Source organism: Schistocerca gregaria, chromosome 1, assembly GCF_023897955.1.
Source record: "Schistocerca gregaria isolate iqSchGreg1 chromosome 1, iqSchGreg1.2, whole genome shotgun sequence".
Taxonomy (NCBI): Eukaryota; Metazoa; Arthropoda; class Insecta; order Orthoptera; family Acrididae; genus Schistocerca; species Schistocerca gregaria.
This window is the reverse complement of record NC_064920.1, coordinates 1090222703-1090294791: the sequence shown is the minus strand read 5'-3', so window position 1 is coordinate 1090294791 and position 72089 is coordinate 1090222703. Positions and strand designations below refer to the sequence as shown.

General features: G+C 39.7%; 1 protein-coding gene and 1 non-coding gene across 2 annotated transcripts; both read left to right on the top strand.

The window, feature by feature from the left end:
- Nucleotides 1-32851: 32851 nt before the first annotated feature.
- On the top strand, nt 32852-60328 carry LOC126282026 (lambda-crystallin). Its single transcript, XM_049981428.1, has 6 exons — nt 32852-34268; nt 38134-38321; nt 39633-39841; nt 45382-45539; nt 50721-50863; nt 60047-60328. Exons 1-6 carry the CDS (start codon nt 34222-34224, stop codon nt 60262-60264), a joined length of 963 nt encoding a protein of 320 aa, XP_049837385.1. The 5' UTR covers nt 32852-34221; the 3' UTR covers nt 60265-60328.
- Trnas-cga (transfer RNA serine (anticodon CGA)) lies at nt 51844-51918 on the top strand. Its single transcript has one exon. It is a non-coding gene; the product is annotated as a tRNA-Ser (tRNA).
- Nucleotides 60329-72089: the final 11761 nt, after the last annotated feature.

The window sequence follows — 72089 nt, the reverse complement described above, 5'->3', positions numbered from 1 at the left end:
AAACCTACGTTTCTAGCATTTGTAGACTTAGAGAAAGCTTTTGACAATGTTGACTGGAATACTCCCTTTCAAATTCTGAAGGTGACAGGAATGAAATACAGGAAGCTAAAGGCTATTGACAGTCTGCAAAGAAACCGGATGGCAGTTGAAAGGCATGAGGGTCACGAAAGGGAAGCAGCGGTCGAGAAGGGAGTGAATCTGGGTTGTAGTGTGTTACCGAAGTTATTCAATCTGCATATTGAGCGAGCAGTAAGGGAAACAAAAGAAAAATTTGATGTATGAATTAAAATCCAGGGAGAAGAAATAAAAACCTCTACATTTGCCAGTGACATCGTAATTCTGTCAGAGACAGCAAAGGACTTGGAAGAGCAATTGAACAGAATGGACAGTGTCTTGAAAGGAGGATATAAGAGGAAATTCAACAAAAGCTAAACGAGGATAATGGATTGCAATCGAATTAAATCAGGTGATGCTGAAGGAATTAGATTAGGGAATGAGACACTTAAAGTAGTAGATGAGTTTTGCTATTTTGGAATCAAAATAACATCGTCGTTAGGCAATGAAAACCTCGTAACTCCATCTGACAATGAAATGTACGTAACTGCATTACCAAATGTAGACAATTATGCTACACAGGCTGTTGAAACCTTCTTTCTTCGAGTTGAACGGTGTTGTCATCTAGCGGCAATAATGAAAAACTCACATCTCCAGCGATATGTGCTGTAAACCTCGATCTCCGATAATCGCGATTGTTAGTGTGCAGGGCGAACACATGCTCCGAGATTAAAACGTTTTCTGATGTGATAGTAACTTTTTTGACTGACAGACCCAACACCGCTTTATTGCTACAGGTACGTGTTAGTATTTCTATATATTTATGTATTGTATTTTAATATACAGAATTAATAATGACCTCGTTAAATACAATGTTGACTTACGAGTTTTTCATTGCGCGTAAAGCAGACTGGACTCGGTACATACAAGGTTCTAATTTTAGAACTGAACAGAATCCTATACATTCTACAGTAACTACTTTGTTTTCAGCTATGGTTTAAAAGAGTAAATTCACTCTTCACCTTGTGAAACAAGCCGACAACGGATCATATCATATAAAATCACTGGAAGAAGATTGTAGTCAGGTTCCCCCCTGTTCTGCACCAAAGGAAAGAGTAGACCTACCAAATGAAGGTAAATCGTAGTTCATATTGTTGTAACTTCAAGTAAGATCCTTGTTTGGAAGTTGAAGTGATTAAATTATTTAAATATTATTGATGACATTATTGTTTACACTACAGGTAACGCGGAAAAAGAAGCCAATACAGAGGCCAATTCCACTTCTGAGTTTGAAAGTCTTTTCGAACACAGCAGCGACGATGATACCTCCAGTGGCAGTAGTGATGTGTACGATCCAGATAATAACAAAAATGACCATAGCAGTAACAGCAGCACGGAAGACAACGATGACGAAGTTTATGTGGGAGTAAAAAGTACTAAGCAGCGCCATAAAAGGAAAGGTAATCAATCACTTCAAAGTTTGCAGAAAGAAAAACGTATGAGGGGACAGGATTATTTAGGAATGCAAAAAGATGAGTTTGGCAAAAAGAGACCAACAATGAGCAGAAATAGGAGGAAATGAAACCACGATTTACTTGTAAACATTCTTCCATAAATCAGAAAAGGAATTGTAAGGATATTACAGAAGACCAGAAACAGCTACTATTTTATCATTTCTGGCAGAATATGTCTTGGGGTGAAAGAAAAATTTTTGTTAGGGGCCATGTCTACTACGTTCCAGTTAAAAGACGCAGAAATAATTCAGAATCTAATAAATCTCACCGTTCTAACACACTATATTGCAGTTTTGTAATAGAAGGACAGAGAAAACTGTCTGCAAGACTATGTTTCTGAATACTTTGTGCTTAGGCGAATGGAGTGTCAGAACATGGGCATCAAGTGCATCAGGAAGAAAGCTTTCAGAAGGGCCTCAAATGCAGAAGAGACCAACGAAAGTTTCAGGCTGACGACAATCAGCATCAGATTTTTTTGCAGAGTTGCCGAAACGGGAATCACATTACTGCCGCCGTTCTTCCACAAAACTCTGCTTGGAACCTAACTGGCAGAGTAAATCAGAACTACATAGAGAATATATACAATTTTGCAACTGCTTACAAACAGTTCTACGAGGTATTCTATGAAAATAATCTTAACTTATTTTCGCCCAAAAAGGACCAGTGCGATCTTTGTTGTTCTCACCAGACAGGCAATCTCTTAGACAATGAATACTCTTTGCATATGGCCCGAAAAACTGAGGCAAGGGAAGCGCAAAATAGTGATAAATTAGGATCAGCTAGAGTGTTTACAATGGACCTTCAAGCACCTCTGCTTTCTCCCATACTAAAAGCATCAGCACTGTACTATAAAAGCAAACTGAAGGTCCACAACTTTACCATCTATGATTTAAAAAGTAACGATGGTTATTGTTACCTTTGTCACGAGAGTGAAGGTGGACTAACAGCTTCGGAATTTGCCAGTATACTCGTGCATTTTCTAGAAACGTACGTCCAAAATGAATCAGAAGCTATTTTCTATAGCGACGGATGCACGTACTAGAGTCGAAACTCAGTCATGAGTAATGCACTGGCTCATCTCGCCAATCAGAAAGGCATTACAATAGTGCAAAAATTTCTGGATAAAGGTCACACTCAAATGGAGTGAGATTCTATGCACTCCACCATAGAAAGGAAGTTAAAAAACAGACACATTTATACTCCTGTGGCTATGTAAAAGTTTGTGCTACCGCAAGACAAAGTCCTAGACCTTATGTTGTCAATTATTTGGGCCACACGTTTTTCAAGTTCTATGATAAACTCTCGTTGTATTCGTCTATTCGGCCAGGATCCAAAATTGGGGATCCAACAGTGACTGATTTCCGGTGTCTCAAGTATGATCCCTCCGGAAAAAATGAAATATAAATTGAAATTCAGCGATAGATGGGAACCACTTCCAAGAAGGATGTCAAACATACCCAGATCATTTACAGTGCCCCCTCTCTACAGTTCACCACTAAAGATCAGTGCAGAAAAGTTTACGCATTTGAAACAACTAAAGCTGGTCCTTCCTAAGGATGTGCATTCATTTTATGACACACTGCCTCACATTTGTAATGAGAGAACATGTCTGTGTCTAAAAAATGCAGCTGAAAATAAATTGTTTACAGCCACCTATGACTGAGTGTAGCAGCAATAGTAACAACAATAAATGTTAATAAACTGCACAAATGTTTACAGTAATAAAAGGTTAATTAAAGCTAGCAACATTGTTTCTATTTTTTTAAACACTAATTTATTAACATCCAGATTCCAATATTTTGATCAATGTGAAATTATTCATTTCACTTTATATCTGTAACAATGTATCGTTACAGATGTTTCATAATACACAAATAAAGCAAAATTTAAGTAAGTTTTTGTAAAATAAATTCATTTCAATTCTTAACCGTGCACGCGTTACATGCTTTTTATCTCCATCACTCCAAAAACCAGCAGACAATTTGAAGTGCACAATAAAGTCTTACATACCAGTGACTGGATCCATATTGTGGAGCAGAAAGCACTACATTTGACTAATCAGATCCTCATGTGATTTCTATAATTAGTTTTTTGTTTCTCCTGTAAAATTTGGCCAATTTGAGTTATGAGGTTTTCATTGCCTAGCGACATTATGGTGGTCAAAGTAAAGAAGATATAAAACGTAGACTGGCGAACGCAAGGAAAGTGTTTCTCAAGATGAGAAATTAGTTAACAGTGATTATAGAGTTAAGTGTCAGAAAGTCTTTTTTAAAAGTATTTGTCTGGAATGTAGCCATGTATGGAAGTGACACATGGACAATAAACATTTTAGACGAGAAGAAATAGATGTGGTGTTACAGAAGAATGCTGAAGATTAGATGGGTAGATCATGTAGCTAATGAAGAGGTACTGAATAGCATTGGGGACAAGAGGAATTTGCGACACAACTTAACTAGAAGAAGGGATCAATTCGTAGGACACATTCCGAGGCATCAAGAGATATTGAATTTACTATCTGAGGAAATTGTGGAGAGAAAAAATCGTAGAGGGAGGCCAAGAGATGAATATGTACATACATGCATACATTAGTTCTTGTTCCATAGATAACGAATATATTTTGTAATGTTGTGGAACGTGTCACTTTAACAAAAGTTTTCTTTACACAAAATAATTAATCTTTTTACAGTTACTACTTCATATATAAAAATTTGTCTATTGAGTAGAAAGAGCTGTCATTTAGAAATTCTTTTAATGCATTTTTAAAGTTGGTTGGCTATCTGTCATATTTTGAAAGCTATTTCACAAATGGCCAAAGATTTTTGTTTCAGCATAATTGACCCTTTCTGTGCCAAAGTCAGATTTAACCCAGAATAGTGTAGATTATCCTTTCCTATAGTGTTGAAGCTATGCACAACTCTGTCATTTTTGAATTGGAATGGGTTATTAAGAACAAATTTCCTTAGTGAATATGGGTATTGCGAAGGTACTCTGAACATCTCGTGTTCCTTAAATAAATGTCTACAAGGTGATCTTGGGTGGGCTCCAGCTGTTATTCTGATTACATACTTTTGTGCAATGAATACTAATTCCCTTAATGATGAATTACCCCAAAATATCATATTTTATGAAAGCACTGAATGGAAATAGACATAGTAGCCTAATTTACTGATATGTTTATCACCAGAATTTGCAATAAACCTAATAGCATAAGTAGCTGAACCTAACTGTTTCAGCAGATCATTGACGTGTTTCTTCCAAATCAATTTCTCATCAGTGCACACACTCAGAGATTTTCAATATTCTGCCTTGGCAACAGATTTCTGTTCATAGTCAGTATTTATCAATGATGTTATGCCATTCACTGTACAGAATTGTATCTACTGTGTTTTTTCAAAATTTTAGTGGGAGTTCATTTGCAGAGAACCACTTAATAATTTTCTGAAAGACAATATTTTAAACATAGCTGCACAACAGCAATGGTTTCATGTAATAAAATTATAAACAGTCGAGCAGTTGCAATGGATAAAGAAATTCTTTTCCTAGGTTTCGACAAATACAAATTTTTCTTCTTCAGAAGGTAGCAATTTTGCATTAGTAAGGACTAATGTACGATCGCTGTTTTTACAATTGTCGGCATAGATCCATTTGTCAAAAGTGAAATATAGTCCTAGAATTAGGGTTTGTCACATATATATAAAATAGTTCATGGATCTTGCAGGGCTCACAACCGACTTATTTCTAAAAGACATTATTTGCAGTTTTCTCAGCTAATTCTTGTTTTTTGGGTGTGATTACTATACTTGTATCATCAGCAAAAAGGGCTAGCCTTGCAGCTTCATGAATATAGTGGCATGTCATTAATATTATTAAGAACAATAAGGGACCTAAGACTGAACCCTGTGGGATACCATTCTTGATATGTCCACAGTTAGAGGACTCTGCTGATTATCTGTACTGTTAATTTAAACCTTCTGAATTCTTCCAGTTAAACATGAATTAAACCATTTGTACACTGTCCCACTCATACCATAATACTAAAGCTTATCTAGAAGAATTTTATGATTCACACAGTCAAAAGCCTTTGAGAGATCACAAAATAGTCCAAAGAGTGATGTACAGTTACTTAATGCCTTTATTATTTGATCAGTGAAACCACATATATAATTTTCCGTTGAAAGACCTTTCTGAAAACCAAATTGACATTTTGTAAGTACTCGATTTTTACAAATATGTGGTGATTGTCTTGAAGAAATTACTTTTCAGGATTTTGGATAAAGCAGTCAGAAGTGAGACTGGGCGGTAGTTGTTAGCATCACACCTATCACCTTTTTAATGCAATGGTTTAAGAATGGCGTATTTCAGTCTATCTGTAAAAATGCTTTGTTTCAGCGAAGTACTACATGTATCTGTTGGGAAGAAGTTTTTCTGACTCTGTTGGAAATGCCGTCAATTCCTTATGAGCTTTTACTTTTGAATGAATTTCTTATTTTCCTAATTTCAGTAGGAGAGGTGGGTTGAATTTCAATTTTATCAAACTGCATAAGTATTGTCTCTTCCATATGCTGCCTTGCACTTCCTAATGAATAGCTGAATCTTTTCTGTACAGCGTTTGAAAATGATTTTTAACACTTTCTCCAATTCTGACTTCTAATTAGCAAACTTCTCATTGAGTTTGATAGAAATACAGTCTTCTGTGCTCTTGGTTGCCCTGTGTGCTGTTTAACAATATTCGAAATACTTTTAATTTTCTTATTAGATGTGCTTATCTCAAACATAATGCACATACTCCTGGACTTTCTAATAACTTTTCTTAATACCGTGCAATAGTTTTTATAATGTTTCACTCTTTCTGAATCATTACTGCTCCTAACTATAAGAAACATTTCCCTTTTCTGTTCATAAGATACTTTTATCCCTTTAGTAAGACATAGCTTACAAAATGGTTTCTTACATTTATATGCAACTTTAAATTAGCATCAGGTTCCCTGTACACCTCATCCCAGTCTAACTGCTGCAAGCTTTCCCTAAAATTTTCATTTGTTAAATCGTTAATTGAATTCACTATTTTGGAGGACTGTTTTGCATTACTGTATGTAGCTATTTGATATACTGTAACTAGCTGTGCATCATGATCAGACAGACCACTCTTAAGAGGAAAATTTTTAATTTGATTAAATTTATCTTGGTCTATGAAAACATTATCTGCCAGTGTGCAACTTCCCTGTACCACCTAAGTAGGAAAATCAGTAACTCATGTCAAACTAAAAGAACCAAGTCATACTTCAAGGGCAAGCTTTTTATCAGAGTCTTTCAGAAGATCTGCATTGAAATCTCCTTAAACAATCCCTCTTGACAGATAGCACAACAAAGTATTCAAGTTTTTCAAAAATAGCTAAAAATTTCCCAATGGGGACACCTATACAATGCTATGACTATAAAAGTACCATTATTTAGTTAAAGCTCACATGCACATGCTCTACACAAAAAATTTTATTTTCCAAATTTTTCACAGTATGACAGATTTTAACATATACAGCAACTCCTCTCTCCATAGTGTCTCTACTTACATATGCTGAAAGCTTATATCCACCTACATTTACCATTTCCATACCTGTGACTATATAATGTTCAAAGAGGCATAGTACATGTGTTCCACCCTGAGTTTCTAAATATTCTGAACAAACAAAAAGCTCATCTACTTTGTTTTTTAACGCCCTGATATTCTGATGGGGATGACTGGACACTGATCTTGGCCTAAAAAAGAAGTACTCCCATGAGTTTCAGTTCCCCCCTCCCCCTTAAAGATTTTTCTATCATCCCAGCTAATTCCTATTGAGATGCAGGCCATGTCTTGTTAAGTCTCACCTACCAATACCATCAACAGAAACCAAACCTATGAGTGACGAAGTAGCAACCCGAAGCAGCTGATTTAGCTCCATATTGACCCTCCTGACAGAGTTGTTCAATTGGAGCCGACCATACTGCATGAAAGCAGGAACCAAACCAACATTTGTATGGTTCGTTGTAGATCCTTTTTTTACCAGGTCACATTCAATATTGTTGCCCTGATTCCTATCAATATTGTTTCCTGCTCCACCCACCACCACAACATGATCCTCCCTTGTAAAGCCCTTGCACAAAGATCCTACATCCTCTATCACTTAGCTAAGACATGCACTGGCCTTGAAAATACTTGTGGCTTGGTACCTGTCTCCTAATGTTTCGTGCAAGACCTGGCCCTTACCTAACAACATAACTTTACTCCTACAGTTTGTACTAATGATGAAACTGTCAGATACTGTTCTCTTTCTGTTGCCCCTTGTTGCTACCAAGTCCCACCTGGCTTCATCCTTATCCCCCTTAACATCATCAGTTCCTCCCTAGCACCATCCAGTTCAGCCTTAAGGTCTCTAATCTTCCCTTCCTGTTCAGCTGTTTTCCTATCTCTCCAACAGACTCAGCAATACCATGGAAGAGACCCATGTACTTCCCCAAGGAAACACTAACACTACACTAAGCAGATTTAGAAGGATGTCGGTTGTAGTATTTACTCAGAGATGAAGAGACTTGCACAGGATAGAGTAGCATGTAGAGCTGCATCAAACTAATCTTTGGACTGAAGACCACAACAACAACAACAACAACAACAACATATTTTCAAAATTATCAGTTAACATATCTCGTAGCAGGTTAGATAATGGGGAGCCATTTGATAATCTATATGTTTTGGAAACAAAAATAATTTTGCTCTAAAGATAGGTCTGCAGTATCCATAATATTTGCCTGTTCTATTGGATTAATGTGGTGAATCTGCAAATACAGAGATAGTGTATCAGTTAACCATTATCTGCAATACTGCAGAAGAGGCTACGTTCATCAGATGAAGCTAATATAGCGTTAGTGGGAACGTTCATTTCGTTTAACTTATTTATTAGTTCCATGTTATTTTTAATATTGTGTTTTGTTTTCAAGTTTACTTTTTCTTGATCCCAGCATGAGTTTCCCTTAGTGTATTGTGCAGTGGGGCTTAAACTACTTGCAATGTTCTGTTGGTTCTTCACTGTGATATCGGGTGGGGAAATATGGTCTGATTGGGAGCTAAGACTTCCTTTTATTTTATCTTTCTCATCTTATTATTTCTGCACGCTCGCCAACCTCTTCTGATCGAGCTTCTTTTCTCAAAGTGCTGCAGTTACTGCTCTAAGTTAAGAGCACAACTCCAACATCTAGCTCTCGAAATAAATGTGAGGCTCTTCATTAATAACGTCATGTATATTGTACTCTTGCTTACCACAACTATGCGTTACAAAGTCACGCGGAACATCGCTGAAACATTGATAAGGACGAAATCCAAAAACATTCTGTCTTAGTTAACAGAAGCGCATAAATAAAACACACATTCAAATAGCAGGTTATCTAATTCATTACGAAAATAAACTTTTTATACTGGCAATCATCATTCGTCGGTCAGAAAAATGCATGTGCAGCTCATCACTTCACCAAAGTGATATGTTTCACTACATCCTGCAGACAATGGTTCAAATGGCTCTGGCGACTATGGGACTGGCCGGCCGGCTGCAGACAATGGTCGAGCTGGACATTTGTCTTTTGAAGCTTGATTGAACCATGAAGTAATGGTCCACAAGGATTCATTTGTATCATGACCTGTTTCAGTCTCAGAAAAGTACCGGCGCCCTTGTTAACAAGTAGTCGCACTCCTTCACTGAATGACTGTGCCTGAGCAAGGATTCAACTTCCGTTGTTTCAAGTTTTAAAGATATCTCCCGTCTTCTTCATGCAACATGGCTTTTACAAAACGTAAGCAATCTCTACTTAAGTTACCAAAATAAGTGAGATGATACTAACGAAGAAGTGAGTGGAATGTGCTCTCTAATAAATGACACAGGAGACACACAAACAAAAATAAAAAAGATAACTTTCGGGCCTAAGGTATATGTCAAATCGATTAATAGTTCTCGAGTGCAAACTTACACTCTGTCTGCTAGATACTGGTAAGCTAATCAGATCGCATCGTTACCCATTTATAGTGCCAGCAGCGCCAACACGCGATCAGCGTAGTCAGCTTGTGAAACTTTCGCGTTGTTTTCACTGTTTCTGTGAAAGATTGGTAATTTATTAAAACTAAGGGAAAATTGGAAGATCCAGTTTTCACATAATCTCGGCATTAGCACGACACAATGTTGATTACTATTCCTTCTGACAGATTTGTGAAAATTGGGGGATCGTTTTCTCACATTTCAGTCATGGATCACTGTTGTACTTCCATACCGTCTAAAATGAGCCGTAGCATTTGTTTCGCTTGTTTTCTGACAAATGCTGTTTCAATGATATGTGAGAGCAGAAAGGGCAGCCGTTATCTCAGCAGCGTGCGTCAGATACCTACAGTTATGTAACTTCATTTCGTGCGATATCTGTCGAGGTCAGAAACAAACAAGGTCGAAGACTGACTCCCAAGATTTATATATAACGTCTTAGATACGAAGACAGTAGTCCTGTTTACCACAGCCGTTCATTACGGCCAAGTAAAAAGTTCCTCCGACTTCTATGTTTGTTACTGCGGGTAAAGTATAAGGCTATAATTATCGACGATGTTAATTGGCTGAAGATCATCTTGTTTCTCAAATATCACACTGCCACTTAAATACTGCAGAGCGACGACAGACTTCAAGGACGCATTGATAATGCATTAGGAAGAAACCTACCACTAAGTGAACTATTCCCAGGATTTTGTAGGTTCAACAAGTACCGTGAGGAAATGGCCACTGTCAATTAGAAACCAGCAACATTACCCTTGATACTTTAAAGTATCGAACTTCCATCCATAAAATAGCTTCAAATGTCTGATTACGTTACCATTTCTGAAAAGTTAGCTTTTGATGCTGAAGTTTTAACACATGAACAACGATCATTCAATAAGCGACTAACTGTTTTCCTTTCATTACTTTAGGGGTTGTAGGTGAGACCGAGTTTAGAAAAGGTTTGCAATTGTGTTTAAAGTTTGTTGGAAGATTCCCAAGCAATGGATGCGTATAGTCCGGGAAATACGAGTTCCGTTTTAAGAAAAACTAATTTTTGACGCATTTCAATGCTTATGACGTCATATCCGCCTACAATGATATAACTTTTCAGTACATTCAGCGGTATAGATCAGTACTGCCTGCAAAAGGTGTTGCGGATAGAATTAGTTATAAAGAATTAAAACGTTGTGTCTGATGCTGAAGTTATTTTTAGATTTCGACACCGTTCCTCACAAGCGTCTTCTAACCAAACTGTGTGCCTATGGAGTATCGCCTCAGTTGTGCGACTGCACTAGTGATTTCCAGTCAGAAAGTTCACAGTTCGTAGTAATAGACGGAAAGTCATCGAGTAAAACAGAAGTAATATCCGGCGTTACCCAAGGAAGTGTGATAGGCCGACTATTGTTCCTGATCTATATTAACGACATAGGAGACAATCTGAGTAGCCGTCTTAGATTGTTTGCATATGATGCTGTCATTTACCGTCTTCCAAAGTCACCAGACGATCGAAACGACTTAGATAAGATATCTGTATGATGATTACAATTACAAATAACCTCAATTGGAACGATCACATAGATAATATTGTGGGTAGATCAAACCCAAGACTGCGATTCATTGGCAGAACACTTAGAAGGTGCAACAGGTCTACTACAGAGACTGCTTACTCCACGCTTGTCCGCCCTATTCTGGAGTACTGCTGTGCGGTGTGGGATCCACATCAGGAGGGGCTGACGGATGACATCGAAAAACTACAAAGAAGGGCAGATTGTTTTGTATTATCGCGAAATAGGGGAGATAGTGTCACAGACATGATACGTGAATTCTACATCTACATCCATACTCCGCAAGCCACCTGACGGTGTGTGGCGGAGGGTACTTTGAGTACCTCTATCGGTTCTCCCTTCTATTCCAGTCTTGTATTGTTCGTGGAAAGAAAGATTATCGGTATGCATCTGTATGGGCTCTAATTTCTCTGATTTTTTCCTCACGGTCTCTTCGAGATATAGGTAGGAGGGAGCCATATTCTGCTTCACTCCTCGATGAAGGTATGTTCTTGAAACTTCAACAGAAGCCCGTACCGATCTACTGAGCGTCTCTTTTGTCGAGTCTTCCACTGGAGTTTATCTACCATCTCCATAACGCGATTACTAAATAATCCTGTAACGAAGCGCCCTTCTCTCCGTTGGATCTTCTCTATCTCATTTATCAACCCTATCTGGTATGGATCCCACACTGGTGAGCAATATTCAAGCAGTGGGCGAGCAAATGTACTGTAACCTACTTCCTTTGTTTTCGGATTGCATTTCCTAAGGATTCTTCCAATGAATCTCAGTCTGGCATCTGCTTTACCGACGATTAACTTTATATGATCATTTCATTTTAAATCACTCCTAATGCCTACTCCCAGATAATTTATGGAATTAACTGCTTCCAGTTTCGGATCTCCTATATTATAGCTAAATGATAAAGGATTTTTCTTTCTATGTATTCGCAGCACATTACACTTCTCTACATTGAGATTCAATTGCCATTCCCTGCACCATGCGTCAACTCGTTGCAGATCCTCCTGAATTTCAGTACAATTTACCATTGTTACAACCTCTCGATATACCACAGCATCATCCGCAAAAAGTCTCAGTGAACTTCCGATGTTATCCACGAGGTCATTTATGTATATTGTGAATAGGAACGGTCCTACGACACTGCCCTGCGGCACACCTGAAATCACTCTTACTTCAGAAGACTTCTCTCCATTGAGAATGACATGCTGCGTTGCGCCGGCCGCGGTGGTCTCGCGGTTCTAGGCGCGCAGTCCGGAACCGTGTGACTGCTACGGTCGCAGGTTCGAATCCTGTCTCGGGCATGGATGTGTGTGATGTCCTTAGGTTAGTTAGGCTTAAGTAGTTCTAAGTTCTAGGGGACTCATGACCACAGCAGTTGAGTCCCATAGTGCTCAGAGCCATTTGAACCATTTGAACATGCTGCGTTCTGTTGTCTAGGAACTCTTCAATCCATTCACACAATTGGTCTGATAGTCCATTTGCTCTTTCTTTGTTCATTAAACGACTGGGGGGAACTGTATCGAATGCCTTGCGGAAGTCAAGAAACATGGCATCTACCTGGGAATCCGTGCCTATGAGCCTCTGAGTCTTGTGGACGCGAACTGGGTTTCACACGATCGTCTTTTTCGAAACCCATGCTGATTCCTACAGAGTATATTGGAGCGGCAATCATTAAAACAAAGACGTTTTTCATTGCGACGGAATCTACTCATAAAATTTCAATCACCAAATTTCTCGTCCGATAGCGAAAATATTCTGTTGGCACCCACCGACATAGGGAGAAATGATCATCAAGATAAAATAAGAGAAATCAGGGCTCGCACAGAAAAATTTAAGTACTCGTTTCCCGCGTGCCATTCAAGAGTGGAACGGCACAGAGACAGCTTGAAGGTGGTTCATTGAATCCTCTGCCAGGCACTTTATTGTGAATAGCAGAGTAATCACGTAGATGTAGAAGTTGTACTAATGAACGGCATAAATGTAGTAAGCCAATGCAATATGGTTGCCCATATTCGACAATTCTCTGTATTGACATATCCTGTCAGAGTTAGGCTGCACCAAGAAGTAGTCCCTACAGGGTGATTCCGTGATGACGTCAACAAACGTCCAGAGATGCTGTAGAAGGGTAGGTATATCAATATGAGGTAAGGGATGCTAGTCTGGAAACGACCGAATCGAAAGCTCCCATCTTAGCATCACGCAACGCTCGAACTAAGGGTCCCAATTTCAGAACCGTTATCATAACTTACAGAATTCCGCCTGAATACCCTCAAACAATTTCCTCTGTCGATGGACCAGTAACGCCTCACGGAACTTGGTGATAGAGGGGTCTAAAATCCTAAGTCTACGGTACAGTAAAAATGGATTCCATCTACCTGCACAAGTTTCAGAAGCTGCTGCATTTAAAACAGTTGTTCAGAATGGAGTCTCCCAGCGTTGACTGTCATTATGGCACAAAGTTCTGTTGTACCCGTTGTTGTATCCCTGGTGTCGTTTAGAACAGAATTCTTGTCAGGAGATCTTCTTCATTTGCTACAGATTTCTCGTACGCAAGACTTTTCACTTGGCCCAACAAGAAGAAATCACGTGGAGTGAGATCAGATGAACGTGCTAGCGACGAATCAGGACCCACCGTGTCTGCCCAGTTTTCAGGTGTTCACGAATTCATGTGAGACAGGTTCGAAGTGTTTACGAAACCCTCCCACTTGAAACAGCCAGGTGAAGGCGTCTCTTTTGCTGTCTCAATATTTACTTTCGTATATTATTTTCTGCTTAAGAATATTAAATTGCTTTTTTTCCCTTCTCTTCCAAAATTGTACTTTATATTTCTTGCGTTTTTTTGTTTCGTTTTTCTTTTTTATTAACAATTTAATTACAAAAGACAAGAAAAGTACTGCAATCCTAAAAATTGTCTAGTTGAAACATACCCTTAGAAATATTTATAAACGACTATGCTGGTAAACTTCTACGTTATTTGATACAGAGTACACAATATTATTTTAGCACAACGCAATCTGACTTTCAATAATCCCTACAAAAGAATGGCTCTGCTAACAATAACCTATACCTTTCATGAATCACTTACCTCACAAAAATCTTCGTTACTCAAACTACTGTGCGCCAATACTGCCAGCTAAATAAAAGTTTCTAACTACTGAAGGCACTAACTACTGATAGGCACAGTTTGCAAATGAAAGATTTTGATGGAGAACAAACAATGTATTTACCTTAATAGTGTTCAAAAGTCATATTATATATTTGTTCATGACATCCAGTCTTACAAATTTCCTTTTTCTGACGGGCACAGGTCGAGATCGTCCGCTCTCAAAACTCTGCCATCTATCTCCGTACATCCACCACTGGCGGCTCACCTCAAACTGCACAACGCTACACGCTGTTCTCATCCAACTGTCCAACACTACAATAGCGAATATTCCAACAATGTCAACCAGCCACAGACTGCACACAGCACTGACAATTATTTTCATACAGAGCGCTACGTGGCGTTACCAACATAAAAACCTAAACAGCCTACTTACATAGTTTGTAGCTGAAAACTACCCACTAAAGTTATCAAGGTGTTGGATCAATCTGTAATGTTACTAAATAAATAAATAAAATAAATAATTGTTCAGTCCAAAATGAGATGGAGCTCCATAACATTTGTTGACGAATAACAAATGGAATATGTTCCAGAAACAGTACTGGTAGATGTATTCCACTGCCAGAGGTATCAGAACAATTTTCACGTATACCTCTCGACTTGGTCGTTTCCGGACTGACTGATGCATTTGCCTTTCCCCATCATACCTGAAAGTTTCTAACATCAGCACGGAACCACCCTGTGTCCAGTTTCCAAATGTCTTAGTGTGTTAAACCTTTTAAGGAAATTGGAAATTTGTTGTAAGGGCTTATGGGACCAAACTGCTGAGGTCATCGGTCCCTAAGCTTACGCACTACTTGTTGTTGTTGTTGTGGTCATCAGTCCTGAGACTGGTTTGATGCAGCTCTCCATGCTATTCTATCCTGTGGAAGCTTCTTCATCTCCCAGTATCTACTGCAACCTACATCCTTCTGAATCTGCTTAGTGTATTCATCTCTTGTTCTCCCTATACGATTTTTACCCTCCACACTGCCCTCCAATACTAATTTGGTGATCCCTTGATGCCTCAGAACATGTCCTACCAACCGATCCCTTCTTCTAGTCAAGTTGTGCCACAAACTTCTCTTCTCCCCAATCCTATTCAATACCTGCTCATTAGTTATATGATCTACCCATCTAATCTTCAGCATTCTTCTATAGCACCACATTCCGAAAGCTTCTATTCTCTTCTTGCCCAAACTAGTTATCGCCCTTGTTTCACCTCCATACATGGATACACTTCATACAAATACTTTCAGAAAGGACTTCCGGACACTTAAATCTATATTCGATGTTAACAAATTTCTCTTCTTCAGAAACGCTTTCCTTGCCATTGCCAGTGTACATTTTATATCCTCTCTACTTCGACCATCATCAGTTATTTTGCTCCTCAAATAACAAAACTCCTTTACCACTTTAAGTGTCTCATTTCTTAATCTGATTCCCTCAGCATCATCTGACTTAATGGAATGTACCATTATTTTCATTTTGCTTTTGTTCATGTTCATCTTATATCCTCCTTTCAAGACACTGTCCATTCCACTCAACTGCTCTTCTAAGTCCTTTGCTGTCTCTGACAGAATTACAATGTCATCGGGGAACCTCAAAGTTTTTATTTCTTCGCCATGGATTTTAATACCTACTCCAAATTTTTCTTTTGTTTCCTTCAATGCTTGCTCAATATACAGATTGAATAACATCGGGGAGAGGCTACAACCCTGTCTCACTCCCTTTCAAACCACTGTTTCTCTTTCATGTGCCTCGACTCTTGTAACTGCTATCTGGTTTCTGTACAAATTGTAAATAGCCTTTCGCTTCCTGTATTTTACCCCTGCCACCTTCAGAATTTTAAAGAGAGTATTCCAGTCAACATTGTCAAAAGCTTTCTCTAAGTCTACAAATGCTAGAAACGTAGGTTTGCCTTTCCTTAATCTAGCTTCTAAGGTAAATCGTAGGGTCAGTATTTCCTCACGTGTTCCTACATTTCTGCGGAATCCAACCTGGTCTTCCCCGAGGTCGGCTTCTACCAATTTTTCCATTCGTCTGTAAAGAATTCGCGTTAATATTTTGCATCAATGACTGATTAAACTGATTGTTTGGTAATTTTCACATCTGTCAACACCTGCTTTCTTTGGGATTGGAATTATTATATTCTTCTTGAAGTCTGAGGGTATTTCGCCTGTCTCATACATCTGTCATGGTAGAGTTTTGTCAGGACTGGCTCTCCCAAGGCCGTCAGTAGTTCTAATGGAATGTTGTCTACTCTGGAGGCCTTGTTTCGACTCAGGTCTTTCAGTGCTCTGTCAAACTCTTAACGCAGTGTCGTATCTCCCATTTCATCTTCATCTACATCCTCTTCCATTTTCACAATATTGTTCTCAAGTACATCACCATTGTAGAGACCCTCTATATACTCCTTCCACCTTTCTGCTTTCCCTTCTTTACTTAGAACTGGGTTTCCATCTGAGCTCTTGATATTCATACAAGTGGTTCTCTTTTCTCCAAAGGTCTCTTTAATTTTCCTGTAGGCAGTATCTATCTTACCCCTAGTGAGATAAGCCTCTACATCCTTACATTTGTCCTGTAGCCATCCCTGCATAGCCATTTTGCACTTCCTATCGATCTAATTTTTGAGACGTTTGTATTCCCTCTTGCTTGCTTCATTTACTGCGTTGTTATATTTTCTCCTTTCATCAATTAAATTCAATATTTCTTCTGTTACCCAAGGATTTCTACTAGCCCTAGTCTTTTTACCTACTTGATCCTCTGCTGCCTTCACTACTTCAACCCCCAAAGCTACCCATTCTTCTTCTATTGTATTTCTTTCCCCCATTCCTGTCAATTGCTCCCTTATGCTCTCCTTGAAACTCCGTACAACCTCTGGTTCTTTTAGTTTATCCAGGTCCCATCTCCTTAAATTTCCACCTTTTTGCAGTTTCTTCATTTTTAATCTACAGGTCATAACCAATAGAGTGTGGTCAGACTCCACATCTGCCCCTGGAAATGTCTTACAATTTAAAACCTGGTTCTTAAATCTCTGTCTTACCATTATATAATGTATCTGAAACCTGTCAGTATCTCCAGGTTTCTTCCATGTATACAACCTTCTTTTATGATACTTGAACCATTGTTAACTATGATTAAGTTGTGCTCTGTGCAAAATTTTTAAAGGCGGCTTTCTCTTTCATTTCTTAGCCCCAATCCATATTCACCTACTATGGTTCCTTCTCTCCCTTTTCCAACTACCGAATTCCAGTCACCCATGACTATTATATTTTCGTCTCCCTTCACTATCTTTATAATTTCTGTTATTTCATCATACATTTCTTCACTACTTAATGTAACTTAAACTAACTTACAGTAAGGACAACACACACACAGACACACACACACACACACACACACACACACACACACACACACAAACCCATACCTGAGGGAGGACTCTAACCTCCGACGGGGGAATATGTGTGGATCGTGACAAGGCGCTGTAGACCGCACGGCTACCCCACATGCCAAAATGTAAGATTACTCCTCTTAGTAAGTAGATTACGAGGGAAATTTAATTTTTTTAATTAGGTCAATAATTATATGAAATACTAGAAATGATATTTTTGTTGCTCATTAGTACTAGCTGAAGATGATTCTTTCGAGTCCTGTTAGTGAATAAAATTTGGTTCATCAATATTTGGCTACAAAGGGGAGAAGAACTGATGTCTTAGAGTTTCTCACACACAGACGTAGCGCCAATGTCCTGCGTTAAATACTGAACCATTCTACGGTGTGTCGTGGGCTGAGGACATGTGACGCTGTGTACAGGATGGATTTTGAGCCTGGAGTGCGTGTTAATTTCGAAACTTCCCTGGCAGTTAAAAGCTGTATCCGGACCGGGACTCAAAGGTGGGACCTTTGCCTTTGGTAGGCAAGTGCTCTATCGACTGACAAGGATACTACACGGCAATCGCATTTTTGTAATTTTTTGTGTTTATGGTATGTGAAGTCCAGAACTCAAACTGTGCCGTGCGTCGAAACCCTCTGCAAAGTGTTGGTATTTCTCGGCTTTGTGCCTCTCTAGTGGAGTAGCTCGTTGTGTAGAATCTCTTTGCTAGAGAGGCTTATGGTGCAAATGTGGTCCGGGAGGTGGTGTGCGCCGGACAGCGACGGCAGTCTTTTGAGTTATCAACGGCACAAGGTAGCAAGCGGGACCCTGTGCTTGGGGCAGTCCATGTCCGAGGGTCACTCCATAAGAAATGCACACCATTTTTTTTAGATCCATCTTTTATTCTACATGTTTGGAAGAATTACAGTGTGTAGATACATCCTTTACGAACAATATTTTCCTTTCTCCATATAATTTCCATCCCTCTCAACTGCCTTAAGCCATCTTGCAACCAGCGCTTGTATGCCCGCACCATAAAATTCTGGACCATCCTGTTGGAGCCACTGTTTGTCAGCGTGCACAAGGGAGCCATCATCTTCAAACCTTGTTCCACGAAGAGGGTCTTTCAGTTTCCCAGAGAGATGATAGTCACATGGAGCCAGGTCAGGACTGTAAGGCGGGTGTTTCAGTGTTGTCCATCCGAGTTTTGTGATCGCTTCCACGGTTTTTTGACTGTCGTGTGGTTGTGCATTGTCGTGTAACAGCGAAACATCCTGCTTTTGCCGATGTGGTCGAACACGACTCAGTCGAGCTTGAAGTTTTTTCAGAGTCGTCACATATGCATCAGAATTTATGGTGGTTCCACTTGGCACGATGTCCACAAACGAGATTACTTCGGAATCGAAAAACACCGTAGCTATAACTTTTCCAGCAGAAGGTGTGGTTTTGAATTTTTTTTTTCCTTGGGTGAATTTGCGTGATCCCAATCCATTGATTGCCTCTTCGTCTCTGGTGATTCATGATGCAGCGATGTTTCATCACCTGTCACAATTCTTCCAATAAATTCGTGACCACCATTCTCGTACTGTTCCAAAAGTTTGCTGCATACCGTTTTTCTAGTTTCTTTGTGAGCCACTGTCAACATCCTGCGAAACCATCTAGGACAAACCTTTTTTAACGCCAACACTTTCAGTATTCTGCAAACATTTCCTTCCCCTATCCCAACAAAGCGCGACAATTCGTTCACCGCCGGCCGTGGTGGCCGAGCAGTCCTAGGTGCTACAGTCTGGAACCGCGCAGCCGCTACGGTCGCAGGTTAGAATCCTGCCTTGGGCATGGATGTGTGTGATGTTCTTAGGTTAGCTAGGTTTACGTAGTTCTAGAGGACTGATGACCACAGAAGTTAAGTCCCATAGTGGTCAGAGCCATTTGAACCAATTCGTTCAGTGTGATGCGCCTGTCAGCAGTCACCAATTCGTTAACTCTCTGCACATTGTCTGGAGTGTGTGCAGTACGAGGCCTGCCGCTGCGAGGACAATCCTCAATATTGCCGTGCCCGCTTTCATCACGTAACCTGCTTGCCCACGGACTAACTGTACTGCGATCGACAGCAGCATCTCCGAGTTAAGTAATTACCATTTGTAATTTGTGTGTGTTATAATCAGGAATAACACAATAACCTCTTCAGCCTGGTTTATTAAATCACTTTTTAACAATTATGTTAGCCAAGCGTCTACCCAGGCTCACACTCAGAAGTAATGCATAATTAAAGTTTGGTTATACCAATGTCCAAATGTGCATGGTGGGGTGCGCGTCCCGTAATTATTCCCAAGTCCAGTGAAGCTCAGTCTCTCCAAGTGAAGTCGCAAGACTTCCGCCGAGCAGCCAGGTAACATCGAGTGGTGCGGTGAGTCACCCACAAGCAGCTGGAACACGGCGTACTGCACTTCCCCATGAGAACTGTCGTTTGCGGCGGCAGCCGGGTTTATATAAGGCTTGCTAGTTAATGGAGCCATCTGCTGGGGCCGCTGTTTTCCAAGGAAAACCAATCGCAATGTTTCCTGGCGGAGCCAATTGCTGTGTGCTGACAAACGCGCGCGCGCGAAGGCGGTCAGCGAAGGTAGCCGCGAGCCGCCCGGAGAAGTGCGGCCAGCGATATGTTTCTCGGCCACGTAAGGCAGCGTGCGTGTGAAGACGGCCAGCGATGGAAGCAGCGGGCCGCCCAGAGAAGTGCGGCCAGCGATGTACACTCCTGGAAATGGAAAAAAGAACACATTGACACCGGTGTGTCATACCCACCATACTTGCTCCGGACACTGCGAGAGGGCTGTCCAAGCAATGATCACACGCACGGCACAGCGGACACACCAGGAACCACGGTGTTGGCCGTCGAATGGCGCTAGCTGCGCAGCATTTGTGCACCGCCGCCGTCAGTGTCAGCCAGTTTGCCGTGGCATACGGAGCTCCATCGCAGTCTTTAACACTGGTAGCATGCCGCGACAGCGTGGACGTGAACCGTATGTGCAGTTGACGGACTTTGAGCGAGGGCGTATAGTGGGCATGCGGGAGGCCGGGTGGACGTACCGCCGAATTGCTCAACACGTGGGGCGTGAGGTCTCCACAGTACATCGATGTTGTCGCCAGTGGTCGGCGGAAGGAGCACGTGCCCGTCGACCTGGGACCGGACCGCAGCGACGCACAGATGCACGCCAAGACCGTAGGATCCTACGCAGTGCCGTAGGGGACCGCACCGCCACTTACCAGCAAATTAGGGACACTGCTGCTCCTGGGGTATTGGCGAGGACCATTCGCAACCGTCTCCATGAAGCTGGGCTACGGTCCCGCACACCGTTAGGCCGTCTTCCGCTCACGCCCCAACATCGTGCAGCCCGCCTCCAGTGATGTCGCGACAGGCGTGAATGGAGGGACGAATGGAGACGTGTCGTCTTCAGCGATGAGAGTCGCTTCTGCCTTGGTGCCAATGATGGTCGTATGCGTGTTTGGCGCCGTGCAGGTGAGCGCCACAATCAGGACTGCATACGACCGAGGCACACAGGGCCAACACCCGGCATCATGGTGTGGGGAGCGATCTCCTACACTGGCCGTACACCTCTGGTGATCGTCGAGGGGACACTGAATAGTGCACGGTACATCCAAACCGTCATCGAACCCATCGTTCTACCATTCCTAGACCGGCAAGGGAACTTGCTGTTCCAACAGGACAATGCACGTCCGCATGTATCCTGTGCCACCCAACGTGCTCTAGAAGGTGTAAGTCAACTACCCTGGCCAGCAAGATCTCCGGATCTGTCCCCCATTGAGCATGTTTGGGACTGGATGAAGCGTCGTCTTACGCGGTCTGCACGTCCAGCACGAACGCTGGTCCAACTGAGGCGCCAGGTGGAAATGGCATGGCGAGCCGTTCCACAGGACTACATCCAGCATCTCTACGATCGTCTCCATGGGAGAATAGCAGCCTGCATTGCTGCGAAAGGTGGATATACACTGTACTAGTGCCGACATTGTGTATGCTCTGTTGCCTGTGTCTATGTGCCTGTGGTTCTGTCAGTGTGATCATGTGATGTATCTGACCCCAGGAATGTGTCAATAAAGTTTCCCCTTCCTGGGACAATGAATTCACGGTGTTCTTATTTCAATTTCCAGGAGTGTATTTGGCGGCCGCGCACTGGAGCGTTGTCAAAGTCATGAAAAATTGTGAATGACTGTGACACCTAATCGAGAGTAACTGAATTTGGGGAAAATGACATTTGATTGTACTATATCACAAGTGATAAATTTTGCCTATGTTACAAAGACGTTTCTCAAGGGTACATCCTTATGCTCGGTTTACACTAGCAAGTTATTGCAGCAATTTACTTGCGCGCAGGAACTTGCCGCGCGATTTGCGAGTGTAAACATATCACCAAGTCAACTTGCAACTATAGCAATTTATTGCGGAAGTGACTTGCTGCACGTTTTCCGCTACCAGTGTGAACACCACGCATGAAGTGTCTGCAAGCAACTTGCAGCTTTTAGGATGTATTTCTATTTCCTGCAAGTAGGAAGCGCAATTTACAGAAAGTATGTCATCTGCATAACACTCATATTTTAACATTTTACTTAATGTGGTGACTTATTTTTATGCAAACATCTTACGTATTATATGCAAACAAATTTCAGAAATGGGGGAGAAACGGGAATGGATGAAGCAGGATACAGAACATTTTATTGAAGCCGTGGAGAGCTACCCCGAAATACGGAACGTGAATAACCGGGACGTTAAGAATAGAGTGAAGAAGATGAGCACATTAAATGAAATCTCGCCGATATTCGACACATCTGTGAAAGAAGTACAGAGAAAGTAGCATAACTTGAAGACACAACCCCTTTACCACCTCTATCCACTCGCTTGTTGATTTAGGAGTCTAGAAAAAGACGATGTGTATTTATTAGATGTTCTATTTAATTAGCTTGTCACTTTCCATTTTATGAGCATTAGAAAAAACATTTTTATAAGCATATCATTCTGCAAAATGCAGTTTATTTCAATAAAAATTTAATTTCATTGTTGTGTTTTCACATACCTTCAAACAATTTTCCCTTTTAAAGACGTCAAAAGTGGCTCTAGATATCGTGCTAACAGGAGTATGAAAGAAAGACATTAGGGACTTGAATGAGTCTCTTACAAAGAAAAGATTTCAAAATTCAAACTTTTTTTGGTTGTAGGTTTCACATAAATAAATGAAATGCCTATTTTATTCGTAGCTCACATGTAGCTATAAATCGTAGAGTGACTACCAAACGTTCCTTTGCTGAAATAGCAGTACGGAAGTTTGTGTCTCGTTTTGATACGACAGGCGCTATTAACGTCTACAAATACTCCAGATCATTTTAGCACGTTCTGCAAAAGTTTTCAAAAGTATCCATGCTCTCGATACTAAGGTCTTGCAAAAGGTTATTATAGGCACCATTATGCGATCTTCTTATTATCCACTCTCTAACCCAAATACTTCTCTTTTTCTTTTTCACGTTTTTCATTACAATTACAAGGGCTGCAGCATATATCAGCCGCCTACTGGTCATTTTATACTTCGGCTGACACTCATAGTGGTACTGAAAGCATATGTAAACAGTATCAGCAAGTTGTTGACGCAAGTTTATTGCCAAAGAACTTGCGCAAGAATCTTGCTTAATTCTTGCGCTGCTGTGTGAACACAACTGCAAGCGGCTCGCAGTAACTTGCAGCAATAACTTCTGCAAGCAACTTGCTAGTGTATACCCAGCTTTAGATCTATACGAGAAGCACTGTACATAGAAGAAATTTCCTGGCAGATTCAAACTGTGTGCCAGATCATGACTTGAACCTGTCCTCACAGCTTTACTTTCCCCAGTACCTCGCCTCCTACCTCCCAAACTTCACAGAAGTTCCCCTGCAATACTTATGGGACTGAATGATACAGGTTCTAAGTCATGCTTGGTTAGCTCAGGTGGTAGAGCACTTGCCCGCGAAAAACAACGGCCCTGAGTTCGACTCCCAATCTGGCACACAGTTTTAAAGTGTCACGAAGTTTCTTATTAGAGCACACTCAACTGCAGAGTGAAAAATTTATGCTGGAGCTCAATATACAGAGTGACAATTATTGAACTACATAAAAAAACGTAAATTAGTTACAAACTACGGCGTGCACACACTTCATTCAAAATGTAAACGTCACAACACATATTCGTATTTAGCTAATGACATGTTCGATATACTTGCCATCATTGGTGATGATGTGGCTCAGACGAACAGTGAAATTCTGAAGTGTCGGAACATCGATGCTGTCGACGACCACCTGAATGGCTGTTTTCAGGTCAGGAATATTTTTGGGGTTATTGCTGTACACCTTGTCGTTGAAATAGCCCCACAAAAGGAGTCGCATGTGTTCAATTCCGCAGAGTATGGCGGCCAATCGATGCCCATGCCAGTGGCCTCTCGCTACCCCAGAGCCAGAATGCGGTCCCCAAAGCGCTCCTCCAGGACATCAAAGACTCTCTTGCTTCGATGGGATCGAGCTCTGTCTTGTACGAGCCACATCTTGTTGAAATCAGGGTCACTTTGGATAATGGGCATGAAATCATCTTCCAAAACCTTCACATACCGTTCGGTAGTCACTGTGCAAACAGGGAATACCACACCGATTATTCCATGACTGGATTTTTCACACCACACAGTCACCCGTTCAGGGCGAAGGGACTTCTCGATCACAAAATGCAGATTCTCAGTCCCCTAAATGAGTCAATTTTGCTTATTGACGAACCCATTCAAATGAAAATTGGCTTTGTCACTAAACCAAACCTTATTTGAATCAATGTCCTGTTCATCATTTGTGTGGACAATAATGTTGGTGAAACACAACCGCTGTTCCATGGCCCTGGGGCTTAATGACTGATGGGTTTGAATTTTGTATGGGAAGAGATGCAGGTCTTCAAAATAACTTGCCGCAGTGTCTCCCGGTTGATTCCCACATGTTGAGCACCTCATCTGATCGATTTTCTGGAGCTGGTTTGAAACACAGAGTGTGTCTTCTCTATGTTTTCAGGCGTTTTCACCCTTTTTGGATGACCAACATTGCCAACACTGTCATCACGAACACTACATATTCTCTCAAACATGTGAATCAAATTCTTGGTTGTTAGGACATTTGGACTGCTTGTCTTCTGCTTGAACTCGGTCGCAAGCTTCCTTTGAGCCACAGTTGGGCTGTTGTTGCTCGCATAGTAGGACTTCACAAGCACTATACCCTCAGGTACGCTATACCATGACATTTTCAGGTGTAAATGGCCGACAACAACAAGGCTTGTGCCCCGCAGCCAACTGAGCAGTTTGAACATCCTAATGGAAACCGTTCAGAAGTTACGACGATTTTATTTCATATACACTCCTGGAAATGGAAAAAAGAACACATTGACACCGGTGTGTCAGACCCACCATACTTGCTCCGGACACTGCGAGAGGGCTGTACAAGCAATGATCACACGCACGGCACAGCGGACACACCAGGAACCGCGGTGTTGGCCGTCGAATGGCGCTAGCTGCGCAGCATTTGTGCACCGCCGCCGTCAGTGTCAGCCAGTTTGCCGTGGCATACGGAGCTCCATCGCAGTCTTTAACACTGGTAGCATGCCGCGACAGCGTGGACGTGAACCATATGTGCAGTTGACGGACTTTGAGCGAGGGCGTATAGTGGGCATGCGGGAGGCCGGGTGGACATACCGCCGAATTGCTCAACACGTGGGACGTCAGGTCTCCACAGTACATCGATGTTGTCGCCAGTGGTCGGCGGAAGGTGCACGTGCCCGTCGACCTGGGACCGGACCGCAGCGACGCACAGATGCACGCCAAGACCGTAGGATCCTACGCAGTGCCGTAGGGGACCGCACCGCCACTTCCCAGCAAATTAGGGACACTGTTGCTCCTGGGGTATCGGCGAGGACCATTCGCAACCGTCTCCATGAAGCTGGGCTACGGTCCCGCACACCGTTAGGCCGTCTTCCGCTCACGCCCCAACATCGTGCAGCCGGCCTCCAGTGGTGTCGCGACAGGCGTGAATGGAGGGACGAATGGAGACGTGTCGTCTTCAGCGATGAGAGTCGCTTCTGCCTTGGTGCCAATGATGGTCGTATGCGTGTTTGGCGCCCTGCAGGTAAGCGCCACAATCAGGACTGCATAAGACCGAGGCACACAGGGCCAACACCCGGCATCATGGTGTGGGGAGCGATCTCCTACACTGGCCGTACACCTCTGGTGATCGTCGGGGGGACACTGAATAGTGCACGGTACATCCAAACCGTCATCGAACCCATCGTTCTACCATTCCTAGACCGGCAAGGGAACTTGCTGTTCCAACAGGACAATGCACGTCCGCATGTATCCCGTGCCACCCAACGTGCTCTAGAAGGTGTAAGTCAACTACCCTGGCCAGCAAGATCTCCGGATCTGTCCCCCATTGAGCATGTTTGGGACTGGATGAAGCTTCGTCTCACGCGGTCTGCACGTCCAGCACGAACGCTGGTCCAACTGAGGCGCCAGGTGGAAATGGCATGGCAAGCCGTTCCACAGGACTACATCCAGCATCTCTACGATCGTCTCCATGGGAGAATAGCAGCCTGCATTGCTGCGAAAGGTGGATATACACTGTACTAGTGCCGACATTGTGCATGCTCTGTTGCCTGTGTCTATGTGCCTGTGGTTCTGTCAGTGTAATCATGTGATGTATCTGACCCCAGGAATGTGTCAATAAAGTTTCCCCTTCCTGGGACAATGAATTCACGGTGTTCTTATTTCAATTTCCAGGAGTGTAGTTCAACAATTGTCACCCTGTAAGCACAATGAAGGCCAACATATTATAGAGATGATGATGTCTTGTTGTGACTGGACATTATTTTTTAGTCAAACAATAAAGGCAAAGTAATCATTGAAGCCTCCAGTGCCCTGCCATTTTCACTACAGTACACTAACTTGATCAGTCGATGACAAATGGTTACTGAAGATATTTGAAGACTTTTTATCAGCACAGGAGTTAGTCTTACACCTGCCAAAGATAGATACTGATCTACAGAAACAGAGTTTAATAGAGAACGTTGAATATTTCATAAATGGATACATATGTTAAAGACTTCTTGGTTAAACGTCCAGTTCTTTTTTATGTGGTTGAGACAACAATATTATTTCTAACTATGGCTCTAATTCGTTACAGATAAGATAATAGCAGAACTGAGATCGTTAATTATGTTTCATCTGACAATGTGCTACATAAGATGTAATTTCTTTATCAAATTGAGGTTCACTGGTAACATAACTAAGTGAGATTTTTAGGTGAAGTAGTGAAGTAGTTAACAATAACAGAGGAAAAATAGGAGTCAGGCAAAGACCTTTTGCTAGATAAAGTACAAAAAAGTATGAGTACGAATCACTTCATATGTTAAAGAAACCAGCTGAGTGAGTCTGTAAAAGATGTACCTCAAACTTCCTTACTTTTTCTTTGCACACTTAATTTTTGCCATAGCATAACTCAACCATGTAGAGTATATGGGTCTAACACTATACTCAAATGCAGGATACATCGACAATTTGAAGAAATGCCCTTGAAACTAAATGATACCGATGTGTATTACTGGCCAGGAACGATCTACAGGTAGAAGATTTCTAATGATTATTCAAGTCAGTGAGATGTATAGATCTATTTAGTTACATAATGCTTCACAGTCCCCAAGCACTGACAGAAATCTAGAAAATCACGAAAGTATATAGATGTGTTTCTCATAACTTCACCAAACAAAACATGATCCATCACAAATGTTACAGTACCGCCCAAGACCGGACCCCAATGCCATTTTCAAGGTACGAGCTGCAGCCAGCAACGCAACATTTTACCATACTGACAGTTTCCTCAACACCGGCCTAGTTTCTTGGACAATGACAGGCCTTCAGGAAGTTTTGATGGCAGTGAACTATGCAGTGGTACATGCCTTTCGCATTTACAGGCGTGCTGTATATATATACCCATGGGCCAACTTAGCAGTCCATCGGCATGGCCCGGCAGTAGATTGGTGCCTGCCATGTTGTCACTCCCTGTCATGGGGTCGTTGACACTCTCCTGAAGCAGCTATCATCAATGCAACAGGGTAATGAACTAAGACTGCTAGTCGGTGGCCTTCACTGTCTGGCCAACAGCCCATCACCACTGTCACCATTTGACCACCCATAGGATCTGAGGTGTGAATGGTGGGCCTTCCTGAGACACTGGGACTTGTTGATGCAATTCTCCAGACTCCAGCAGCCAGTTCAGGATCTGACCCTGGGCAACATCGCGTTTGCACCTCGTAAGTTGAACTGCACAAGAATGTTGAGTCAGGAGATGAATGCAGATGTATTTCCATCCTATGCAAATTACAAGTATTGTGCAAAAATCCGTTAAAGGCTAACATTTGACCCATTACAGATCCACTTTCAGAGATATGCCCCCCAGAATCTCAGACATCAATTGCATTAGAGGGAGACCTGCTTTGTGACATTCTTATACAGGTTGGTATCAAAAAGGATATCGCAAACTTACACAGCTGAAAGTACACGTTAACTGAAGCATAAATGTCAAATAAACGTGGGCTCTAAAACGCATACCTTAAGACCTATGAGATATTCTTGATTTTCAATATTATGAAACAAATCTCTTCTACTGCAAGCTCTTTGCTTTCCATATTTTGGGAAGTGGTAGTATGGATCAAAACAAGAAAAAAATGTCCAGTAAACATGTGCTCTAAAATGCATACCTTAAAAGTTATGAGAACTTGTTCATTAGAAGAGTTGTATTCCAAAGTACCGAAGATGGTTAAAAAAATGGCTCTGAGCGCTATGGGACTTAAGTGCTGTGGTCATCAGTCCCCTAGAACTTAGAACTATTTAAACCTAACTAACCTAAGGACATCACACACATCCATGCCCGAGGCAGGATTCGACCCTGCGACCGTAGCAGTTGCGCGCTTCCAGACTGTAGCCCCTAGAACCGCTCGGCACCGAAGATGAAAGGGTGCTCATAGATGTTAAGGTATGCATTTTAGAGCACATGTTTACTGGACACTTTTTCTTTTTTTCGTTCATACTACCACTTCCCAAAATATGGAAAGCAAAGAGCTTGCAGTAGAAGAGATTTGTTTCACAATATTGAAAATCAAGAATATTTCATAACTCTTAAGGTATACATTTTAGAGCCCATGTTTACTTGACATATGTGCTTCTATTATCGTTTCAGCTGTGTAAGTTTGAGCCATCCTTTTTGATACACCCTGTGTACACTATAGATCCAAGATGACTACATTCCAGTTATGTAACCTTTGCATGACTCCTGGTCACATATTGGACATTTGCTTGAAGGACGCAATCCAGTCGTAAACAGGTAGCCCAATTGCATATCTGGCGACAGTGCATGCTGACCATTGTTAGTACCACTGGGCCGCAGCCTTAGCCTTCGTAACTCAATGCCTCTACCCCCTAAATCACTGTGAACATCTGCAACATTTGACTGTATTCTTTATCTTATATCTCCTGGTGGCTTTACCACCAATATTTCAGTTTCATAAATTTAATTATAACAAGTCATATCAATACCGATGCGTTTTTGAGAGATCCTCGATGTAATGGTGTTCTGAAACAGCTTTTATTCATAGAGCATAAGTTATAATACAAAACCCACCAAATATGAACTTCAACAACGCAATCCAATTTGGTATTCCCAAAATCCTTCAGCCAGTGTACATCTCTGAAAGGAATAGATCCACAGTACTTCTTGTAACACATACGTAAATGAAAACATGCGATTTTGCGATATCAGTGAAATATCGGTTTCTGATTATCTTTTGTTCCACACAAACGGACTCCAGGAATCAGCTGTTTGGGTTTCTGATTTATAACCAATTCACACTAGATATGAATGAAATGGAACAGACTGTCAGGTGATGTCTCTGTCACTGAGTGTTCAAGCTTTCTGATTATCTTTTGTTCCACACAAACGGACTCCAGGAATCAGCTGTTTGGGTTTCTGATTTATAACCAATTCACACTAGATATGAATGAAATGGAACAGACTGTCAGGTGATGTCTCTATCACTGAGTGTTCAAGCTAGATAGAATATCAAGACCCTGTCAGTTCCCTTAGCCTAGTACTGAACAATGAAAGTGAGGTTAAAATATATAACATCTTCTACCATTTTTATTCATTTCGAATTTATCATTAGTGAATAATTTAAGCAAAGCTACAGCTTTTGCAGTTTATAAAAATTCAACATATTTCATTTAAAAAAATTAAGAAATATGTTTCTTAAATTTCTAAATATGCCATGTCTATAAGACAATGAATATCTGGCTTTTGCTATCATCTGATTGTATTTACACTGATCAGCCAGATCATTATGACCACCTACCTAATAAGCAGTATGACCAACTTTGGCATGGATAATAGTGGCAATGCGTCATGGCATGGAGACAATGAGTCCCTGTTAGGTTGCTGGAGGGAGTTGGCACCACATCTGCCTACATGTCACCTATTCTCATAAATTCTGGGGAGGGAGCGATGAGATCTGATGCCACATTGAATCGCACCCCAGATGAGTTTGATCGGGTTCAGATCTGGTGAGTTGGAGGACTAGCAGATTGATTGGAACTCACCACTATGTTCCTCTAAACACTCCATTACACTCCTAGCGTTGTGACATGGCGCATTATCTTGTTGAAAAATGCCACTGCCTTCGAGAAATATTATCATCATGAAGGGGTTTATGTGGTCTACAACAAGTATATGATACTTCTTGAACATCACAAGCTACACTGGACACGTGGATGCCCACGTCAATGTTCCCCAGGGCATAATGGAGCCGCCACCAGCTTGTCTCCATCCTGCAGTACAGGTCTCCTGGAAGACAACATATTCACACCCTCCCACAGGCATGATGAAGAAGGTATTGGGATTCATCAGACCATGCAGTGCCCTGCCACTGCGCCAACATCCAGTGCTGACGGTCGTGTGCCCATTTTCCGTTTGTAGAATAACAAATGGTCTGTAGGCTGTTATCTCAAATATATGGCCTTTTTGGAAACCCATATAAACTGGAATATGCAGTTGCCGATGTCGTGGTGTTGACATTAGCAGGTGCATTGGTCGTCACCTGCAGAAGCCCATCATTAAGGGTGTTCTGCACACTGTGTATTCAGATACACTTGTTCTGTCACAGTTAGCCACCTGTCCTGTTTTACCAGTTTGCCCAACCTATGACATCTGCAAAGAGAGGTGGCTGCTGAACCCCGCAGCGTCTGGACATGGTTTCGCCAATGTTGAAGACACTCACCACAGCATCGCTCGAACGCCTGACAATTTGTGTAGTTTCGAAAATGCATGTGCTGAGCCTCCGGGCCTTCACAATCGGCACTCGGTCAAGTTTGCGCACTTTTCCCATCCTATAACAGACAGCGCGCTCACTAATACTACATGTACCTTGCATATGTCTGACTAGCAGTCATTCCTCGCCAGGTGACTCTGCTATCGCCTGGACGAGTTTATATCGATAGTAGGTCTGTGGTCATAATGTTCTGACTGATCAGTGAATGAAGAAGTGGACCTGTTATTGATACACAACAGTTTTCCATTTACTAAAAAAATGCGTTCCATGAAAAATTACATACATGAACTGTTGGTTATTGTTGTGGTTGGCAGGAGAGCCAACCGTGTTAGTAAAAGAGGCCGAAATGCACGCGTTTAGCTCACGCAGGCTGGCGTGAGGTCTGGAACATGACAAGGGAATTAGAATTGAGAAAAACGGACGTAGCTGGTGGAATACTTAACTTTAATCCATTCATGGAGAACGTCGCTCTTTATGGTACATGATTCACAATATCAATAGTACGGATACTGGCGCCTTGCTAGGTCGTAGCAAATAACGTAGCTGAAGGCTATGCTAACTATCGTCTCGGAAAATGAGAGCGTAGAAGTTAGTGAACCATCGCTAGCAAAGTCGGCTGTACAACTGGGGCAAGTGCTAGGAAGTCTCTCTAGACCTGCCGTGTGGCGGCGCTCGGTCTGCAATCACTGATAGTGGCGACACGCGGGTCCGACGTATACTACCGGACCGCGGCCGATTTAAAGGCTACCACCTAGCAAGTGTGATGTCTGGCGGTGACACCACAGTTATTATCTGAAATTCATGGCATTTTTGGTAACTCATATAAAGCGAAATCTTGCCTCAAGATTCATTCACAGAAATATGCACAACTACTATCATATTGTACACAAATTTAGAAAGATAGGAAGTTTTAGCGAATGCACCACTGTCTAAGAAAAATATTTGGAAAATGTGAATCACATCATTTGTAGCTGAGAATTCGGGAAAACCTTACTGAAAAGGAAGTGGCACTGCAAATTTTGGTAGTCTCAAGAAGTTGTTGTAAATCTTGGTTCGCTATAAAGATAACAATTGTGACACTAGAAGTCACTATACAAGATCAGACTTAAGTACTAGAAAAGATAAAGTTAGTTAATAGTCAAAGAAAACTTCATAAGGGAGATTCTTGATTAGTTTTGTAGCTGCTGAGAAGTGAAGCAACATTTGAAAACGTTGGCATTTACTTGTTAGCGAAAATCAATACATGCAGACACCTGAAACAATGAGATCGCTCGGGTTTTCTCGGCTCAATTAATAGTGTGCTTCCAGGACCGCTACAAAATTTTTGTTCCTATATTATGCATAAAATGTATTTTTCTCCCAACAGAGTTGACTTTTTCGCTTAAAAACGCTTTTTCAATAGAAATAGTCTCAGCAACTTACTTTATTTTTGCACAGGATGTAGGCATCAGAGCCATTCAGTTACTGTAAAATCGTATTGCGCCTTCAGATATCTGGCCCCTCTTGTGGAAGAACACTCAATGTAAAAAATGTCCATGTCGTTATGGAACATATGCAATGTTTCACGAAAACAAAGCAAGATAGTAAAATAGAGATTAAATAGACGTTAAAGCACAAAATCCGCTACCGACCATGAGTCAGTGTGGCAAAAAATCAGATGATGTTTTTCGTTAGCAGAAGACGATCGTTCCCCTAACGACGTCAAGTCAAAGTTTTCTTCCTGAGACACCTTAACCTTGACGTCGTGTTATGCTGTGATCCGTTCCGTTCACAGCTTGTGTGAAAACCGCTATTTGAAATGCTATGCTGAATGTTTGACATTCCTTCCCGGGTGTTATTTTCAGTCAAGTGTTAATGGACCGTAAATCAGTACAGTGGCATTTTTACTCAAATAAATATTGGAGGTAGCCGATTTCATGTTCGCTCTAATATTTCTCCTTATCCTTTATGGTACCGCACAGAATGTTACTCCTTGCAGATTACCCGGAAATTATTAAAAACGAGATGTAACCTGAGAACATAAGAGCGTTTTGAAAATGCTGTGCGTCTAAAAGTGAGTGAAAATCGATTGTGGAAGAAAAAAATCCGGGAGCCAGAACCGCATTTTTCAAAATCGATATTGCAGTGTTTACATGGCATCCAGAAGATGTATTGGAAAATCTGTGTACGAAATCCAATTTTGGAAGCCTCATGTAAATGTATTGCTGGAGAAAACATTTTTACGTTGAGTGTTTTGGTGTTAATCGATGATCTGGGAAGATTAAGGACGTAGCAAAGTTAAAACAATTTTTAAACATTATATAATATCTCAGTTTTCAGGCCGCGTCAGATCGGAGTTGAAACTCGAGCTTTCGAAAAATTACTACTTTTGTTTTTCAGAAGGTTTTAAGGTTTTGCACAAAGTAGCCGCCGCGGAAAAACTTCGATATCGTAACATTTACTGTTTACGGACTTTGAGTGACCCGGGTTTTGAGTGCTTGCACATGCAACCAATTTAAATTTGTAGTTTTTGTAACTAATAGCTGTAATACACGTTAACTAAGAATACTGCCCTGTTTTGTTTAAGTGGTTTCATAGATATTTTCAGAAACAATCACCTTTCCACAAAGTTTACACGCAATAAAGCAACTACCCGCTGAAGATAGCGCAATGAGTGTAGGAAAAATAAATGAATGCCTGAAGGCGGGATTGCTATAACAACTTTCCTTTGCGACTCCAGAAATGTAAAGAGGTTAGATATAATGTGCTAGAAAGTGATTGCTACGACTATACTGAAACTCTGTTTTTCCTTTACACTCATTTAATTGAAGAACTGTAACACGCTGAGTTGTAATGTCAGCCTATTCTTAGGCGAAGACTATTCGTGTATCGTACAGACATAAAATTAGAGAGACGATAGTGGCACAAGATGTGCCGGTATGGAGGATTCGAACGCATCGTACGAAATGCTGGATCTAGGCAGTCGCCTGTTATTTTGACGTCTGCTCGCTACGGTGATGGGGAGGGGCGGCTCTGCAGATAAAGGTCAGGCACAATCCAGCGAGAGCTCACTGTGTCGTAGAACTTCTGGAGTGAGTGAGTAGGTCTGTCAAACGAAATGGCATCACCAAAAGTCAAGAATGAGAAAATTGGGATCGTGGGAAGGTATGTACAATATTTGTTTGTAGAATTATACATTGTCGACGCCTTCCAAGATGTTGTAGAAAACACCATTCTAATAGCTAAGAAGTGTCAAGTCCGTACTGTGACATAACGTGTAGTCACACACAGTGTGTTAAAAATTACTTTCAGCTCTGAGTTTTAACCTCACCGAAGTTCCCACTAGAGAAAATTGAATGTATATATCAACATAACCCCATGAACATCGCTTTTCTTATTTTACATCTTTCAAAATAATTTACATTTCAGTTTTTTTTATTTTACATATATAGCTGTAAATGAAATTAAGCTTATCTGTGTAAGATTTGATAGTGTTTACTGTTTTTGGTCTGTTGTCATTGCGCGCAGAAAGTTCCTGCCATCAGACGTTCCTTATTTCCTCAAAATTTCTCAACACTTTCTCTGAAATATCGCCAGTAATTTTCTCAAAGGTACTGTTTCGTACTGTGCCATTGCACATTTGCATTTACTGTGTGTTTGTGCTATGTGGAACAAATGATACTTGTGTAGCAAAAGGAAACAATTGAGGCAGTTGCAAATCATGTTGTTGTTGTTTTTAAAATCCCCCCCCCCCCCCTCTCTCTCTCTCTCTCTCTCTCTCTCTCTCTCTCTCTCTCTCTCTCTCCACACACACATCAGATGTGTGGAAAAATTCCCCTTTATGAGAAATGCATTCTTTGCTTCAGCCGATCTGCGTTTTATATCCTCTCTACTTCAACCAGCAGTATTTGCTACCCCCAGTAGCAAAGCTCATCTACCGCTGTTGGTGCCTCGTTTCCACATCACATTGTCAGTGTCACCCGATTTAATTCAACTACATTCAATTTCCCTAGTTTTGCTTTTGTTGATATTCATCTTACATCTTTCTCTCAAGACACTGTCCATTCTGTTCAGCTGCTTTTCCAAGTCCTTTTAGTGTCTCTGACAGCATTAGAATGTCATCATCCATCTGCAAACTTCAGGTCTTCTTCCTGAACTTTAATTCCCATTCCAAATTTCTCTTTCTGTTTATTTCACAGCTTATTCAATGTACAAATTGAATAACATCGGGGATAGACTACAACATTGACATCCTTCTCAACTGCTGCTTTTATTTCGTGCCCTTTGAGTTTTCTAACTGTGTTTGGTTTCTGTGCAGGTTGTAAATAACCTTCTGATATTCCTATATTTTATCCCTGCTACCTTCAGAATTTTAAATAGGATATTTTGGTCAACACTCAAAACCTTTCTTGAAGTGCACAAATGTTGTAAACATAGGGTTAGGCTACCTATATGTTAAGAGAAATCATACAGTCAGTATTGCCCGCATATTCCTACATTCCTCCCGACCCAAACTGATTTCCCCAAGACCAGCTTTTATAAGTTTTTCCATCATTATGGAAATAACTTGTCGTTTTTGCAAACCATGGCTTATTAAACTTATAGGACAATAATATTCAAAGCTTTCAGCATCTGATTTCTTTGGAACTGGAATTATTACTCTTTGTTGTTGTTTGTATAACAACAAAACTTGAATACCAGTATCTGTTTCATGGACCTGCACTGTAATAAATGGTTGATGTTGCACTTCAGTTTGTAGTGTACTAATGAAATTGTTTGACTCCCCTTTTACCATCCATTTACATAGACCTTATTTGACACAGTTCTACGGAGTGATGAGCTTAACACACTGGAGTGGATTGCACCCCAACAACAACAACAACAATTGTTATAACAAATAATCTATTGAATATATATTCGTGGTGGTGGTGGTGGTGGTCTTCAGTCCAGAGACTGGTTTGATGCAGCTCTCCATGCTACTCTATCCTGTGCAAGCAGCTCCACCTCCAAATAACTAGTGCAACCTACATCCTTCTGAACATACTTAATTTAGTCATCTCTTGGTCTCCCTCTACGATTTTTACCCTCCACGCCTCCCTCCAAAACTAAATTCACAATCCCTTGATGCCTCAGAACGTGTCCTACCAACTGATACCTTCTTCTAGTCAATATGTGCCACAAATACCTCTTCTCCCTATTCTGTTCAGCACTTCCTCATTAGTTATGTTATCTACTCATCTAATATTCAGCATTCTTCTGTAGCACCACAGTTCAGAAGCTTCTATTCTATTGTCCACACTGTTTATCATCCATGTTTTACTACCGTACATGGCTACACTCCATACTAGACTTTCTGACACTTAAATCTATACTCAATGTTAACATATTTTTCTTCTTCGGAAATGCTGTTTGTGCCATAGCCAGCCTACATTTTATATCCTCTCTACTTCCACCATCATCAGTTATTTTGCTCCCCAAATAGCAAAAGTCATTTACTACTTTAAGCGTCTCATTTCATAATCTAATTCTTTTGCTGATGTTCATCTCATATCCTCCTATCAAGAGACTGTCCATACCGTTCAGTTGCTCTTGCACATCCTTTGCTGTCTCTGACAGAATTACAATGTCATCGGCGAACCTCAAGGTTTTTATTTCTTCTACATGGATTTTAATTCCTACTCCAAATTTTTCTTGTGTTTCCTTTACTGCTTACTTAATATACAGATTGAATAACATTGGGGATGGACCACAACCCTGTCTCACTCCCATCGCAATCACTGCATGCCCCTCGGCTCTTATAACTACCACCTGGTTTCTGTACAGATTGTAAATAGTCTTTCGCTCCCTGTATTTTACACCCGCCACCTTCAGAATTTGAAAGAGAGTATTCCAGTCAACATTGTCCAAAGCTTTTTCTAAGTCTAGTAATGTAGGTTTGCCTTTCCTTAACCTGTCTTCAAAGATAAGTATTAGGGTTACGGTAGTATTGCCTTGTGTGTTCAACATGCTATGGGAGCCTTCCTTTTCACATTGTATATGAATAACAGACTAGATAATGTTCAGAATTCCATGAGGCTTTTCAGTGATGATCCTGTTGTATAAAAGAGAAGTCAGTGCTAGAAAATCGTAGCAAAAGCCAGGAAGATCGGCAGAGGATCTTTGCATGGTGCAGGCAGTGGCAATTGAACCTCAACATAAACAAACATAACGAATTGTATTGCTTATACATAGACAGAATGAGCTGTTATTGTATGACTGCGCAATAACTGCAGAACAATCCCTGGTAGCAGTTTCTTTCATTTGTGTACAAACTGATTTGAAAGTTTAACAATGTTACAAGATTAAGCGCAAGTAAGGCAGATACCATACTTAGATTCATTGGAAGTATCCTCTAGAAACTTACTGATCAACAAAGGAGGTAGAGTTTACAGAATGCACGTTTGACAAATCCTTGAATATTGCTTGTTAGTCTGGGATCTGTATCTGATAGGACTGATAGAGGAAATATAGAAGATACAAAGAAAAGGAGCTCATTTTATTACAGGTTCATTTAATAAGAGCAAAAGAGTCACAGAGATGCTCAGCTGCCTCCAGCAGCAGGCTCTGCAAGAGAGGTGTTCTGCATTATGGAATACTCCACTGTTAAAATTCCAAGAGCATACATTCCTAGAAGAGTCAACCACTGTATTGCTTCCTCCTGTGTGTACCTCATGCAGATAAAATTGGAGAGATTTGAGCCTATACAGAGGCTTACAAGCAATCTTTCCTCCTAGAACCAGTCGGAACTGGAATAGGAAAAGCGCGAAGTGACACGGGTACACATAATACTCTCCGGCACACACCATAAGGTGGTTTGTGAAGTTTAGATGTTGAAAATATTTTGTCCAACTCTCAATTTATGACTATGTTGAAGTGCTGCATTTGTTTCTCCTTATAAAATGCCTGACATGTAATGTTGACTGATAAACAAAACCAGTATTGTTAATTTGCCAATTTAATCACCGTGTGGTTTTTCTTCCTTCCCCCTCAGTGGTTTGATTGGCCGTAGCTGGGCAATGCTGTTCGCTGCTGCTGGGTATGAGGTTCATCTTTATGACATCTTGCCAGAGCAGGTCAGCTCAGCTCTGGACGACATTAAAAAACAACTGAAAACATTGGAAAAAGAAAAACTTCTACGTGGAAAACTGTCTGCAGACCAACAGATGTCTCTTATAAAGGGTATGTTACTTTTCTTGAAACCCTTAAAGGACACAGGGTACTTTCTCGGCTCAATATTATGTTAAAAAAAAAACACTTGTTTCTTTGAGGCACTGTTTATAATGTATATGTGTTACAGATTTTGTGTTGGTATCAGGTAATGCAGCACACTTTCTAAATAAATTAGAAGTATTTTGAATATTTCTGAACCTGCTTAGGGTTATTAATAAAAGTTACAAGGAAATAGATGCAATTTATTTCCAAACTATTTAATTCAGTTTTATACATTTGAAGGAGACAAAGACTAAATTTTTACCAGATATGCATGACATGATGGCTGAGGAACTAGACCTATTTATTTCCACCTATTATGTGTATTACAAGCATATAAAATATCACATCTTATATTTTAATTTTTATAAATTTTTTCCTAATAAAAACGTTATTTTTTTTCTACAATTTAGAAGATTCTGCAATAAAGCTTAGGTCTACTACATAAGTATGGACTATTGCAAGTTACAGAAAAAAATAGACCAATGCTTTATAAACTTTAGGAAATATTTGTACCTGAATTCTGAAAAATACAGCTTGCGGGAAAATTCCTCCCACCATGAACCATGGACCTTGCCATTGGTGGGGAGGCTTGCGTGCCTCAGCGATACAGATGGCCGTACCGTAGGTGCAACCACAACGGAGGGGTATCTGTTGAGAGGCCAGACAAACGTGTGGTTCCTGAAGAGGGTCAGCAGCCTTTTCAGTAGTTACAGGGGCAACAGTCTGGATGATTGACTGATCTGGCCCTGCAACACTAACCAAAACGGCCTTGCTGTTGTGGTACTGCGAACGGCTGAAAGCAAGGGGAAACTACAGCCGTAATTTTTCCCGAGGGCATGCAGCTTTACTGTATGATTAAGTGATGATGGCATCCTCTTGGGTAAAATATTCCGGAGGTAAAATAGTCCCCCATTCGGATCTCCAGGCGGGGACTACTCAAGAGGACGTCATTATCAACAGAAAGAAAACTGGTGTTCTACGGATCGGAGCATGGAATGTCAGATCCCCTAATTGGGAAGATACGTTAGAAAATTTAAAAAGGGAAATGGATAGGTTAAAGTTAGATATAGTGGGAATTAGTGAAGTTCGGTGGCAGAACGAACAAGACTCTTGGTGAAGTGAATACAGGGTTATAAATACAAAATCAAATAGGGGTAATGCAAGAGTAGGTTTAATAATTAATAAAAAAATAGGAGTGCGGGTAAGCTACTACAAACAGCATAGTGAACACATTATTGTGGCTGTAAAATACTACTGGACTTTTTTTTATTTTTGTAGGCACATCAAACTTGTCAGAAGCCGTTAAGGGAGCAAAATTGGTACAGGAAAATGTACCAGAAAGACTGGATTTGAAATGTAAGGTGTATCAGGAGTTGGACAAAGTGGTGGATTCTAATACAATCCTCTCAAGTTCTACAAGTACATTCTTGCCTTCACTGTTCAGTAAGGACCTAAAACACAGGAGTCAAATTATTGTCTCACATCCAGTAAGTACAAAAATATTTGTATTTTTATTATAGTCTTACGGTAGAAATACAAGAGAAGGTCAAGCACAGATAAGGAGAGAGTAACTAATCTTAATGCAGCCACGTAAAGTGATACAGGCTCTCTGCTGTTCCTAATCTATGAAAACAACTTAGGTGACGATCTGAACAGCCCTTTTATGGATGACACTGTTGTTTACCATGTAGTAAAGGCATTGGAAGATCTAAACAAATTGCAAAATGTTGCAGATGGTGTATCTTCATGGTGCAAAAAGTGGCAGTTTACCCTAAACAATAACAGGTCCTCCAGATGAGTACTAAAACAACATGTGATATTTTAGTTACACAATAAATCGTGTAAATTTAAAGGTTGCCAATTCAGATCAGTTCAGTACTTAGTGGTTACAAATATGAATAACTTAAATTGGAAGCATCACATAGAAAATGTGGTGAAGGTGAACCAAAGACTGTGCTTTACTGCAGAACACTTGAACCGTACAACAGATGTAATAAAGCAAATTGTTACGCTATGATTGCCTGTCCTGGGGATCCTTACTGGATGAGATTAGCAGAGGACATCAGAAAAGTTTGTTTTGTATTATTGTGAAGTAGGGGAAAGTGTGTCTTGGATTAGAGAGGCACGTCGGGGTGGCAATCATTAGAAAAAAGGTATTTTTTGTTGCTGTGAGATCTCTTTACAAAATTTCAATCGCCAACTTTCTGCACTGAATGTGCAAATATTTTATTGATTCCCAGCTACATAGGAAGAAATGACTATTGTAATAAAATAAATCAGATCTCGCATGGAAAGATTTAGATATTCATTTCTCCCAGGTGCTTTTTGAGAGAGGAATGGTCGAGTAGTAGTCCAAAAGTTGTTCTCCGAACCATCTGCCCAAGAATTTGAGTGGGAATTTCTGATTAGTCTTGTAGATGTATATAGAAATTGGAAATTTGTGGTAAGGTCTTACGGGACCAAACTGCTGAGGTCATCGGTCCCTAAGCCCACACACTACTTAATCTAACTTAACCTAAACTTACGCTATGGACAAAAAAAAAACAAACACACACGCGCGCGCGCTCCAGGGAGGACTCGAACCTCCAACAGGCACGGACCGTGACAAGGCGCCTCAGACTGTGTGGTTAGATGTATATAGAAAATAAGCAGAAATTTGTTCCTCAAAGTGATGTTCCAAGTCTACAAATGTCATGCTTCTTTTCTTATCAGAACATGTTCAAACATGCAGTGCTGCCGAGAGTTGGTGTCGGTGGATGTGACAGTGTTGGCCAGAAGAATAGTAACCAGTTCTGGAGAACAATTGTCCTTGTGGACTGCCACTGGTTTAGTGATTTGAGGAAATGTCTCCAGTGCTTAGAGAAGGCTGTTCAGTGCCCTACCATGTAAAGGTGCTTCAGAGTTTCAGCATAAAACAGAAAATTTGAGAACACTTCCGTTCAGGGTTGACTTCCTTAACCAATTGTTGAAGAGAATGTAGTCGAAATGCAGAAAGATTTCTGTGAATCACACTACTAAATAACATCAGTCCCACAGCCTTTGTGTGTCTGCATATTATATCATTCTTCAAGATCATATTAAAGACAGAATGGTTTTTATTTCCTGTGTTGTATCACAAGTTTCGTCTGACAATCCCGCTCGTTACAGTGCAAGAAATTGTGCAACAGATTTTGGTTATTGTTTGGATACTGTTATGTGTGATGAAATCTGAGATGTGGTTACAACATGTGGGAAATTTAAAACAAGAAATGAGGATGTAAGTTGAGGACATTAGTGGTGCCAAGGGGTTGGAAGGAAAACTATAAGAACATGCTGGACATGGGAAAGAAATTATTAAATTTGTTAGGAACAGAGTTAAAGAAAAACTCAGAAGTGTGAGTACTAGAAAGTTCAGTGAAGACAGTGGAGTGTAAGAGATGAGTCTTAAAAAATGTTGGCAGGTTCTTACAAACTTTTATATTGTATTCTCCTGGTTATGGTATTATGTTTCACACAACAATACTTAGAATTCTGAGAGTGATTTTGTGAGTGTATGGTAGTGAAATGAACTTACTGGGTAGCAAAATTTCTTATTAATTAGTAGTAATAAAGCGGAGTTATAAATTTCCTAGTTGTAAAATAAGAATTATTGAACATGAAATTAAAAATAGAGCGGGTTTTACAAATGTATAGCACATGGAAAACTAGTGTGTTCCATGATTAATGTTTAATTAGTTGCCAGCTTAAAATCTTATAGTGCCCCTTGTTTATAAAAATCATCACGAGTTGTACATTATGTTTGAAATAGTTTCTTTACAAACAGAGACATTGCTAAGTGTTTTGCCACCCTAGGACAGAACTGAAAAATAACTCCCCTTCTTTTTTTACTACCATTGGTCTCCCCGATATCCATACCCATTTTCACCACCAGCAACATCCAATGGCACAACAATGCAAATCTATTGTTATACTTTTAATAATTAAACTAAAGTTACCAGACATTTTAATTTCCTGGGGACAGTCCTCAGTTTTTATGCTCAGTCCATAGTTTCTTTAAAATAGTTTCTGCAATTATGTCCGACTGATTAAAAAGTCGTGACAGTGTCTTCTTTTATTGTTTGCTTACATCTCAAAGTTTAAGGAAATGCCAGCTAATTTTTTTGAGGAAAGACAATGTAGTTCGTTTCTCATGCTGCAAGTCTCAGAGACAGACTTAACTGACACCAACTCATTTTTACATATGATTATGATGAAATGCATTTACCTTTTACTCCTTTTAGATATGTTGAAAGAGAAGTGCAAAACCTAGCTTGTGAATATGTGATTGATTATCCACAGGAAATAGTAAAACTAAAAACATCAACAGAACCAATAAATAGAACTGACACTTGACAAATGATCTGCAGAGACAAAAACAAAAAGGACTGAGGGAGCTGTGGGATCAGGTTGCAACCTGATTGCAAGCCAAGCGCATGTGCCTTGCTGCAATGCTGGACAGAGATGAATTGAGATTATCTTTGTTTTCATTTCGGACTCGGTAGCAGTTGCTTTAGTTCTGGGCTAGGTAGAGGCAATGTGTTTACTTTTGTCAAAGTTACTAAATACTTGTTATGTAATTGTTGTGTATGCTTTTGAAAACAGTTTGATGTTTTAGTTTTTTCTACTTTTTCATTTTTTCTCGTGGTTTGCTCAATTTTTTCGCTCGTTGATTTGAAATTAATTTTCCCTACCCATGGGCCGCCCTTAAAATTTTACCGCCCTATTTGTACCTGATGATAGCAACAGCCCTGTTTATGAAATTGTTGATATGACCACCATATATAAAGACTATCACAGGTGGCAATTAATGGAAATTTTAAAATTGTGGGATCTTGTTAGGACACAAAAAGCAATTTAGAAAAAGACTCCATAAAAACCAAGTACACTAGTGTTCAGAAAAAACGCACCACCTTAAATGAATAGAGATAGGACGTTCATATTCAGAGGATATATATATATATATATATATATATATATATATATATATATATATATATATATATATATATATATAGCGCCGGCAGACAGACACATGAACAAAACACACAAACACACACACAGAATTACGGGCTTTCGCAACTGGCAGTTGCTTCGTCAGGAAAGAGGGAAGGAGAGGGAAAAATGAAAGGATGTGGGTTTTAAGGGAGAGGGTAAGGAGTCATTCCAATCCCGAGAGCGGAAAGACTTCCCTTAGGGGAAAAAAAGGACAGGTGTACACTCGCGCACACACACACACACATATCCATCTGCACATACACAGACATATATGTCTGCTTGTGTCTGTGTATGTGCGGATGGATATGTGTGTGTGTGTGTGTGTGTGTGTGCGAGTGTACACCTGTCCTTTTTTTCCCCTAAGGGAAGTCTTTCCGCTTTCGGGATTGGAATGACTCCTTACCCTCTCCCTTAAAACCCACATCCTTTCATTTTTCCCTCTCCTTCCCTCTTTCCTGATGAAGCCACTGCCAGTTGCGAAAGCTCGTAATTGTGTGTGTATGTTTTGTTCATGTGCCTGTCTGCCGGCGCTTTCCCGCTTGGTAAGTCTTGGAATCTTTGTTTTTAATATATTTTTCCCATGTGGAAGTTTCTTTCTATTTTATATATATATATATATATATATATATATCACAGTAGATGTGTGACCTAAGTGAATGACATATTGTGACCTGTAACCATACCCTTTCTACACAACATCCCAGACGCCGTTTTTCAGCAACACAATGTATGACTACATGTTGCTGCATGAACACGTGCCTTCTTGGTGTCACAGGATGTCAGTCTTTTGCCCTAGCCCGCTAGATCACCAGACCCAGACATGTCACCAATCAAAAATGTGTGGGCTATAGTGAAACAACGGGTGCAGTGCTGTGACCCAATGCCAACCACCACAAGTGAAATTCGAAACCAGCTGAATGCAGCATGGATGGCCATACCGCAGGACACCATTTGCACCTTATAAGCGCCGATGGCATTGTGCACGGAACAAGTTACCACACCCCATGGCGGACCCTGTGCCTACTAGGCAACAGGGCACCTGGTGAACTAAGGTGACTGATATCTAATCATCTCTGCAGAACATAATAACACACAAGACCCATGAAGATGAACATCCTATCTCTTGTTGTTAAAAGTACTGTTTTTTCTAAAGATGAATGTATATTTGATTATGGAAATTCAATCAGCATACAAAATAGTACATAGTTATCTTTATACAAATTAAAAAGACCCATCATATTTATTGAAGGCAACTGTTAACTGTCACTAGAATTTGTTTTATTAATATTATCATTTAACTTTTCATGCAATACAAGAAACACAGTTAGATAATATTTGCATTTCCCGAAAAAACTATAATGTGATGTAGAAGTGCAATATTTGTTTAGTAGAATTTACTACTTTTTGGAAGCATGCAGAAATTGGTAGATCTTCACTAATTTCTTGGATCCTTTCTCTCCTAAATTATTTCATAATTATGATCCAACAAGTCCATAGATGGAGAAGATCCCCCAATGGATGCAGTACAGATAGGGCAAGAAATGAGGCACTAGTAAAGTAGTTGTAGTGTCTTAAATAAATTAAACACAGGAATTTAAATTGAACTATTTGTCAGTACAAGCAAAATCCTAAAAAATAATAAAAATCCATTAAAAACCAATTTTACCCACTTGTTTATTTATTTATTTTTTTTAATACCCAGGCGTTTCTCAATTGTGGTATTTATGCCATAAGTGTTTCTGTTGGTTAGCATTTCTCAATTGCATTCATGGAGTGTTCAACAAAATATGATGGACTCATGTTAAGATTTCTGATTATTTATTTATATTCTACCTTAGTGTGAAAAGGACAGATTTCTGTTGTCAACTACTTGTCTATTTCCATACCTTAGTGTTAAATATGATAAAACATTTTTGCAGTTCAAAAAAATTTTCCCTTGAACATCGAGAACAATCTTTTCTCTGCTGTCACAGCTATATGGTATTTCAATTTTTAAATTTTGTTCTTCTTACAGGTGAACCCCCCATATTATGTTCCTTTGGTTGAAATAGTACCAGCTCCCTGGACTGATCCAGCAATTATTCCTCGTACAAGGGCTATCATGGAAGAAATTGGCCAAGCTCCAGTTTGCCTTACAAAGGAAATTCCAGGCTTTGCACTGAATAGAATCCAGTAAGTACCCTCCTCCTATTCCTGCACACACACACACACACACACACACACACACACACACACACACACACACACACACACACACACACACAGAGAGAGAGAGAGAGAGAGAGAGAGAGAGAGAGAGAGAGAGAGAGGGGGGGGGGGGGGGGGGAGTGCAGTATTATGTTGTTGTTAAGGCTTTCACATAAAACACCCAAATAAATGGACAGTAGCTGCACATTTATATAAAAGTAAACCTACTGTGTACCCAATTGAGAATGGCTGTAAAGTAATGAACATTAAAGGTGTAGATTGGACAATCTAAAAAACCTCAAATTTTTTGTATCTAAATTTGTACAGGCAGATTAGAAGCTTTCTTTCTTTTTTTTAAGAAAAAAAAGAAAGAAAGAAAAGAAAAAGGCAATGCAATTATCAAGACCCATGAAGATTTGGATTTAAGAACCCTACGTGCTGTAACATCTTGTTTCATGTTTAAAGTTTGTAAGTTTGTTTCCTACCTTTTCCTTCTAATATGAAATTGTTACCGTTGTTGTAAAACCAACTACTTAAAACAAACCTCTCTTACTTCTGTTCTTCTAAGGCTTTTGTCATTAGTTGTACTTGTAAGAAAATTTTAAATTCTTCGATGGATACCTTGTTTTGTAATGTGACACAACTGTGGAGTGTAACTGCTTGGAATGTCTTTAGAAGTAGACAGCCCTTGAGACAAATGTTTTCATATGTCAGTTTGTTATGAATGCATGTATGTGGTAAATATGAAACAATTAACAGGAAATAAGTCATAGACAAATAGTAGCTTGCCATTATTCAGGTATTTGGTTTACATTAAGGATCAGTTATCTTTCCCAAAGCCTAAATTAAACTTGTGAACCCTAGATGGTTGGTTGGTTGATACGGGAAGGGGACCAAACAGGGAGGTCATTGATCTCATCGGATTAGTGAAGGATGGGGAAGAAAGTCAGCTGCGCCCTTTCAAAGAAACCATTCTGGCATTTGCCTGAAGCAATTAAGGAATCCTAGCAAAAACCTAAATCAGGATGGCCGGACATTTTGCCTCAAGCAATTAAGGAATCCTAGCAAAAACCTAAATCAGGATGGCCGGACATAGGTTTGAAACAGCCATTCTCCTGAAGGTGAATCCAGTGTGTTAACTACTGCACAACCTCGCTCAGTGTGAACCATGAAGCTAGAGTTAAATGCAGGGTGATTCACGAAGGTATGCAAATATTGTAATATGTTATTCTACTAGTAAAACTAAAGAAAAAAGGTCATATAAATGTAGGTCTTAGTTACGGAGCTATGGCTAATAAAAGATTTTTGCCTGAAATTTAGAAACTTCGCTAATATGAAGCCATTGCAAAACTATAAGAGGTTAAAGTAAAGCACAATTTCCATTTATTTTGTTATTGATCTGGTGAATCTAATAAAACATGTCCCAGCCGTAGCATTACCATCACATTTGTCACAAATAAACACCATATCGGCATATTCCTGTGTTGTAAATTTGAAAGGCATCTCTATTTCATAAATAATCTACATACCACAACAGTTACTATATGGTTTCACTTAAATACACTGTTGTTATTATGTTCTTTCACTGAACAATACAGAAAACTAACTCGTTTCAAGGTTAGAAAATGAGTGGAAAAACTCACTAACGATTGCCAACAATGACATAAATGTTTCTACATTCTTAATGGACAGTAAACAAATTTACTTGTATAATACTCTTTGCTTCTTGGGATGTTCTAGAAAGCTACTGCAGATACATGTCTGGGACGTGTTATATTAGATTCACCAGACCAATAACAACAAAATAAATGGAAATCATGCTTTATTTTAACCTCATACAGATTTGTGATGGCTTCATATTAGCAAAGTTACTAAATTCCAGGTAAAATCTTTTGTTAGCCTTAACTCCATAAATAAACATTTGTGGACCTTATTTTATATGAACTTTTTTTTAGTTTTACTTGTGGAATAACATATTAAAATACTTGCATATCTTCGTGAATCACCTTGTATATAAGAGGTCAGTCAAAAAAGATTGAAATGCAGGCAGTTGATTGGCATATTAATAAAATACAGATCTCCATTGTTTCTGTCTGCCACAGGAATCCAAAATGGTTTTCTTAACTAGATCAGTTCTCTGCAAACCACTTGGCAGTGTACTTTCCATTGTACCAGCTATTAGGGCATCATCCCATTTCACTGGAGTGACCATTTAAGGCGTATTCTAGAAACTTTCTAATTACACTTTCATGGGATAATTAGCATCTATCTTCAAGCGACTGCCAGTTCAGGTCTTTTGCCTGCTCTGCGAGACACTCCCATCGATGAAACAAATCTGTGACCATTTGTGCTGCACTTCTCTGCATATTTTCAGGGTGCCTGGGTAGTCCTATTTGGTACTGGTCCCACGCACTTGAGTACTATTCTAGGGTAGTATTGGTCATGCGAGCATTTTCTAATCTATCTCATTTGTAGACAGATTGGATACCCATAATACTCCAGCTATGAGGTACAGCCTGCAGCCTGCTTTTCCTATGATTGAGCTTGTATGAATGTTACATTTTGTATCCCTACAAATTGTTACATACAGGTATCTTCATGACTTCACTGATTACAACTGTGTCTCATTTATATTGCAGTCATAGGATAGTACCCTTTCTTTCTTTCTTTAAGTGCACAACTTCACATTTCTTAACATTTAATGCACATTGCCCATCTTTACACCATTTTGAAACCTTATCAAGATCTGACTGAATATTTGTAGAGTTTTTTTTCTTTTTTTCCAGCTGGATGCTTTATTATAAATAGAGCTGCATTACCTGTGTAAGATCTGGGGTTAATGTAAACATTGTCTGCAAGGTCAATGTTCAACACAAGCAGTCATGGTCCCAACACACTTCCCTCGTACACCCAAAGTTTGTTCATCCCTTTGGATGACTCTCCATCCAATATAACATTCTGTGTCCTGTCTACTATGAAATTATCGGTTGATTCCCAAATTTTGCTTGATACCTCATACAATCATACTTTTGATAATAAGTGTGTGTTACTGATAAGTGATAGGCCTCAGACACAGCCAAGTGATTTGGCTCATATTTGGCAGGTCACTTGTTTACAACCTAAAATGAAAGACTCCTGGATATTTTTACTCGACACCCCTCAGGCTTTTAGAAACCAAATCTAAACCTCATAAAATGCTATCAGGTCAGGACTGATTGTATCGATAGATAATTTAAAATTGAGCATTTTAATCGTCATATGTGGAGTCCACAGATGCATATTTTCCCAGGAATTGAGGGAAGAAACTGTTAAGACTGCCACGTATGTATGTATGTAAGACTTAACCACTCATATGCTGTTCCGTTTATACCATAGGATTGTAATTTCTGAAACATAATGTTATGGTTCACACAGTCAAATGCTTTGGATAACTCATAGACAATTCGTAGACACATTTTACTTTTTAATGTGGGCAGTGAAATTTTATATTGCTGTCTCAGTGGAACAGCAATTTTGAAATCTGATCTGAGATTTACTAAGCATCCCATTACTGCTGAGATGTCTAACCATACTGGAGTACATTACTTTCTTGACAATTTTTGAAAATGCTATAAGCAAGGATACTGGTCAATGATTGACATCTGTGGTTTCCTGTTCTTTGTTGAGAGCCTTGACAACGGCATATTTTAACCTGTCCGGGAAAATACCTTGAGTTAATGATCGATTACATATGTGACTCAGAATATCAGCTGTAACTGCTCCACATTGTTTTAATATCTTGTTAGAGATGTCATCTCCTCCGACAAACCATTTATTTTTCAAAGACTTCATGATTTTCCTTGTTTCACAAGAGGTTCTAAGGTGAAAATTAATCTGACTAGGATTTCTCAAAACTGACTTTTCCATGTACTGCTTGGCTTTTTCTTTTGAACTATTCTTACCAATTTTTTCACCTACACTAAATAATTAAGAAATGGTTTCAAATACATTAGCTACTTGTGTACTGTTGGTTAAGATGGTATCTTTCTCTTTAATAGTAATACTACCAACCCTAGTGTTACTATTCCTGTCTCCCTTCTTACAACATTCCGTATTGATTTGATTTTATTGCCGAGTTGTTAATTTCAACACTAATGTACATATTTCTTTATTTTCTGACAACTTCTCTCAGTATGTTACAATAATTTTTAAAGTGTAAAATTACTTCCGAGCCTTTTCTAATTACTGCTGTCTCGTAGTTTTTCTTTTCTTTCTGAAGAAACTTTAATACCTGTAGAACTCAAGGTTTCTTTGAAAAGTGTTTGGTGTTACTTTTAGTAATTTTTTTTGGGGCAACAATGTTCAAAAAGGGATATAAATTTATCAAGAAATATTTTGCATTTATCATTATATACATATCCACAATTAACATTTCTTAAACTTTCTCTGAAGTATTCTATAGTAACCGGGTTGAGCAACCTTACACTTTTACTTAATGATTTCTGAACAGTACACCCTACTAGGTTTAGTAAGTTAATAAATTGTGCATCATGATCTGATAATCCATTTATCCCAGGGATAGCGTATGTTAGTTTTACATCCTCTTGCCATGCAAATACATTATCTGCTAGAGAGCTGCTGTCTTGAGCTATTCATGTAGGGAACTTAATCACTGATTCTTAGTTATGTCATTAATAGCACTTCTAATTCACTTTTCCTATCAGAATTGAATTGTCTGCATTGAAATCACCACAGATTACCAACTTCTTCTTCTTGTCTGGCAGACAGCATAATAAGGAAAGTGAAATTAAAGAAATGTGAAACACAAATTTGCACCTGTCGGCTACATCATGTAAAGTAGTCAGTGTTGTACTTCCACAACCCACTTTTCAGCCAGTGTAGCAATGCAGTACGTTGACACTGAGGACTACAAATAGAGAAAAAATAAAGAAAGCAGGGAATGTCGCTATAAGTGTCACTTTACAAATTTTGACATTAGGAAAAACAGTTGTAACTTTTACTGAGAAATAATTGCTCGACGTGAAAAGCTAGAGAACACTGATTTCTGTGCTGAATAAAATTCAAAACTTGCAGTTTAATGTTGAATCTATCTGTTAGGTGGATGTCTTCCTCTTCTTTTCATAAAACTATATGATACGTGTTTAAAATTGTATTACTTTTCTGCAGGTACTGCATATTGAATGAAGTTCTTCGCTTGGTTGCTGATGGAGTTTTAAATGTTAGTGACATTGATAAGGTGATGTCAGAGGGTCTAGGAATGCGTTATGCTTTCTTGGGTCCTCTGGAAACTGCTCATTTAAATGCCGAAGGTATGTATTCAGTTTATCGTTATATGCTTACAACATGCTAGTTAGCAATACACATCAGTAAACCCCTGATTATTTAAAGATTTGAACTGTGGTGTATAAAACAGCTTCAAATATCGAATTTCTTTACAAATGACTTAATATGTTAAATATTTGCCTTTAAGCATGTAATTGAGAAAAGGTTTACGAAAGATTTGAAATTATGCTTAATATCTGTTGGAAGTTGCTGAGTTATCTCATTTGGAAAGACTGGATGAATACAGTGTGGGTAATTTCCACTCCATTTTAAGGAAGAGCTAGTTTTTCACACATCTAAATGTATGACGTATCTCCTGAACTATGTGGCATCCAATGATATAATTTTGTAGGTACATTCAGTGATGTATGCAGGTACCGTTTGCGAAGTGTGTTATGAAAAGAGTTAGTGAAGAAATAACAAATTAAAACAGAAGTAGTAAATTAAAAGGTCATGCCTGATGCTAAAGTTTGACTGCATGAATAGTGAAAATATTAAGTATTCAGAATGAGATTTTCACTCTGCAGTGGAGTGTGCGCTGATATGAAACTTCCTGGCAGATTAAAATTGTGTGCCCGACCGAGACTCGAACTCGGGACCTTTGCCTTTCGCGGGCAAGTGCTCTACCAGCTGAGCTACCGAAGCACGACTCACGCCCGGTACTCACAGCTTTACTTCTGCCAGTATCCGTCTCCTACCTTCCAAAAGGCAAAGGTCCCGAGTTCTAGTCTCGGTCGGGCACACAGTTTTAATCTGCCAGGAAGTTTCATATCAGCGCACACTCCGCTGCAGAGTGAAAATCTCATTCTGAAAACATCCCCCAGGCTGTGGCTAAGCCATGTCTCTGCAGTATCCTTTCTTTCAGGAGTGCTAGTTCTGCAAGGTTCACAGGAGAGCTTCTGTAAAGTTTGGAAGGTAGGAGACGGATACTGGCAGAAGTAAAGCTGTGAGTACCGGGCGTGAGTCGTGCTTCGGTAGCTCAGTTGGTAGAGCACTTGCCTGCGAAAGGCAAAGGTCCCGAGTTCGAGTCTCGGCCGGGCACACAGTTTTAATCTGCCAGGTAGTTTCATATTAAGTATTACTTTTTCCTTTAATAATTTTGTTGAAGGTATCAGTGAGGGAAGTTGCGTAAAGGTTGGAAATTTATGTCTAAAGCTTATTGGAAGTCACTAAGTTCTCTCATTCTCAAATACTGAATATGTAAAATCCATGTATTTGGATGCCATAAGCTACATTGTCTCAAGACAAATACACAGTTTCTACCTGTAATACTTGTCTTATTGTGCTAAAATTTTAATATAAGGTTATTCCTCTTAATGCGTAGATTATAACAGCATTTAAAGTTTTTAAAAGTCAGTCAATAACTACGGGAAATATTGAAAATTGAATTTTTGTTGCCGGTACACTGCAACTGGTACCAGATTCCGGGATAACGTTTTAGTAATACAGGTGCTGAGAAAGGCAAGTTTGCTTATTTAGCTGTTATGAAAATTGTTTTCAGGTGATTCTTTTGTATGCCGTTATACAAATGTTGTTTGTTTCTGAAGTGTTATTGATAATCTCCTCTCCAATTATTATTTATTGTCATATTCATTTGAATGAAGATAAGATTCTTGCATCCTTAACAGCTAAGAATGATTTATTTTATTTTCATTTGGATGCTAAGCAAGTTACTTGTAGATGAAGTTTGTTTTTCATAACTGAGCTCAAGTTGATCAGTGATTTTTAAATATTACTACTTGTTATCATTAGGACTGAAAATAATGAAGCCATCATGTAGTTGTCAGTAATAATAATAATAAAATAATAATAATAATTTTAATTTGCAAAATAAAGTAAATGCTGTCCAGGGAACAGCTAGTAATTGGAAATCACAATGTTGATGCTCTGAAAGGCACAGTGATTACATCTTCTGTGCAGTAAAGAGGCAACAGTAATAAACAAAGCCAATAGAAAGTGAGGAGAATAAATGCAGGTGTTATCATAGGTACTTTGATAAAAGAGACGGGTGTGATTCAAATAAATTTGTATCTAAATAATTCAAAAACATTTATTCACAAGTAAAGGAATTATTCGTCAATGTGAATACAGATAATGGAGTACCAGCACTCACTTATAACCAGTGTTTGTTCCCATAGCACAGTGCCGTTTCCCTGTGATTCATAATTTATTAATGTTGTATACAGAAATGTTTCTTGGTGGCTGAGATCTGGTGGTGTGATCCCCATTTAGGATAAAAAGTGTCCCACCTTCCACATCCATTACTTCCTTCACGTCCTGGCAATGCTGAGTTGCACCGTTGTCCACAGTCCATGTTAAACTGTAGGTTGCCTGCCCCAACCCCACCTCCTCCGGTAACTGTCTGGATAAACCAGTTCTGAGATCAGAGGCAGGCAAGGGTGTACTACCTCCAGTAGGGGCCTAGTAAAACACTGCAGTATTCATACTGGTCTTTGTGGCAGATGTAACATTAAAATGCTTCATAAACAAATAACCTTGGATGTTACACTACTGATGGGCCCATGTAACTGACTTCTCCTCTACCACCCAATCCCCCCTGCCCCCTCCCATTTCACCACATGCAGTAGCATTCCTAATAATAGATGTGAACCCTATTGATACAATTATCTCACATTTGTGCTACTACAAAATGAATTAACAAAGTATGGATTTGGTGGTTGGTAATAGTCAACATCAACAGACTTTAAGTATAAGACATTAAGAGGCTTAGAGAAAGGAAGGTCAGTCAAACAGTTCACTGTCACCACCTAATATAGCAGCAAAGTTTTTCAGGTTCCGTACTGAAGATTTGAAGGAAAAATATGTTGTGACTTTGTATTGGAGTTTCTCACCCCTTCAAATCAAAGTAAGAGTTAATTCAATGTTGAGCAGTCTGAACCACTTAAAACTAAAATGACTCTACACAAGTGGTAGAACCTATGAGTATTGTGCCACTGCCGTACTCACAAATTATAAAAATTGCTGACCATGATGTAGGAAGACTTACAACAAAGATCAGGATATCACAGCTGCAGAAATTTTGAATAAATAAAGTGATGACTCTAATAATGAAGAAGTCGCAGAATTTATTTTGTTTTATTTTGAATTAGATTTGGGAAGTGAAACTGACATAGAACCGCCAATTATTAGGCAAAAACTGGAATAGAATTGATGATTTCTTGATTTCTCAGGTTTTTTTTCCGGAATAGATCATAGTTTGCAGGTCTAAAATCATTGTGAAATAAAGGCATTTTTAGATGCTGTAACACATTGCTACCCTTTTTAACATATGCAGAATGTATTTTTTCATGTGCAGCACTGCCAATCCTTCCAAAGTAAAAAAGAAGAAATGATCTTGGGGGGGAGGGAGGTTGTTCTCAAAATTTGTATAACAGCACCTAAAAGGATATTTATCATGTATAAAACTAAGTATCTGAGCAATAAATGTTTTTGAACTTAACCTTTTTTGTATTGCCTTCTATTCAAAAATGTCTAATGTTTTGATTGATGTAAATGGATATTGGTTTGATCAGATATTTTTGTCATTCAAGACTAAGTAATAATTTTTATCTGTATTGTTTGAATACATTCTGCCCAGCTCTGTTTCTTAATATATTCTGAGAGTTATAAGTGAGTAGCAACTATCCTTTACATAAGATTGCTAAGGTAATAAGATGTGATAGTGTTCCTCGATGCCCCAACTATGTTGGAGATTATATTTTTGGGCAGTGTTTTGACAAAGTGATTCAGTCATCTTTAAGTGCTGTAAGTGAAGGTCTTATGTACTGGTATGCTTACTGTTTGCATTCAATAGGAACAGTGAAGAATTGTTGCCAAAGTGTAACTACAGTGAAACCTCTATATTACGTATTTCAAGGGACCACAAATTCTGAACAATGTATAGAGGAAAACACTATAAAGAGGAAGGCTTCCCAATAATAATTATAGGGTATTACTGAAGATCAGGATACCACTAATCAGCTTTGACAAATGGTGCCATAGATGACGTTTTAAATTTTCACAATATATGATATTCATTGCAAATGATCAATGTATCATGTGATTCATTTTTTTTAATTAAAACATGGGGCTCGGTAGGTGGATGGGTGAAAGTAAATGGATCAGTTTGTACAGTAAAAAGTTACAACAGATTCTTAAGATTGACATCATTCTCCAAAGATGACAGGTGGTATCCCATTCTTCAGTTGATCCAATTATAGAATATGAGCCAAATTTTGTTTATATTTACTGAACATATTACATAAAAACACAGTAAATGGGACAGATTAAAAAAATTACTTCAATAATTAAATTATGAAATGGAACTTAAATTTGCGCAAAACTCTAGGAACCTAAGCAATCTGAAAATAACATACTTATGATATTTTTAAATATTCAAACAGGCTTGCTTGTTTTCTGTTTCTCCTAGACTCTATGGCAATCATTTCTTGCTCCAAATGAGCAAGTTGAACTACTGTTCTGTCCTCAAGTCAATGGGCCATCATGTACCTTCTGAATGTTTCAAAGGCTTCAGCTGCCTTAGTAGATGAGAGCACAGGATCATCTTCCTTGCCACTGTCACTTTCACTATTACTCTCCAAGCTTCTCTCTGCAGTCAGCTCCTCAATACTTTGTACTCCTGTGGTTGCCACGTTGTCATCCACAGCCAAAAAGTCCTCAAAAGTGACAGAATGACTACCTATTAATTGGTGGAACTCTTGCAAATCACTTGCAACTTCTTCCACAGGAGCTGCCATCTCATTTTCACAGAATCCCGCTTTTGTGAAACAGTTTTTAGTAGTTTCAGCACTTACTTCCCTCCACGAGTACATAATTAAATTTATTGCCTGTAAAATGTTCAGTTTCAGTTGTGATCTTTGCTGGCTTCCCTGTTTTCTTTGGTCCATCAAATTCAAGGCCTTTTTCATAAGGGCTGTCCTATATTAAACCTTAAGGGTGTGTATTATGCCCAAGTCCAAACGTTGCAGACGGCTGGTGCAGTTGGGTGGCAGGAAAATTACTTTTAGCATTTCTCGGAAAGGGTACGTCTGGTGGATGTGCCGCACATCTATCCACAAACAGCAGCACTTGTCTTGCAGCACTCCCCATTTTGGCGTCAAATTCTCTTAGAAAACGTAAAAATATTTCACTCGTCATCCATGCCTTGGCATTGTTTGTACACTCCTGGAAATGGAAAAAAGAACACATTACCCACCATACTTGCTCCGGACACTGCGAGAGGGCTGTACAAGCAATGATCACACGCACGGCACAGCGGACACACCAGGAACCGTGGTGTTGGCCGTCGAATGGCGCTAGCTGCGCAGCATTTGTGCACCGCCGCCGTCAGTGTCAGCCAGTTTGCCGTGGCATACGGAGCTCCATCGCAGTCTTTAACACTGGTAGCATGCCGCGACAGCGTGGACGTGAACCATATGTGCAGTTGACGGACTTTGAGCGAGGGCGTATAGTGGGCATGCGGGAGGCCGGGTGGATGTACCGCCGAATTGCTCAACACGTGGGGCGTGAGGTCTCCACAGTACATCGATGTTGTCGCCAGTGGTCGGCGGAAGGTGCACGTGCCCGTCGACCTGGGACCGGACCGCAGTGGCGCACGGATGCACGCCAAGACCGTAGGATCCTACGCAGTGCCGTAGGGGACCGCACCGCCACTTCCCAGCAAATTAGGGACACTGTTGCTCCTGGGGTATCGGCGAGGATATTCGTAACCGTCTCCATGAAGCTGGGCTACGGTCCCACACACCGTTAGGCCATCTTCCGCTCACGCCCCAACATCGTGCAGCCCACCTCCAGTGGTGTCGCGACAGGCATGAATGGAGGGACGAATGGAGACGTGTCGTCTTCAGCGATGAGTCGCTTCTGCCTTGGTGCCAATGATGGTCGTATGCGTGTTTGGCGCCGTGCAGGTGAGCGCCACAATCAGGACTGCATACGACCGAGGCACACAGGGCCAACACCCGGCATCATGGTGTGGGGAGCGATCTCCTACACTGGCCGTACACCTCTGGTGATTGTCGAGGGGACACTGAATAGTGCACGGTACATCCAAACCGTCATCGAACCCATCGTTCTACCATTCCTAGACCGGCAAGGGAACTTGCTGTTCCAACAGGACAATGCACGTCCGCATGTATCCCGTGCCACCCAACGTGCTGTAGAAGGTGTAAGTCAACTACCCTGGCCAGCAAGATCTCCGGATCTGTCCCCCATTGAGCATGTTTGGGACTGGATGAAGCTTCGTCTCACGCGGTCTGCACGTCCAGGACGAACGCTGGTCCAACTGAGGCGCCAGGTGGAAATGGCATGGCAAGCCGTTCCACAGGACTACATCCAGCATCTCTACGATCGTCTCCATGGGAGAATAGCAGCCTGCATTGCTGCGAAAGGTGGATATACACTGTACTAGTGCCGACATTGTGCATGCTCTGTTGCCTGTGTCTATGTGCCTGTGGTTCTGTCAGTGTAATCATGTGATGTATCTGACCCCAGGAATGTGTCAATAAAGTTTCCCCTTCCTGGGACAATGAATTCACGGTGTTCTTATTTCAATTTCCAGGAGTGTATATTTGCACGGAAACGTGGAAATGTTTTTGAAGCACCTCGGAATTTTTAGCTTCCCGATAACCAAAGGTTTCAGTTTTTCACTGCCATCAGCGTTTGTACACAACAAAACGGTAAGACGTTCCTTGCTCTTCTTACCGCCATGGCAATTTTCCCCACGAAAAGTAAATGTCTTATCCGGCATTAAATTAAAAAACATGCCGGTTTCGTCAGCGTTATAAATGTCACGCAGTTTGTAGCCCTGTTTAGATTAGGGATAGTCTGTATCCATTGAGCTTCAGTTGGTTTGTCTACACTTTTACTACTTTCTCCGCATTCCGATTTGTACACAACACCATGGCGCTGTCGAAATTTATCAATCCATCCATTGGATGCCTTAAAATTGTCCATTCCTAACTGAAGTGATATTTGAAGCGCCTTCTTCAAAATAGTTCTGTTTATATGAATGTTTGCAGCACGTGCTTGCTGAAACCAAGTTAATAAAACTTTCTCCATTTCGTCGTAAGTCGATTGTTTCAAACGCATACGTTTCGAATTTCCACAATTCTCAAACCCTTCCATTATCGATGATCTGTTTTTCATAATAGTGTTGAGTGTTGAAGGGGCCAGTCCCAATTGCTTCGCTAGCTCCACGCTACTCACGCCAGGAGATGCCTCCTTTTTTTTAATAGTAGAAACCTTCTCTTCCAGAGAAATATTCTTCCGATTTTCACCCATTTCCACTGATGAAAGCTTAAAAAGAAACGTTATATTGAAGATGCAAACTTACTAGGCACACGAACTGTTTGCTGCTCAGTTCACACAACACTCTACTAAGTACTAATACAAAGCATCGACTGAAATGGCACCAAAAAGATCGCAAGCAGAATGTGCGTCACATGTCACACGACCGGGTTTTGCCGCTGACATATGAAATACACTGAGTGCGGGCTTTCCGAGCCAGTGCAAACTGTGAAACCATATAACGGAAAACGATGCGTCTATATCCAGTCACTTAAACGCTATAAAGAGGCAAATAATTGACCAGGGTTCCAAAAATATGAGCGTTACATGGAGGAAACTGTAATATAGAGGAAACGCAGTAAAGAGGAAATTTTAACATTGTTTATATGTGCCTTTAGTCGGGACCGAAAAAAACGGACGTAACATAAAGGAAAACATTATATGGAGGAACGTTATAAAGAGGTTTCACTGTACTTCAAAATAGTTTACTACCTGGCACTTTCTGTGTCTGTTGTGCATTTTGTTTTGCAGTGTTCATTACAGCATACGTTCTGTGTGTGATTTCATTCTTGCAAGATCAAATGGTTAGTGAAATAACAGAATGTTGGATCCCAAGCCTTGCCGAAATTGAAACCTCCATTCATGTTTATCAGGTTTTCCTAACCCCTGTATAAACATTTGACTGAATTATTCAGTCCCAGAAGCTTGGGGACTGCCCCACAATACTAGTCTTGTCTTGTCACCTCATAATGATGTTCCACAACAGGTAATTTGCTTATCTGCTTCAATAAGGTGTGTGTGGTTGAAGTGGCTGGTGGGTCATTAACTGTCCTCACGTGCAACGTACCAAGTTTGCAAGGTTTTGAATATTTTTTTTTTTTTTTTTTTTTTTTTTTGAGACATTAAGTGCCTTTAACAGTACATGGTGATGAGAATGAAATGCAGGGTGTTTCAGAAATAATTGACATATTGCAAAGTATTATGTTGTCAAAACATTGATTGCTGTACCACAGCTCTGTAAATAGAGGAACAAATAAATTGTATAGTTTATATTCATTGGCGCTAAATGTCAGTTGTCTTCTGTTTGCTTGGTTGCCACCACATGTTGCAAAATGGCTGCTTTGCAGGAGAAATCATTTTGTGTTTTAGAGTTTGTGGAGTGTAATTCCATGATTACAATGCAAAGATGTTTCAGATTGAGGTACCAACTTGACCCTCCAAATGCATAAAACATTTGCAGATGGTCTCAGTAGTTTGTAGACTGAGGATGTGTATCTAAAGGAAAGACTCCTGACAAAAATGTCACACAAATTCAGATCATTTTCCAACATAGCCCAACAAAATAAACTCAATTGGGGGTTACAGATATGTACAACAAAAATTTAGCCTGTTTTGAGACATTGATTGGTTATGAAGCCATACAAGCTATAGCTGTTACAGGCTCATGACGAGAAATGCAAATTTGTGGCACTTTCTGACAAGCTACAGAGTGCTGTTGGCAGTGACAGCACTTTCACACAGTGCATCGTGTTAAGTGATGAAGTGACTTTCCATGTACAACACAGTGTTGGAATTTGTGTCCTGCAGACCCCACATCCACACAGTTCACCCAAAGTCAATATGTTTTGTGTGATATCCCACTGATCTGTTTAACAATATCTTGCTTTGTTACGAAACTTTTTAAGGCTGAATTTCATTTTTCAGTAAGATGGGGAAACCATAGGCAACCTTACGGCTACATTCTTTATTTGAATCAGATGCAATGTCATTTATTCTAAGTATAATGTATATATACTTTGAAAGCAAGGAACATAAATTCTTAAGCTAAATGTACAACTAAGTTTAAAATCTTGTTCCTGTTTCAGGTATGGAAAGTTACTGTGATAGGTATGGTCAGACAATATATGATGTGTCCATGACAATGGGACCCACACCGAAATTTGAAGGTCCAGTGGTGAAAGAACTTCATAAACAACTGTGTGAGATGACTCCTCTAGAGAAACTTCCAGAACGAAGGGCATGGCGTGACTTGTGCCTCACACATCTCTCTACTCTGAAGAAGAAAATGTCTAATACTGAATGAAACAACAATGTGCAATAATATGTAAATAATTAACTATATAAACTATATTTTGCCAGTTCCAAAACATTTTTTTTTCCTTCTGTTCATTGTATGCCTCTGCCACCACACACACACACACACACACACACACACACACACACACTGTGTGTGTGTGTGTGTGTGTGTGTGTGTGTGTGTGTGTGTGTGTGTGTGTGTGTGTGTTGTTTGTGTTTGTGTGTGTGTGTGTGTTTGTTTGTGTTTGTGTGTGTGTGTGTGTTTGTTTGTGTTTGTGTGTGTGTGTTAGTTATACAAGAGGAGCAGTCAGGAAGTGATTGCCTCGGAGCTGACTCAGGACCTATATCTCCTCTGCAGTATCTGCCGAGGTGGTGGCAAGCGTACCTCATCTCCTCCCCCCCCCCCCCCTCCACTGTTGCTGCTCCGCCTATCCCTGAAGCCAGTTCGTTGCGGGATATCTCCTTCCTCTTTTTAATAAAAGTAGGTGCAGGTTCCCAGGCATTAGTAAGGAGGCAACCTCTGTCATATGGCCACTTGGAAGAATAAAGCAGAATGATTTCCTCATACATCTCAGTTCCATACCCCAGAAATCAATTAAGCCATGGAAGTCCATGTGAACATGAAGTGCTCCCCTTTCTGGATGTCACGTTAAAATAAGAGAAGGCAGCACATTGGACCACAGCATATACTGTAAGAAGACACACACCGAGTTATACTTGCGCACTGACTGCTATCACCACCTAGCACAGAGGAACAGAGCGCTCAAAATATTTTCACATAGGACTTGCACCTCCTCTCCAACAGTGAGGGTCTCAACCAAGAAGTTGAACACATGAGGATGGTGTTGCAGAAGAATGGCTACAAGAGTGGCAAATTCAAAGACCCCGATGTCCTACACTGACACGTTTGGCAGAAACAGACGATTACCTCAGGAGGATGAAGCCATAGCGTTTATTCCATTTTATGTCACATTGTCCGGAAAGATGAGAGAAATTCTTTGGAAACATCAAGGGAAGGCTGATGTTTAGTGTTTTTTCTTTCCTCCATCACTGCACCACTGTAGTGATTGGGCTCTGGAACATCGCTACCTAATTAATTAGTACAATTTACTAGATGTCGGAGCCATAGTGCAGAGTGTATACGCCCCGGGAATTTTTTTTAATCCGGGCGAAAACCGGGAATTTTTTCAGAATTCTGGGAATTTTGCCTGGTTTTAATTTTTGGTTAAATGTTTGTAATTTTGACTGGTAAAAACTGACACTATAATAAAAAACATTATTGTATCCTTCTACTGCAAAATAATACTGCAGAAATAAAACATAAATGAGAGAAAAAACAATGTAAAACTTTAGTTGCAAAGGAAATGTGCCTCTTACAACAACAACAACAACAACAACAAAGCACCATGCACACACAATTGTCTGCCAATAGCAAAATACGTCAAAGGCCTTAGGGCAAAGACTATGCAATACTTTGTCGCAACAAACTGCTTCCTATGAGAATGACATCATATCTGTTAACGTTAGGTTCATTTGAGCAGATGCCAGCGGGCTCATGCGCATGCGCAGTTCAGTCGCACATGAGCACTACCTTCTTCCGCTTCTGGCTACTTGAAGCCAGATGCTAACCGGAAAAAAAAAAATTTCTGGAGCTATAAAGTTGATTAAAATACACTCACATAGTTACGGAAGGCTGAAATATATTGTCAGTTTGTTTCCTGATTTTTATTTCCAGATTTTTGGCAGTCGAGCAATAATCACCTTACAGAACAATGAAGTTATTTTCGTCGGTTTACTAAAGAAATTTGGCTTTTGTTAGTATTTTCCATTGAGACAGTCAATTTATTTGAAAGGAAGCATTTCGTTCCACAATATAGGCTAGTTCCAGCTGTTTGCTGAAGTTTCATGTTTTCATCTTCTGGCATGTTCGGCATTTTGCCATAATGAAGAACCAAACGTGAGATAGTACAGTTCTGGTGCTCCAGGAAATTTACATCCCAAAAAGCTTAATATGAGGTTGGGACCTACTCCATTGTGAATGTGGACACACGAATGTGCACTTCAAGCCAAATTATACATTTTAGTATGGTTTACGAAATTCCAAAGCTCTTGGAATATCCTCTGATGTTCTGTTTCTTTTATGACATAATGTAAGATCCTCTTAATGCTTTATATGTTTGAACATACAGGTTTCCTCTGTCGTTGTAGCTGCACACAAGCAGTAATGCTTGTTCTCTGGCGACAACCTAAACAAACCTATTTCTGACAGGTGTTGGGAAAATATAGTGAATGGTGATTTGAATAGCATTACTTTCAAAGTAAATTTCCTTATACGCAAGATGAATTATGTTACTTGTACGAATGTGTAATGAATTTTTTGAATTACAGATTGTTTGTCTCTCATTTAAAACTTAAGACTTTGAAGACCAGCCACTTTAAACAATATCAAGCCTAGAAACCTTAGACATCTAAATTTTGCTGGCACATTTGTGTGAAGTATTTTAAAGTGTAACACGCGCAAAAAAAGACCAATATCACATTTTAAATAGCTTCTGTTGTAGCTTATTAATCTTAGAGATCAATATTATATGTGAAAGCTTAGCTGTTCTTGTAGCCACACTAAGTTAATTAATTTAAGCCATTCACTTTTCTCATTTGTGTGTCAGCTCTACTTAAGTCATGATACTGTAGTGGCTGCGGTAGCTGACATCGTCATGAACTGTTCGCTATAGATGCCTGATTCCAGACTGGCAGCTGCTTACTCTCTTCGGACATCTACTAGCACTTGCATGTTACCTTTCCACAAAATAAAATAATTATTGTTTTCAGGTCGAGCTGCATATGAAAGTGTCATCTTTTCCTAGTGTGTGTTCCAGGTAGCTGTTAAAAAAACCCAAATCCCGATATGATGATCATTCATTGCTGTAATAATCGTGATGTATGTTAGAACTTCATCACTAATGGTGCAGGTTCAGCTGTACAATGAAAATAGAATTTTAAACAAGTTGACAAATCTGGTGCCACATCAGTCCTCCGTGTCTTCTCGATAATTGATCTAAAAAGTATTCTGAAACTGACAATTTAATACTACAAAATTAGGGACAGAATGACTGGATTGGCAGTGTAATGAGCAGTAAAAATTATCTTCAAATATTATTTTTAATCATGAAGTCACAACAGTACAAGAAAGAAATGCTTACAAGTGGTCGGTCTGATGCAGAAGAGGAATGACAACAAGCACGTCTTGCTGCCTCCCAAAGCATGTGAAGACGGCACCTTCTTGTATTTATTAAGATACAAATTAAATCGTTTACAATCATTTTACAAATGTTTTAAATTATAAAAGAAAAGTTTTTTTAAAGGAGGTGTCTCACACTGACTCCACACGAAACACTCAGATGCTGTATACGAATTGCCGCTAACTTGCTGTGTTAAGAGTTAAACTGCGACACAGGTTAATACTGGGAATCTGCACCATTGGTTGTGGCTGCCAGATGATAACATTTGTCCTGTTTGTTGGCTTCCAAGGCAGAGTGATATCGTCCTATGCCTCAGTGGTGAATGTAATGAGGCTTGCAGAAGTAGTACAGTGTCTGTGAAGACCACCGAAGTGCTTGCTGCACATGCTTCCTGATACATACTGGGCCCACATGCCATCTTGTCAGAAGGGTGTACTACCCACAAGGGGTAGTGGCATGGGAAACAACAAAGATGGTCTTCTGCCTGCGAGCTAAAACACTGGCACCGCTTGGAAGTGTCAAGGATGATCTCTGACTACAGAAGTCCGGAGTCTATCAGATTCCCTGCCAGTGTGGCATGACGTGCATAGGTCAGTGCGTACTGTTGAAGATCATTGTCAAGAACACCAATGGCACACTGTCTGGAGCAGCCTAACAAGACATCAGTCACGGAGCATTGTCTGTTGGAATTACACGGATTGGATTGCAATCAAATGAAGGTTCTGACATAGATTCTTTAATGGCACAGTCCCAGAAGTTAGATGTCTATCAGGATTTAAGTAAAAGAACCACTGATCAATTGTGATAGGGGCTGTATACTTAGTAACACCTGGGAACTTGAACTTAGTCTGATTACAAGGAGGAAGGAAACATCCCACAATGAACTGACTCTAGGGCAGGTGGACCACCGACAGCAGCAGAGACGTGGCCAGTGCATGTCCATGGGTGTCAACCTTGGAGAAAGCAATATTTTAGGGGAGGAGATTCTGTTTGTGTACCCATGCCTAAGAGCAGACAGTGTGTGGAGTGCCAGGTTGAAAGGAAGGGGAGAGGAGATAAAACTCTTCATCAGTTCCTAGACAATCGCTTCATCAGTGCACCTTCTGATGGCAATGTAGTCGGTTGCCAAAATATTATTCCTGTTGGATACTGACCTATTTTGTGATGTCAACTTTATTCAAGAGGCATTTGCATTATTTACAACTCTAGGTTTGACAAACTATACGTATTTAAATGTGTGGCTAATACAGTACCTAATTTAGTGATTTCTGCTGCATCTCGTATTGTTCCTTTGCTTGGCAGCTGAAAGCAGACTCAATTTTTCTGATCAGCCTGTCACCGTCTATATCACATGACATTTTTGAAATTATGCAGTCGAATCATAGTGCATTTTTTTTACTAATTTTTAAATAGTGCATGTTGTTCTCCAATAAGTCTGGAACACATGGTGTGATAGACTCCTTGGGGCACAGAATCAAAATTTTTCTTTTGCTTTCTAGTCAGTGGCACTTTGTGGCTGCTATATTGTAGCTGGGCAAGACATGAAGTATGAAGATCTTTAACTCATACACAGTGACAGTTGGAGGTGTACATCCAGTCTAGAGATTACAGTTTGAAACTCTTTGAGTACAGAATAGCTTCTGTTGCATAATGAAGCACTGTGAAAGGAAAGATGTAACTACAATATTCTCCATTTACTTTCCTTGTCAGTTTTCTGGTGTGATATTTGTGTAGGGATCCAAGATGCTGACTCGTGCTGAGGGCTAAGGCAAAAATGATCTAGTCCTATATATATCACTTGAGATCGATGTTTTACAATAAATCACAGGTTATGACATGATGGGAGACAAAGTAAAAAATCTGAAGATATGGACTGTGATACATAGTCTGTCATATGTTCACTTCTGGCACAGTTGTGCAAAGATAAGATTCAAAGAAAACAATTTGTTTAATGAGTAAAACTAATATATGTAAGATCTTGGCCATAGGAATAATCTATGCACTTACCGTAAGTCGACTAACAGGCCACGCCTCTTCATTCAAAGGTTTCTTTAGGGAGTCACTAGCGATGCACCTTTGCCCCAACTTACTTGAAAGTTCTAAAGCCATATAAATACTTTGTCTTGATTACATCAGAGGAATGAAAAATTCAATGGACTTCCATCCATTCATAGCCTATCCCTTCAAAACAAGCTGGGTGCTTCCCTTGCTGGATATGCTTGTGGGTAACAACTTTCAAGCTTCAAACATGAAGCAAATATTTGAGTAAGGCTCCTCTATCTACTTAAAACTGCCAATCTTGTGCAATACAGAGCTTCCTTTCACCACCAGTTTAAAAAGTCGGATCTGTGAAGATGGCAAGTGAAATTAAAATATCTAAAACCAGCATTCAAAAATCAAACAATGGAAATTTTTGACAGTCTTATTGTTGTGGCTACCTGCGACTCAGTATCTCTGCTATATGGTGAGTAACAAGTATTCAAAAATAATTTGGAAGTACTGGTAATAACAATACTGATATTAAAAAAACCTGGATGGTTGATATGATTGTGTTTGGTTGTTTACCACTTTCAACCATTCTTCCCACTCATGCATGATCTTCATGTCCAAATGAGACGGTAGTGTGCAGGATGTAATATTACAAGATGTGGAAGGAAATTGACCATGCTGTTTCAATGGAACCATCCCAGCATTTACCTAGAGCAATGCAGGGAAATCACAGAAAATCGGAACATCGATGGCAGGACATGGATTTGAACTGTTGACCTCCTGAATATGAGTCCAGTGCACTAACAACTGCATCCTCTCTCTCTGTACTAAATAGTCAAGAAGGGTAACAGAGTACCCTTTGATAGAAATGGAGCAAACATAGTTAAACATGAAGAAATTATAGCTACAATGAGAAATGAAAGGGGAATTTTCAAGTTAGAGAATACAAAAGATGCAGATGAAAATGTAAACTATCCAAAAAGGTAACCTATGGCATAGAAGGCTTGAATGCATAAACAGAAAATATATATATCAGTATTAAAGAATATGGTAACAGAAATGGAAAATTGCAGTAAATACAAGGAATCTTGTGAAATACTTATACAAAAGAAAATGGATTATTCTACAAGCCTAGTAAAAGCAAAATCAAAGAGGTCTTGCAGTTAAAACATATGGATGTCTGTGAGCTGATGGAATAATTGTCTACAGAAGGAAGCTGTTAATTTCTTTCCTTTATAGACGAGTACACAAGATGTAAACGTGTTTATTTTTTAAGTTCCAACAATCAAGTGAGTTATATTTTATGGAACTTTCACAATATTGTTGGGAGCAAAATGGGAAAGAAGATTAAAATTGTAAGATATGATAATGGGACAGAGTAAAGCAATCAAAAACTCAAGAAATGTTTAAAGGAAGTAGGAATTAAACACCAAGCCACAATTAGATACAGGCCGTCTCAGAATGGAGTTAAAGAGAGAGCACATACAACTATTGTTGAAAAAGCAAAAAGGATGTTACCTGGCACGAATTCCCTAAACGTTACTGGGCAGAGGCATCGTTAACAGTTTGTGTACGAAGTGCAGACAGGGAAGAAGCCAAACCTAAGTAACTACAAAGTTTATGGATGTAAGGCAATGGTAGAGATCCTGAAACAATTGAGGGCAAAATGGAAGTCGAAGTCTAAGAAATATATCTTCGTAGGCCATTGCGAGGACTCAAAGGATTGCTGACTCATCAATCCTAATAAAAAAAAAGTAGTGACTAGTAGATATTTTGTATTCCTTGAAACTGATAAAAATGAAATAAGAGTCATCGAGAGAGTGCAGCCACTTAACTAACATTGCTAAGTTTAAGAAATACTAATTCCGAAAACAAAAGTGGAAGACAGGAGGAGGAGAAGAAGAAGAAGATGGGAGGGAATATTAAATTCTAAAATATGAAGAAAACATTTTAAGACATTCTTCTCTTGTACATAAACCTAATGATTACCCTGGTTATGAAATGTATGTAGCCCAGTATTTTAAAGATGAACCTATAAAAGCTGAAGGGGCTACAAGTGATCCAAATTCTCAACAATGGAGGGTGGCTATGAAAAGAAATTAGTCATTTCATCAAAATGAAACTTTCAGATGGATTGAAATGCCAGGATGGAAAACACTGTTAAAGGATTTTCTGTGTAATAAAGAGTACTTAAAATGAAGAGAGCATACAGTATAACCAGGAATATTTACAACAAAAGGTCTCCGTCTAAAAATTTGAAAATACTGCACTACAACACAGTAGTAAAACCAGAATGCTAGTGAATGTTTAGTATTAAATTACACAGACTTGAAGTGCATGAAAGAAGAATCCTTTGAAAAATACTTGGTCTGATAAGAAATATAAAGGTATGGAAATTAAGAAGTATTTAGTAATATAGAAAACTCCACTGCAACACTATGGAAGGAGAGACTTATTTTTTGGACGTTCAAAATGAACAGCAACAGGTTAACCAAACATTTTAAATTATCTTTGGGACAAGAAGTCAAAAATAGCCTGGATTCAAGAAGTTAGAAAAGATTTGGAAAGAAACAACACAGATGAAAAAGATGGAACAGAAAGATTTTTAAGAAGAAAGTGTCAGAAATAGAAGGATTCCTGGACAGGTGGGAGAAGAAGGCAGAGTCAAAATTATCTGAGAGAAAAAGGATACATAGTGAGAAGACGAAAGGAAGAAGAAAGAACAACAAAGGAGGAAGCATTTAAACCGATGTGTGGTCCTTAGTTAATTCAAATGGAAAAAGAAGTGGTAAGGAACTTTTCAGTCAGGTTTGTACAAAATTCATCCATGGCTGAAATATAGTATCATAATAGATGTTGTATTTTGTTTTGTCTGTCGATTTTCCCATCCCCAAACTCGATGCACAAAAAGCAAATTACTTAGTTTTGTAAATGAGGGTTTCATTATATGGAAATTGGCAACAATCTGATTCTGACTTTATGCAGCACGAGAATAGCTTCACACGCAATAACTCTGTGTTTGCTTGGAAGTCTTCCAGAAATTTAAAAAGTTAGTTAAAAGTAAATGCATCAGTTGCTACTCTGCTGGATGATACATATTCTCTTAAAGTTGAAGGAAACAGAGGATGCATACAAACAGTTGCTAATATTCTTCAATACACAGGCCTTCAACGAATAACTCAAAAGAGGTCATAATGAATCAACAGGGATGACAAATTTTTAGTTAATGGGACTTATTGGGAATAAATATTCAAGTCTTAGAAAAAACACTTGAATTTAAAAGGGTAAAATTCACGCATCACGATACACGTAATTAAACATGTAGCATGAGCAATATCATGCTAGAGCGTCTTATGTGAAGTGAAAGAAGCCCAGTATTTTCCTCTAATTGTCAATGAAAAATTGGATACTTCATCTGTGTCAAGCCTGGGTAAAAAAAGTTGGGGCTGCATTTATAAATTGTTATTGTGCGATTGTTCAAACTCTGTTAAGCTGGGAATTCCCAGAAGCTATCTACATACTGTATGAATCATAAGTTGAATCTTATAGTTGCAACACACATGGAATCAAACCAGCTACAGACTTTTTTATGGCACTGCAGGGTTTCCATGTTTTTATGAGTGGTTTGGCGGTGCACCAAATGCTTAGACACGCAAATAAATATGAAGAGTGGAATTTAAAAAAGGTTAGGTGATAATAGACAGGTTTGTCAGTATGCTTTGTATCTGGCTGTGAAGAAGACATTTGAGTTATCATAGTAACCCTAGTAAACACTCAGACAGAAGTTCAGAGTGAGCTGCAGAAACATCAGGATTTAGTAAAAAGTTGAGCTTTTATTTTTGATTTATGTTCACGTGTTTGACAAGTGCAAGTGAATTTCTGATTTCCTTCGGGGATGAGGCTTAATTGTAGTTGCAATCAACTTATTGGAAGCTACAAGCGATCATTTCAGCCAAATGCATGGATCAGACTCAGGTTTCCCTTATGTATGGAAAGAAAGTGTAGATATGGCAACAAAAATAGGTGCTGATATTCCCACAGATTCCTCGTCTCGGTAGAATTTGAAAGCTTTCAAAAACATCTTTGAGAATATGTATGTGATTTGCCGAATAAAGACAGCGTGGAACCTGTACAACCGACTGGTTTCAAATCTTTAGTATTTGAAATTACAGTGAAATCCATACTTTTGTAGCTGCTTACAGGCATTGATAAATATCAGTGGGGACAGTTGAAAATGTGTGCCCCAACCAGGAATCAAACCCGGGATCTTCTGCTCCTCTATCCGACTGAGCCATGGAGGACACAGAAGATAGTGTGAGGGACTTATCTCTGGCACCCTCCCCGTGAGACCCATATTTCCAACTTATTGTCCGCACTATCCTGTGTGTCCTCGATGGCTCAGTTGGATAAAACGTCTGCCATGTAAGCAGAAGATCCCAGGTTCGAGTCCCAGTCGGGGCACACATTTTCAACTGTCCCCACTGATATTTATCAAAGCCTGTAAGCAGCTACAAAAGGTTTGGATTTCACTGTAATTCCATTCTTTGAGAGCTGCTTGATCACTAATGATGTCTGTTCTTTCGGACACCATATTCATACAGATGAGGCTTACCGGCCAATGACCACCTGCGGCGCACATGCACTCACATTGCTCAAACTCTTACGGGATTCAGTAGATTGACTGCCGTGAGTAATGAGTGTAGTGGGCAGGGGCACTAAAAATGTAATGTATGGACAATAAGTTGGAAATGTGGGTCTCATGGGGAGTGTGCCAGAGATAAGTCACATTATCCTCTGCGTGCTCGATGGCTCAGTTGGATAAGAGCGTCTGCCATGTAAGCAGGCAATGCCGGGTTCAAGTTCCAGTCAGGGCACAAATTTTCAACTGTCCCCATCGATATTTAACAATACCTGTAAGCAACTACTAAGGTCTGGATTTCACTGAAATTTCAGTCTTCAAGAGCAGCAAGATCACCAATGATGTCTGTTCTTTCAGACTCCATATTCCTTTAGTATTTGATAGAGGTTTACGTATAATACACTGTGAACTTTAGAGACATTTTATTTTTACTTTGGAATAATTAAAGCCAATAGTTGTCTAACACAAAAAGCGAAAATTTTATGGATAAACAAATGTTACTGCCACTGGCACAAAATTATTAATGCACTACTGAATTGTTGGAGGCAGAAATTGAGGTATCAAAAAATCTTATCATAAGACATAAACAACAAACTAGAGTGAAGACTGACAATTTATTTGCATTGGTCAAGTTGTTAGGCCAAAATAAACTTGCGTTATACAATTTGTACAAATTAAGTCAAATATCAGTGACTGTTCCAGCTTCCTCTGCATCATATGAAAGAACATTCTCATGTATACAACATCTAGAAAGTTATTTAGGGAATTTAATGTCTGATGAATGCCTAAGTTATCTGTCAATTCTTGCAATCGAAAGTGCCGTGACAAAGCCCATTGACTTGCAAAGAATGGTTGATGCTATTGTCATCAATCACAACAGGACTGACCTGTTTTAGAAGTAAACAGCTGTTTTGTATTCACAGTTATGCACTTTGTCAATGTTGTGTAATTTGTTTTTGCTGTGAAGCATGTTGGGAAAGATGAGCCCCGTTCTTATCGGTGAGTTACCTTTCAAGATTTTCGGGTGTACATGTATTGGAAAAGATAGCTTATGTATATAAGTATACATTAATTCCCAATACAAAAATGGAAATGTTTTTATTCTCCTGTTAGCAGCAAGTGCATGTATCGGAAAAACTGTATGTAGGTGTACTGTGGTTTCTGATACAGAATTTATATTCATTATTTTGCATCATTTATGTTGTTTCCATTCAAAGCTCTGTATTCTCACTGCTCTCCCGATTGTTTGGAATGGAAAGAAACTATCAGGCTATTTGTATTTGGGGGAGGATGGCACAGGAAGTGATAATACTGAGGTAGCAAAACAGGCACTTGTATTTATGGCCATAGCAATAAACAGAATTTGGAAATGATGTAGAAATGAAATAATGTTATTTTATTGTCTCTCAAGTAAATATTGTTATTATTATTTTACTTATGTAAATTGTTACAAGACTTGTTTTTAAAAATATACTTGTCCAGGGTGAAATGGTTTTTCAATCAATTTACACTTCAACACTCAACAAAAAGATAGAATCAGACACTGATTTTACTATGTAACTACAATGCAGTTTGATGGTTATCCTATAATCTCCAGGCAACTCTAGCTCAAATTACATTGATTTACACTCCATTTGACAGCAAGTGAGGTCATCTTAAAATTTTGTCTGCATCAGATGGGCTATCCATACAACATCTGCTTGTGTCTGTGTATGTGCGGATGGATGTGTGTGTGTGCGAGTGTACACCTGTCCTTTTTTTCCCCTAAGGGAAGTCTTTCCGCTCCCGGGATTGGAATGACTCCTTACCCTCTCCATTAAAACCCACATCCTTTCGTCTTTCCCTCTCCTTCCTGAAGAAGCAACCATCGGTTGCGAAAGCTAGTAACTCTGTGTGTGTGTTTGTGTGTTTTGTTCATGTGCCTGTCTGCCGGCACTTTCCCGCTTGGTAAGTCTTGGAATCTTT

Bases quoted from the DNA above. Each gene is read 5' to 3' on its own strand.
- LOC126282026 (XM_049981428.1), top strand. From the start codon at position 34,222: ATGGCATCACCAAAAGTCAAGAATGAGAAAATTGGGATCGTGGGAAG. The intron at 34,269-38,133 runs GTATGTACAATA...CTTCCCCCTCAG, and splicing joins AAAATTGGGATCGTGGGAAG to TGGTTTGATTGGCCGTAGCT. The intron at 38,322-39,632 runs GTATGTTACTTT...TTATTTTTGTAG, and splicing joins ACAGATGTCTCTTATAAAGG to GCACATCAAACTTGTCAGAA.